General features: G+C 38.5%; 1 protein-coding gene across 2 annotated transcripts; it reads left to right on the top strand.

Moving 5' to 3' along the window:
* The first annotated feature begins 38,908 nt into the window (after nt 1-38,908).
* On the top strand, nt 38,909-62,118 carry LOC108991140. Of its 2 annotated transcripts, none has more exons than XM_018965292.2 (10): nt 38,909-39,154; nt 39,870-39,969; nt 40,143-40,247; nt 40,536-40,613; nt 41,267-41,322; nt 41,999-42,056; nt 59,549-59,674; nt 59,787-59,882; nt 61,133-61,204; nt 61,818-62,118. In XM_018965292.2, exons 1-10 carry the CDS (start codon nt 39,054-39,056, stop codon nt 61,878-61,880), a joined length of 855 nt encoding a protein of 284 aa, XP_018820837.1. In that variant the 5' UTR covers nt 38,909-39,053; the 3' UTR covers nt 61,881-62,118. The 2 variants fall into 2 exon arrangements, with proteins under 2 accessions (XP_018820837.1, XP_018820846.1); XM_018965301.2 differs by having other exon boundaries at nt 39,097-39,154; nt 39,850-39,969.
* Nucleotides 62,119-72,089: the final 9,971 nt, after the last annotated feature.

Genomic DNA, 72,089 nt, shown 5'->3' with positions numbered 1-72,089 from the left:
TCCAAGACGTAGAGGAATATGTTCGGAAGTATAGGAAGTGTTAAGAATACTCCTTGGTACTCCATTGCCCGCCTGAGGCGCTGACATCAATCACCTCACCCTGGCCGTTCGCATAATTGGGAGTTGACCTGGTAGACCCCCTTCCTTCGGGCAAAGGGGGAGTAACATTTGTGATAGTGGCGGTGGACTACTTCACCAAATGGGTAGAGGCTGAAGTGTTGGCAATGATCATGACGAGCAATATCACCCGCTTCTTATGAAAGTATGCCATCTGCAAATTCAGCATCCCTCCCTTCATCAAATCAGAGAACAGGAGACGGTTTGACTCTGACCACCACTTGGAGTAGTGCCAGGACTTGGGAATCAAATTTCGGTACTCATCTCTAGGGCATCCGCAGTCCAACGGGCAAGTCAAGGCAACCAACAAGATGCTAATGAGGATTCTCAAGAAGAACCTCAGTGACAGGAAAGGCTCCTAGGGAGAGGAACTCCCCAACGTATTATGGGCATACCAAATCATAGTGAGGACCTCGATAGAAGAAACCCCCTTCCCTCTCACCTATGGACACGATGCCGCCGGTCGAAGAGAGGATTCCTACCTGCTGGGTACAACACTTAGAGCAAAGCTTCAAGAACGAGTGACTAGAAGAACAACTCGACTTATTGGAGGAGCTCAGACTTGAAGCGGAAGTGAGGACGGAGGTCAATAAGAGGAGGGCTGAACGTTGTTTCAACAAACGGGTAGGATTGATGGCATTCAAGATAGGCGACATGGTACCAAAAAAAATAGGGACGACCACCTAAGAGGAAGGAAAGCTGGGTCCCCGATGGGAAGACCCCTATGTAGTTACCACCAACAACTGTCGAGACTCCTACCGACTCCGAAACTCCCAAGGGAAGGAGCTGCCACATCCTTGGAATGCTGAGCATTTGCGGAAGTTTTATTGTTGAAAATATTAGAAAATGTGTAAGTTGTATTACCATAGTCAATGATGTAAAAAATATTAATGAAATTGTGATTTTCCCAGGAATGAACTTTGTATCGTCTTGAAGCATTCTCTCCCAGCTGTATCTCCGTCTCCCCTCTCCAAGAACATAATCTCCATCGCCAACAACTTACCTTAGCTATAATGTCAACGGTCGAGAGCGGGTCTAGTCCCAAAATGCTCGACTTAACTCTCCATAGGGAACTAAAGGACGAGTCCAACCTGGGGAACCTCGACCCCCCTCACGGAGGAGAGTGGGTCCAGCCTTTCGGCTGCCCAACAACTTACCTAGACCCATCATGGTGAAGAGCGGACCTAGCTGTCTGACAACTTACCTCCCCGTGGGATCCAAAGGGGTGGGTTACACCTTTTTTTTTTTTATTAAAGAGAAGGTAATCACATGTCCAATAGTGACCCCTGCCCAAGTTTATTATTGAGCCTTCACTTGTGGCGGAGGAAAACCGTGGTAACAATCACAGTACTTGGCATTTACAAAAAATTGAAAATAAAGAAAATAAATCCCCAAGTACTCAAACAAAAACTAAAAAAAAACCTATCAAGCCTAACTCTAACCAAAATCAAATTACACAACCAAATTTACATCCTGACATTCAGCACTTTCGAATCTGAGGTAGACCACATGCATCTGTTCTGATGATCCCTTTCAGCAAATATGGAAGCTCCGGTTGACCTACCCTAACATGAGAAACACCACTACTTCCTACCCATGCCAAAAAATCGGCAGCCTTATTTCCTTCCCGATATATATGCCTAACATAAAAATTTATCTCTCCCAACATTTTAACTATTTCTTCCCAAAAGTCCTCTAGATACCAAAGAGTACATCTTCCATTCTTAATCCAATTCACTACCATTAAAGAATCCATCTCAATGATAAGATTATCGAACCCCATTGTTTACAATGTTTAAGACTTGCCCATAGAGTCATAACTTCCGCAAGATTATTACTACCATGCCCATATGACTCAAAGAAAGCATATAACACATTCTTGAAATCATTCCTAACTACTCCTCCTGCACCCAACATTCCTGGATTATTTAGGCTACTTCTATCCACATTCATTTTAAGCCACCCTCTGTTTGGCTTTGCCCATCTGACTACCTTAAAAACTTACTTCTTTCTTGCAATAATAGGCAAATTCAAAGATTTTAACACCTTAAAATCATTATCCACTAAGCGAGAAGCCTTACTAATTTTAATACCAACCCAATGAATCCAATACTTAACCCATCTCCATAACACATGAACATTTTCTTTCTTACCTTCCATCCTGGCTTTACATCTCCACCTCCATAAGTTCCAGGAAATTATCACTAGAACAAAGCCAATTAGCTTACCAAGTTGTGATGATTTTGATGCTCTCCTAAACCAAGCCTCCACTGTTGCTTTCCAAGACTGAATAGGGACAAATGGAATACCCAATATATTTGAGCTAAATTTCCAAATGACTGCCGCTATGTACCCACTATACAACACATGATTAATCTCTTATACGGCACCTTGTCGAAAACACTCACACTTAGACACTAAAGGCACTCCCAAATTCCTTATATGTTCATCCACACTTAGACTTGAATTCAGGCCTTCCACATAAACACAGAAAACTTTTTAGGAATTGCAACATTCCATATCCAATCCGTCCATTCATATTTATGATTGCTCACCCAAACAAGACTAAGGCACTCCTGGACGTAAAAGAACCGTCCGAGTTACCCAACCAGATAAGCTTATCTTCTCCTATCCTCTGACCCTTAGTTTCATTAACAATTTCTATAGCTTTTCCTGACCCTTCTAATTGTTCCAGATTATTCAAATCCCAGCTATTATTCAGCATAACCTGGTTCACTTTCAAATTCAAATCACCCACAATCGGGCAACTCTCCCTCAAAGGACCAGAACTCATCCACTTATCCTTCCAAAAATACACATTCCCCCCACGAGTTTTCCACTTAGAATGCAAGAGAACGAAAGGCAATTCATTAGCTACAGATTTCCAAAATCGGGTTCCTCTTGTTGCATTAATCTCCAACGGGTGCACACCACACATATACTTTGCAGAAAAATACTTTTGCCAATTAGAATCAGAACATAGGAGGTTCCAGGCAAATTTAGAATGTAACGACCTCTGAACATCACTTAATTTCCTCAACCCAAGCCCTCGCTCATCCACCAGATTACAAAGTTTCTCCCATTTAATCCGCTTTTTCTTAGGATTCCCATTAACTAAACCCTAAAAAAAGGTACTCAAAATCTTATTAATCCGAATATAAACAATTTTCGGAACATGCATCACCAAAAGGAGATGGATTGGCATACTCGACAATACTTGTTTTAAAAGAATCAATCTCGCCTCAGCGGAAAGGAAATTTATTTTCCAACCTTCAATCTGTTTACGAATTCTTTGAACAATATCCTGGACATGTAATGACTTCAATCTTCCTGATATAATTGGAACCCCTAAATACTTGAATGGAAACACCCTTTCCAAGAACTGAGTGATGGATAAGATATGCCCCCGTCTAACACTATTAATATGCTTAGAGAAAAAAAATATGAGATTTGGCATTGTTTACCTGTTGTCCCGACCATGAAGCGTAGGTACTCAATATACCAACTACTTCCAAAATAGAAGATTTTCCTTCATTAGAAAAAATTATCATATCATCAGCATATAATAAATGTGAGATTATAGGGCCATGTCTCGGATGAGAATAATGCTTTACTCTTCCTTCTTCAAACTTCTTAATTAAACGGGAAAGTACTTCCTCCACTAAAATGAATAAGTACGGGGATAAAGGATCAACTTGTCGGAGACCCCTTCCACTCTTAAAGAACCCCTTTGCTATGCCATTTATTACAATCGAATACCAAGGTGTAGTAACACATTACCTCATAACCTGTCGAGTTTTCAGAGAGAAACCAAAAGCTTCCAGGACAAAAAATAAAAACTCCCAATCAATCGTATCATAGGCTTTTGCAAAGTCAATTTTCATCAATATATTGCCTCGAATTTTTTTATTAATATCATCAGTAAGTTCCTGAGTGAGACTAATATTTTCGAAGATACTTCTACTTGGAAGAAAAGCTCCTTGTTCCTTTGAAATTATTCTGCTAAAGAGCGCTGAAAAACGATTCACTAGAATCTTAGAGCATATTTTATAAACCACGGAACAAAGACTGATCAGCCTAAAATTTCCAAACGACGTTGGATTCTGTACCTTAGGAAGTAGAACAATATAAGAGGCAGTGTAAAACCTTGGAAGCTCAGTCCCGCTAAAAAAATTAGTAATTGCTTCAAATAAATCATCTTTCACTAAAGACCAACAATGTTGATAGAACCCTGAACCAAAGCCATCCGGACCAGGACTACTATCCTTAGGAATAGACAAAAGAGCATTTTTTACTTCCTCCAATGAAGGAGAACTGCCAAAAATATTATTCTCCTCTTTTGACACTTCACCCGCAATTAAATCAGCCAAATTTGGCGATGACCTCGACTGATTTGCCTTAAGAAAGTCCTCAAAATATACACAAGCCATCTCATGAATGGCTTCCGGCGTGCTAAGTACACGACCATCAGCCATTTTCATTTCCATTACCACATTATGTTTCCTGAATTGTAATGCTTTAAAGAAAGAAGATGACACTTCACCCTGTAAAATCCAATCTTGCTTAAATTGTTGAGCTAGGCGAGCTTCCTCCCATCTCAACCAGACATTAATCTCCATCTAATTAGCTAAAAATTCCATTTCAACATCTTCTGAAAACCTCTATTGCAAGCTAGCTTCACCTTCTTCCATTCTTATTTTTAACTCTCTAATATGTCGCTCAGTCCAACCAAATATCTCCTTGTTCCAAGTTCTAAGAGCCTATTTTAGCCTCTTCAATTTTCCTGCTAATTTCCACAAACTAGTTCCATAAACCTCTACCTCCCAAGAACTCGACACACATTGCCAAAAATCCTCATGAGTAGTCCACATATAATGAAATTTAAAAGAGGTAGGACCATACCTAGATGAAGTCTCCGAGAGGGCCAAGAGCATTGGAGCATGGTCTGAAGACCTCCTGGGCAAATAATGATTCTATACCGAAGGAACTAGCTTCAGAAATTTCAGATTACATAAGGCTCTATCAAGCTGTGCCCATGAGCAAGCCAGCCCAGATTGCCCATTACATCATGAGAATTTGTTCCCTAAAAACGACATTTCCACCAATCCACCATTGTCAATGAAAGAACAAAAATCCTCCATTGCCATGAGCAACCTCGAACTGCCACCACGTCTTTCGCTATCATTACGTAATATATTAAAGTCCCCCAAAATCACATGAGGCAATTGCAAATTATTGATAACAAGCAAATCATCCCATAAAGCCCGCCTATCTAGATACCGTCACTTTGCGTATACAGCTGAAATCAACACACTGGAATTAATCATCAAAGATATGTTGATTTGATCCACCCATGACATCCACCTATAACCAATGGTCCAGAAACACCAAATTTTACCAGCCTGGTCCGCATTAGAGATACATTCACTAAACAAAAAATAATTACTCCAATAACTCAGTTGACTATCATCCCGGAATGGCTTCGCCAGAAAGAGAATAGAAGGATTATGAACCCGAACAGATTATGAACCCGAACCAACGCCCATAATCACTTTCTGGAAGTGCCAATTCCTCTTATATTCCAAAACATAATTTTGTTCATCATTGAATATGTTTAGAGGGTCTGCTCGGAACCCTTGTAGAACTTCTTAACATTCTTTTAGGAACTACCTTTTCTCTTGTTAATTCAGAGTCAGAACTGCCATCCTTCTCCTTCGCAGGATGAATAAACTTAGCCTCATCTTCAGACTTCTATTCCATACCAATGTGATCTTGGTTAAAATTCACCAGCTGCAAATCTTCCAATATAGGAACCCGTGTGCCTCCTATTTGCGTCTCAGAATTATCTTCCAGCCCATCCATCGGAGATGTAACCACAGGCTTCAAAATCTGGTCATCGCTCGTAACCAAAACCAAATGTCTATCTGCTTGGGCTCCTCTTGATTCTACACACAACGTCAAATATTTCTCATGCACTAAAGGCTCAGCTTCTTCCCTATCAACCTCAGCTTCTAAAGACACAACCCCTACACCACTTCCATCATTTAACGTCTGATCATTGGCCTCTAAATCTTGAATAACCAAAACAGAGGACGACTCTATAGTGTTACCTAGCGGATCTTTCTTTGCATTGACCTCATCCTCCTTCTCCTTAGGAACCCAAACTCTATTCGATTTCATATTCCTCAAGTTCTTGGGTTCTTTTCCTTCCTTGAGCTTATTCCTACATGTTTTTCAGATTATGACCTTGCACTTTACAACAAGAACAAAATGCCGGCAAAGTTTCATACTCCACCTCTTGAAAAATACTTGTAGGGTGCCTCAGCATTCCAATCCAAATAGAAGAAATTGGATCTTGATCAATGTTCATAAGCACACAAACTCTCGCACCATTAGTTCTAGTGGCACACCGTGTTGCATTATCCCTACGAAAGAATATACAAATTGGAGCCACTATATTCCATAAATATGATTCTTGATATAGATTCGGAGGGAGACCAGGAAGAATAATCCACATTGGTACCTGCGTCGGTTCCTCATCCTCTTTAAACTCTATCATCCATTGAAAGGCCCGATATGCAGCCCCTTCAATGTCAGAACTCTCCCATGAAACGGCTTTCAAAAAATCTTCTTCATTTGAGGACCTCACAAAAACATTTCGTGGTCTGCGCATCACAGACACCACTGGCTGTGTTGAAAGGCCCCATCAGCTATGTATGAACCCTCTAATACGATCCAGAGAAGGCCTTTACCACAAGAACTTCAGGATCAAAGAGAATCGAAATGGAATAGCAGAACGATCTAGTTCTTCCTTCGTAAATTGCACAAAAACTTCACCCTCCACATGCTTAGGGTGCTAAAGTGGAATAGCAACCTCAGGTATAGCCTGAGGCGCATTTAGCAATAATTCCACAAACGTCCTCTGCCGGACTGGGTTTCTTGGAGGGGGTTGGGAGCCCCCTACATCAGCCATGTTTGTCACATGAAAGCACTCCCTAGTCAGGGAGTAAATTTCTCACGCATAAAACTTGGAACGTTCTTGGAGCGTTCTTGGAGCCTTGGAGCTATCATTCGTCAAGGCTGTAACACATAACACATAACACATGGGGTGGGTTACACCTTAAGTCTGTTTTATCCCTCTCACAGTGGACTGCGGGTCTAGCCTTTGGTTGCCCGACATTTACCTTCCTCGTAGGCGTCAACAGGTGGGAGCAGGTTCAGTATCAAACTGTCCAACTTACTTCCCCATGAGAGTTAATAGGCGGGTCCATCCAGGCCGGCAGCCCGACCTCCCTCACGGATGAGAGTGGGTCCAACCTCTTGGCTGCCGACAACTTACCCTGACCTCCATCATGGTGAAATGCGAGATCAACGCCAACCTACTTGACACTTACCTTCCCCGTGGTGTCAATAGGCGGGAGTGGATTCGGTCTCAAACTGCCTAACTTACCTACCCGTGAGGAACTAAAGGGTGAGTCCATCCTCGGGCAACTCAACCCCCCTCATGAAGGAGAGTGGGTCCAGCCTCTCGGGTTGCCCGAGAACTTAATTTGACGCCATCTTGGTGAAGAGCAGACCCAACTTCTGAACAATTGAAATTAAGTGTTATCTGTGCTAACTATTTCATGTTGTAAGCCATTTGCATTAACTGAGGGACGTGGGCAAGCCTTTTCGGCTGCCCAAACTCACCCGTGGCCAAGCACAGGCCCTTGGTCACCCGGATCTAGGCCACCCAGCTAGAGCTAGTATGGCTCATCTCATGGATGAAAGTTTGGATAGCCTACATTAACCAAGTTCACTCAGCTCCCCTTGTTCATTACTCACCCCGAATATATATAGCAAAAAGAAAGAGAATAGAGGAGAAAAAGTAGAAACAAAGCTCAAAAGCAACAAAGATAGAGTAATAATTGAAAATTCATTAATGCTACTATAAAGTGTATGTATAGGTGAAGGAGGGAAAAACACAAAAATACAAGAGAAAAGGACAACAAATGAAAGTCAGTTGGCGGGGTCATCTAAAAGAATGCTTGGGATAAGATCCTTGCCTATTGAGGCACCTCGCTTCAACGCTGTCGAGTCCGAGGGAAGGTCTTTCAATTCTAGAGACCTCAAGTCTCGTATTCTCTCCAAGCCCTCTAAGTAGTTGTAGGACCAGTCATCATCACAAACCAAGCGGACATGTGAAAATTCGTCGCGCAGGTCCTCGATAGTCGCTTCGTGAGTAGCTATCTTACGCTCAACCTTGGCCAACCTAGTTTCTAACTCACCAACCTAGGTTTTTTGTTGGATTCTCCGGCACGGCCAAAGCATTCTCGGCCTCCAAATCCTTAACCCTCTGGGACCTGGCCTTAAGAGAATCCGATTTACTCTTCAAGGACTCAGAAAGCTCCTCGAATCTCCCCTCGAGCCACTTGTATGATCGGGCATTAGAGTCATGTTGTTTGTTCAACCTTGAATTCTCAACTATGAGCCTATCAAGTTCCTCCAGCTGGCAGTCTAGGGAGAACTAAAGGTTGTCCTTCGCTTCCTTGCTGAGTGCTGCTTCCTCTCATGACCTCGCCAGATCGGACTTGAGTTGAGCTTTCCAGCAACATAGCCGGATTATCCTCTTCTGCCTCTGCTGGAGACTAAATTTCGCCTTGACAAGGGCCTCCTCCAACTCCTCATTTCTCTCCCTCTCTTTCTTGGCATGATTCAAAGTCAATCGTGCTATGGATCGGAGTGCCCAATTCTTGCCTTTTAAGGCCTTGGGCCTCCCACAATAAAGGTTGTCAGCTGCTCCATCTCCTGCCATGAAGATTTCTCCAACCCTGGAGAAAGAAATCCCTAAATGTTCCGACCATCTCTTGGATAGACTCGAAGCAAGCTCTATCCACCACCGACCCCGAAGTAGTGCAATCCCTTCCTCCAGGAAGAGTCCCAACCAAAGAGTTGCCACTACCCACTGTGTCGGCGCCTTGACCCTCAATATCACTCATAAACTGCAGCAAAGATGGACTTGCCCAGTCTTCACCTTCCTTGGCATGTTCAAGATCCCTTTTAGCTAATGGTTTGACCTCTTGGGTGCCGGAGCCCCCAACCCCAGTATTGGCTTCAAGAAGATTTGCGAAAGCCCTAGGATCGGTTTGAACTGTTGGAGTCTCACTAGCTCCCGCCTCCACCATACCAACATCAAATCCTAAGAGAGTAGCCTCGCCTCACTCACCTCCTCTGCTGCCACCTTAGCACCGGCACCAGCTGACACTAAGGCTGAGATGGTGTCAATGAAAGACAATGAAGCCTCAACATCGGCGAGGAAAACCAAAGCTTCATTGACCCCCATTGACGCCGCCACGACCTCAGCTTCAGATGCATCAACCAAAACCTGGCAACCCACAACTACTCCTACCATTTCCCTCCCAAACACAACTTCGTTGCCCTCGCCACCCTCAGAAGCAACTCCGATTGAGCAACCTCAACTTCCAGAGAATAAGCAATAGGGGACTCTGGGATGAAAACCCTGTCAAACTCGTCCTCACTCCCAACAAAGTGCTCATCGGCTTCTGGCGAAGGAATCATATCAATATTTATCTCAGGAGGTAGGACCACTATTCGAGACTCCTTGCTAGGAGGATCTAGAAGTACCCCATAAAATCACAGAGAGCAACTCCTCCCCTCGAGTGAGGTCCTTAACACACCCTATGTTGCCCAATGGCAGGGGGAAGGTATCACTAAAGGAACTGGAGGGAGCCCCACAAGTCGAGGAATGCCAGCTCCCACTGGAGTGGCCTAAACCTGTTAGGATGAGCCCACTTCACTCGCCTTACGCGGCGAAAAAGAGGAAGATGCTACTTTAGGAGTCAGAGAAGCCTACATGCGCCTCTTTAAGAGTGGCTTTAACCGCTGAACGACCAGGGGAACAGAAGACTTCCTCGGAGGAGGCATCAGTGCTGAGTTAGAGCTACTGTGGGTGGGTGCATCCCTTTTGGGCTTCTTCCCTTTCCCCTTCACCGGTCGACTTGGGGAACGACTGACCGCATGGGTATGCTACGGTCAGCAAAGCGTGTGTTTGCTGGGTATCATTGGAGGCTACTCTCTTTTAGCGAGGCCTCAGAGTAAACATCATTAGGGTGTGCCTTTAACCAGGCCCCAATAATTTCCACCCTGCTCGCCTCTTTGGGAGTCACCGTCGACCGAATGCTTTTGTCTTTGCCTACAACTCCCCAGATGGCGCAAGCCAGGTAGTTACACCGATTGACCTGGCCAACTGAAAGCTCCCATCCTTTACTTGACAGAAAAAGGAAACAATGATTCCACCCCTTCACCTGATTGTTCTGTAGCTCCAAGCGAGCCAACACCTAAATCAACTGGAAGCTGCATGTGTTACCATTATGCTTCAAAAGGTTGTGGGTGAGGAGAAACTCGCAGGCGGTGAGGTCGGCATACTCTGAACCCACCTCCTCTAATGCCCGCTGCCAAATTAGCGAGGGTTATGCCATGAAACTTTCATGGCATAACCCTCGCTAAAGTCAACCTACAAGGTACCCGGCAACAAGAAACTCGCAGGCGGTGAGGTCGGCATGCTCTGAACCCTCCGTGGGGCTCGGGCACCACGAACTTGATGATGCCGGGTACCTTGTAGGTTGACTTTAGCGACTCCAACTCGCTTGAAGTCACCACTGATCGCTAAGAACAACCGTTAAACCGTTGGGACTCAGTGTGAACCTCAAGAGGGTCCATACCCTAGGGGTTCAGGAGATGTCTGGAGCATTAACATAGTTGGAGCTTTGGGGACCAGCACTGTGAGAGTTCTTAGGAGCCATAAGAATGAAAAGATGGAAGAGAAAGAGGCAAGGGACGCACAGAGGAAAGGAAAGAAAGAAAGCACGGAGCATGCAAAGAACTTGAAGAAGGAAAATGAGGGCAAGAAGGCAAGTAGACTCCAAACGATGAAAAGGTTGGGGCTTAAATAGGCAGTCGCAACGGCTAGGATCCCAGATCGTGGGAACGCAAGTGCCCATGAGACAAGTAGGACAGACATGAATCCTATGATGCATGTTGCACGATGCAACATGGGAGAGGAAGAGGCGCCTGACACCATTAATGTGAGGAAAATTGAACGGACGCAATCAAGTGCCAAATCCAACTATTAGAGAATGTACTGCTAAAGCTGAGAGAGGAGCAGCTGCCTGACGCCCTTATTGAGAGGGAAGCCAAACAGATGCAATCAAGTACAAAGGTCAGAGACAAACCACCAAAGCCGGGAAGAGGAATAACCGCCCATTTCGAAAACATAGAAGTCCAATAGACATTACCACATATACGAAGGAGAAATAAGACAAGGGCAAAAAGAAATTCCCACTGGACCAGTTCGATAGGAATTGGCGGGGTAAATTTAATGGGATTTTCCTTCCCCTAAGTCCATGCGACAGGCCAACAAAGGACCCAACCTGGCCCAATGTTCACTCTCTAAGAACGCCCCCACACCCCTTAGAGAATACCTAGCCCACGAGTAAAATCAACCCAGGAAATGACTATAACGCGAGAAAGATGAATGACAGGGACAAATGAGACTCACCACCCTGGCACCTCCAGTGACACCTAACACTCAAAGACTTGTGCAGATAGATGGGCAGGAAATGCAAGAAGCCCTTGATTCCCTGATAGAAGGTGTGGGGGCAAAATGTCATCGGTCATCGACTGGCAAGGGACCACTCGGGGAGCTATGCCACATTAATGGCGCCACCCCAGACTCTACATCGCATTAAAAGGTCTTGACTGGGCTGTAGTGGAATGACGTGCACCCTCTAACATGAGGCAAGGGATGTCTCCCTAGCAACCTAGTATAAAAGATGACCCCCAGGTATGAATGACTCTTTCTAATCTCTCTCACTCTAGCACAAACTACCAAGGAGATTACTGACTTAAGCATCAGAGGCTCTCTGGCCACCATCGAGCCCCCTTTGTTTTCTTGAGTATGCAAGTATAAGGGCCCATACCCGAGTTGTTGGAGCCAGGCCCAAAGGTGTACGAAACACGACATTAACAAATAGTACGTGGAAGTGATTTAATCAAGTGATTAAACACAATGCTAGAAATAAGATCCATTTAGGGTTTGGAATCACGTTTGGGGTTTGTGGTAACTATTTAGGATTTTGATTTCCTTCAAGCTTTTTGGGGTTTCAATTGGATTCCAAATGTTTAGGGTTTCACTAGGGTTGAGACCCTATTTGGTTTGACACAAATTGGATGGTTGGATGGAATACGGTTTTGCTTAGGTGGCATGATCTCACACCTTGATTTCTTTCACATTTCCATCTCATGATTCCTCTTGGTGCCAAGTGTCCAATACTATTCACCAAATGTGGCTATGATCTTGCCAAGTGTCCAAATAAAACTTCTCTAACCTAATTTGGATATTCTACACTGATTTTTAAAACACTACACTTGGTGTTACTATTGAAGTTATTATTCACTTTGGAAAAAGTAAAAATAAACTTTGCATTGAAAGATCCTAAATAATCCTACTAACATAATAGTGCAAGTCATGAATAAATCTAGTTTTTGTCATTATGTTTATCCTTATATTTACTCTTTGATTTTCATGACTTTAATGATTTTCATGTCTCTGTGTGAGAAAAATGTGTCAATCATCATGGGACGGGGCTGATATTTTCCCAAACCATTCTTGTGAGACGTTGCCACAAGCATCACAAGGGACAGAGAATGACTCGTGATGATTGGGGTGGAACAATATCGTGTTTGGCCTCATCTAATAGCTAGGATATAGAATCTCCCGGCGTATCACGTGTTGGTGTCTTCGAGTTCATTGGATGGGTAGATGTTTCCTCGGGGCAACATGCTATCTTAGTGCAAGAGTCAACCTGTGTAGGGGTACATGAGAGCTAACTTGCACCATGTTCGGGTGGGAGAGATCACCCTATTTCGAATGGTGGATCAGCTCATCCATATACTAGGTGTGGACTGATGTGCAATGCACGTTTTTCTAGTGACTAATATTCATAAAATGTAAAAATAATATGTTTTTTTAAATAAAATTAATTAGTCAATAATTTAATGCACAGGAGCAGAAAAATAAATTTTAACAAGCATCATAATGATAACAAAATGTTACAGTAATATGAGTAATATGAAAATTAAAAGATTCTAGATATTCTAGTAATAGTTTTTTTAGCAGAATATATGAATTGTAGAATTCAACCATACTACTCAATGACCCAGGGAGCACTAAAGAAATACAGAGTCTTTTATTTTTATATTGTTCTCACATTTTTTTCATCATTAAAGTAAATCTCTTATATTTTGAAAACTCCAAAAATATTATAATGGTAGAAAATCATTTTATTTAAATGATATTAGTTAATTAAGAATATTATGATATTTAAATTATATTAAAAATTCTAATTATTTATATGATTTTCTTTTTGTTTGACACTTTCTGAGCCGTTTATGCCTCTGTGTGACCTGCTATAATTACGTTTGTGCCCTCTTGGGTTCTGCTTTCCGGTTTCTTTCAAAACATTTCCCCGCACTTTACCAAACCCAAATCTTTCTGTGTGTTAATAATAAGGTCGATGGTGACCTTATTATTAATTTAAATAATTTTCTACCTTAATTCTTCTCAGTGTTTTTAATTAAGTTAATGTTTACGTATTTTTAAATCAGTATTTTAATCTTTCATTGTTAGATCGTTTTGAACACCCCAAGATGAAAGGACTGGGTTAAATACCCAGACCCCTCTTCCATCTCCCTCACTTTTCCCTCCCCTCTCTCTCTCTCCTCCCTCAGCTCACAAGTACGCGGTACGCAGCCCCTCTCCAAGCCAATTCTTCCTCTGCCCAGCTCGGTGCCGCATGCACCGGTGAGCCTCATCGCCCCTTCCACCAGCACCACCTCACTTTGACGAGTCCCCCCACACCGATCTCCCTCTCTCACGCTTTCTCTTCCTTTCTCTTGGCTGTGCATAGCCCGAATGGACTTGATGTTGTTGCGCCGCCGTGCGCTATCCTCCGGCGCCACCACCTCCACGGTAGCCTCCCCTCCCACCGGCCATCCCCTTCCAGCGAGCTCTGCCTCCATCTCCCTACCGTTTGCCCCCACGAAGTCCACCTCCTTCACGTAGGGGTTCTCCCACTTCCACCGTCGTGCACTGCCACCCACGGTGTCCAGCCACCGTGATGAGCCTCCTCTGGTCACCATTGACCGACCCCAATCACCCATGGCCCCGATCTACCCCTCATGCATGCCCACTCTCTCTCACTCTCTCACAGACTCTCCCTCCTTCCCATGCTCCAGCCGATGACCCTGATTTGTGATTTGTGTGGAAACCTGTGTGTTGATTTGGTGATTTGTTTGGTGAATTGTGTGGTATTTTTGTGGTGATTTTGCCGTGGTTTTGCTATGAGAATGTAGAGAGGGAAGTGAATTGTGCTATTTTGTGGTGATTTTGCTGTGAGGATGTAGAGAGGGACACGAATGGAGAGAGGGACGTAAGGTGGAAGAAGAAAAGTGTAAAACACGTATCACTGTTTATTACTTTTCATGTTACTGTTCATTACTATTTACGTTTATAGTGGCTTTTAAGTATAAGGGGATATATATGATTTTCACAAAGAGGGAGGTTCCTCGTCATGCTTATATATATATATATATATATATATATATGTGTGTTTCATAAAGAGGGTGATTCCTCGCCTTAATAGTATTCATGCTTTAAAATGCATTGCGTAGAAGGTAACTCCTTGGAAGGTGATTCCTCGCCATGCTTATATATATGTGTTTCAGAAATAGGGTGATTCCTTGCCAAGTATACATATATGTGTATTTCCACTGTTTACATGAAAATGTTCATTGCATCTTCAAGACCATTATCTCTCAATAGTAGTCTTGTCATAGCTGCCTAACCTATATATAGTTTCATCTTTGGAACCATATACTGTGATGCAAAGTTAGGATTAGGAGTGGTGCCCGAGGAATATGAGCCGATCCCATCCACACCTGAGAACGGAGGCTTGTCCCTGTTGTAAAAGTCATACATCATTTTGAGTTGTACATAGTCCTTTAAAAGGGGCGACCACTTGTATTCGATCTGCCGCTCATTAGGCAATAAACAAACTATTAGGGTTGTAGGTATTTCTAAGTTTAAAATGAATGTGGAATAGCAATAACTATTTCTATGATGTGATTTAGACTTTTGGTACTACAAGGTCGTAGTTTTTTTACTAAACCTTGATCTTTTTCGCTGTTATTGACCAAAACTCAGGTATTGACCGATAGGCTAGCACCCTTGGCATTATAGATCCTCGCCAGGTCCTTTACTGAGGAACGGAGCACCTCTACTTGGTATAAGTGCCAGCTTATATGCAACTCTGGGCAAACCTATGTGTTACGTAGGATAATTGTTCGCATAAAAATATCTCTGTAAGTGCACAAAATCGTAACAAGTAGTAAAGTGTTTTTAAAAAAACGGATATCGAACCCACAAGAAATCATTATGCTATTGACTATTGAAATTTACTAAATTAAATACTATTTGGAAAACCAAAATTCGTAGAAGGGATTATCTAAATTAAAATGAAGAAAATAGCATCAAAATTAAGATTTTAAAGATAATAAGAATAGATCTAGATCTTTTGATTTCAACTACCAAATCCCACACAAAATATTCTTCCTTGTTATGGAATTCTAATTATCCCAAGTATATGATAAAAATCCCTTAACTATTCAATATTTTCCCTCGTACAATACCAAAAATATCTCCAACTAATAACTTTATATCTCTATACGAATTTAACTAATTAGAGACCCATTAAGTCCTTTAAATTTTTCTTGAAAATCAAACTAATCGCGGTAAAGTATCTCTACTTTTGCTCAACTAATGGTACATAATCCTAAAGTTTTAATCACAAATGACCTCTCAGTCTCATTATGATTCAATAGATTGAACAATAATTAGTTAGAAAATTGCAAGCATTAAGAATAAGGAATAAACACTCAATTATGGAAATATTGAAATAAAATAACTTAGAATATAAATTGTGTGTTCAATTCTAGACTACATCAAAACTCTAGAAAATAGAATTAGTTCATAATGAAACTGAAAAGAAAAATAATAAAACTACTGTTCTTCGTTGGAGTTAGTTGATGTAGCATGCGGCTCTCGCCTCTGCTCTGCAAATCCGCCTTCTTGAAAGAAACTCAATTGATAAACTCTGGATTATTGAAATTTAAAATTCAGACTTTCTTAAAAAACTCAAAACCCTCTATTCATCCCACAATACAGGATTAAATAGATGTCAAAATTCAAGTCCAGAAACAAGACAATGTGGCTACAATCTAGTCTAAACCTCAGGAAAATAGTTTCTAAAGATAAAAGTTAACATAAAATGAATTATCCCTAAAATAATGGCATTATCTAAAATGAAAGATTCAGTGATATGCAACTTGATTTATGGAGTTCGGGAGGATTTGGTGGTCAGCGGATTGATTGATTGTAGAACTCGGAAGAGTCCCGCCGAGTAGATGTCATGTGCTCTGAATATTACTGGTTTCCTCGCCTTCCGAGAGGAAAGATTCCCGATCGGGATGATAGAACCCTCTCGCCAACCTACCAAGTGGTAAAGTTGCTCGCCTTTGCTAGTTGTCGCCCACAATGTCGTTTAGGTTGGTCTTTCAGACTAGCCCAATCTAGTTGCCTGAAGCCTTGCGCCAAGTCTTCTCGCCCATAAGGTAAAATATATCGCTTATCACCTAACTCTTGTCGCCAATTCTGGTCACGCCTCTCATCGCCTAAATCTCCTCGGTTCTCTTCAGATCTCACTGCCTCTCATCAGTCTGGATCTGTATTCTCTTCTTTTATACGAAAATGATGTCCTTTCACACTAAATCTTCTCATTGCTTCAAATAAACAAAAATATATAGAAATAAAATAAATCAATAGTGTTGAAGGAAAAATGACCCTTTTCATAAATAAAAGAGTAATAAAAATCACATAAAAATAACACTTATCAATAGTATCATAAATGTAGGAGTTGATCTTAGTATTAGAAGCTTGAAATTGTAAGTATCATAGGTTTGATCTACATTTAGAAACGAGCGATGGGATGGAAAGTGATAGGTTTGGGTTATGTGGCAAGACATGAGTATGGTGCGACAAAGAGCCCCACTAGAAGAGCAGCCATTGAGTGGTCACAAGGGAGGATCGTCAAGTGATATGACAGATGAAGAGCTAATGAGAACGCTTGTAACGACCCGACCCAGTATTATTAGGGATAAATTATGGATAATTTCATTGGGCCTAAAATTAGGTTAATGGGCCAATTTTCTTAGAAGTCCAATTGAGTGTTCAAGTATTTTTTAAAATAGACTACGAGCCTAAGATTTTTATTTTGGCGATTATCGATTTTGTTATAGGGCTTGCCATGTTATAATATTTTTAAGGTGGAAATTTTTATGTATGGAGAAAGTTTTGTTGAACATATTGGATTATTTTAGAGGTTGAGTCGAATGCCAAAAACTCAAACAAAAACCCTATGCCACACACGTCTCCCACTTAGTGGATTATTTTAGAGTTCTATCTCCATTAAGACTCCTACTATAAGTCTATACCCACGGCTCCACTCCCATGCACATGCACTTCTCTTTGTATCTAGGGTTTTCTTTTGGGTTCTCAATAATCTATATATAGTACACTCACCAAAACTGCAAGTCGCATTCCTTGAAGCTTTCCCTTACACGCTACCCTCCACTTCATGCACCCAGGAAAAAGCAACCGAGAGCCACCCTACATTGGAGAAACCACCAGCCGCAACAAACCACCTAAAAAAAAAAAGAGAAACCATAGCCCCACCGAGCCGCTCCTCCCTCTGCCGTGAACTACCACGGAAAGCATCACCCACGGCGACAACACTACATTTGATCCCACACCAAAACTTTTTTCCATATCCGCCGTGAACAACCATAAAACAGCCACCAGGAAACTCCAGCAACCACAGCAACACGACTACAGAAAAACCACCGAAGGGTAGCCGCTGCCTAGCACCACACACGGCAACCACATACACAAAGAAGTAATGGAAGCAACTCTATTTTGTTGCTAAAAAAATAGAGCAAGATTGGAGCACTAGAAGACCTTGTAACCCAGGCTTTTCCATCGTCGAACCACCACTATCCTTCGGAGACAACCCAGTTCCGACCATCTCCATCATCGTCAGCGGCACTGTAAGTCACCAACGCACTCGTAATCTCCCTCTGCTCCTCCCGACGTCAAGCTCTCTCCCTCACGCCGTGTTTCCTTCTCCCGTAATCTCTCTCTTTCTCTCTCAAGCTTTTGGTTTCTCTCTATCTCTCCAGCCTTGAGCCACCGAAGAACCACCCAGCTCCGCCGTGAAGCACCACCAAGCCCGAAGATCACGACCAAAGCTCAAGGCTATTATCTCTCGTACATGTAAGCCTATTTTAATGCATGAATCATGTAGCATGAAATATTAAGTGGGTGGATTAAATTACAAAAATACCCATACCTATTTAAGACTAACGGGTGAGAATATTTTAGTGTTTGGAAGAATTTAAGTTTAGGAAATATAGATTATTTTAATAGTTTAGATTTTAAATAAAATCACATGTTTAATTAGAAATATATGCAAATTACGTGTTTATTTTATAGGCGACCGATTATGTGCCGAAAATAGTGGATTAGCGTTGCAAGGTAAGTAGCATGATCATACCCTTACACGTATGTACGGTAAACAACATGTCTTTTATAAAAATATTTTGCATGTCTGCCCTTCATTGGAAGTCCATTCTTACGTACCCCAGTCATGATATATTTATGAAAATCCATGATTTTATGTGAAGATTTATGCATTAAATTATTTATGAAAATTCATGATTTTATGTGAAGATTTATAAATTAAATTTATGATTTTATGAAAAGAGTTATGCATTAAAAGATTTATGAAAGGTCATGATTTTATGTGAGAGTTATGTATGAAAATAATTTATAAAAAGCCGTGCATGATTTTATGTGAAGATTTATGCATCAAAATATTTATGAAAATCATCATTTTAAGTGAGGAAATATGTATCACGACATTTATGAAAGAATGCGATTTCATTTGAAATCTATGATATGATATGACAAGTATGTATGCGATTTCTTTTAAAATCTATGATATGACAAGTATGCAAGTATGATTATGATGAAGTATGAATTATAAGATATGTAATGGCTTATGTTATGATATGAAGACGATACCTATGTTATGAACATATTGCATTGCCAGGTCGTGCATGCTGGTGGTGCATCCAGTATGTCTTCCTTATGTATGGATTCCACAACCCGCGGTCACAGGCGAAATCAAAATCTACTTAGATTTGCTAACTGTGACGCCCCCAGATTCCGCTTGGGATCGGAAGGACATCTGAAGCGTCGAGACATGCAACACAAGGTTACTTGCCCCCGTTCATGACATATAAGATGCAATGTTCCTAACATGCATCTAGCATTATGCAATATTCGCAGCGGATAATAAATTTATTTCTTCTTTTTTTTTTCTTTAGCAATACTATGCACCAAACTGAAATATCTCAAATACTTAAAACATACTTCATACTTAACGACATACTAAACAACTAAGATCACAATAATAGTCCATATGGTTGTGATCAAAAGAGTGCTGGAGATTGAACTCCACAAATACAAGTAGTAATATGAGGTAACTACTGTACTACCAACTACGTTGCACCGTCGCTTAGTCGGCCGTTTTCAGTTGGTCGATTTCCAGTTCTCCTTCAAATCCTATAACAAAATCTACCATTCGGGGGGAATGGTAGTTGGGACTACCACAGTGAGATTTGATTACAAATCTCAGCAAGTTAACAGGAAACTTCCACAAAGGTCAATGATGCATGCATGGCAATAAAAACATGAATGCATAATCAAATCATAAGTAATCATGGCATAACTTGACATACAACATAACATAATTGGCATAACTTAAACTGAAACTGAAGCTTAGCATGAACGTGACTTGAAACATAGCATGAACGTGAACTTGAAGCATAACATGAACGTGAGCATGCATAATTTGAACATGAACTTGAGCATGACATAACATAAATGTGAACTTAGAACATAACGTAAACGTGAACATAACATAACATGAACTTGAAACATTTTCTTGTTTCATGGGATTACCATGATTGCGTGAACATAAACTTGAACATAACATAACGTGACACATGACTTGAACGTGAAATGCATGAACTTGGAATCTTATTCAATAGACTTAATCATAAAGTGACCATATGGGTGCTACACAGGTCCCCTTGAGCCATATGTCCATGCCGATTACCGCATCACATCACAAGTGTCTATGCCAGCTGTGAGTGCGTTAATACGTACTCCACAGTTGTTGTGGCCCCACGTATTCTACGTGTCACAATTGTTGTGTCTCACGTAGTGTATGCTCCACAGTTGTTGTAGTCCCATGACTTATTTGTTTGTGCCACACTTACTGTGGACACACGTAACATAATGTGTGGCTCCATCGGCGTTAGTGCCTGGCACGCTCCGGTAACCCGCTAATTAGGCCTCATTCGCAACCTGTTGATTGTACTTCGTCAACCCAGGAAATTTCACACCTATTTAGACACTCCAGGTCAACAAAGGAGTTCCACTAGGATATTACCACATCCTAGCGCTTAGGGTCGTGATTGATATGAATAACTTAACTGGCATACATGACATTTTGTAACGTGACGTAACATGAACGTGACATAAAATGCAGTAATCCTGACGTAGCATAACGTGACATGAACGTAAGATGACAGACATGACATACTTCAAGACATAAATGTAACAGAGAACATTTCATAACATGGCATACATATAACATGCAACATTTCGTAACATGGCATATCATATAACATACAACATTTCTTAACATGGTGTAACATGTGACAGTGAATATTACGTGACATGAAATACATGTAACAGATGTCATACTTAACTTAACATGACATACTTGCAATGTATAGCAATACGTGACAGAATATCTTGTGTAACAGATGAATAATTCATGACAGAATAAATTATGAGTAACAAATAAATATGTAATGACTTGACATGGCACATATGATAACATGCATACATACAATTTAGTTCCCTTACTTATCACTCATACACATTAAACTGATAGTAAGTTAAAAGCTAACTTACCTCGATCGTCGCGTTCTACTAGAATAAAGCGCGAAATACGAGAAACTATAAGAGGGTATTCTAAAAGTTAGAAATTAATTACTAACAATTAGAAATGTGAAAAGAGACAACTTAGAGTAAAATTATCATTTTACCCTCTACATGTGGGCAAATGACCATTTTACCCCTAACTTAAGGATTTGACATCCTAATTCCAAAAATTATTAAAATTTACATTCCTCATGTAAATTTTGTCCCAAACTCAAATATCAACTCAAAAAAATTTAAAACCAATCACAACTACGAAAAACTCACTATGGCCAAAATCTACATAGGCCATTTGTCTTGATTTTGGTTGCAATTCTTTCAAGTTTCAAAACTCATGAATAAACCAAAATCTTGTAACAAAGATCTTCCTATCCTAAGTTTAAAAACACACTTAAAAAATATCAGTTAAGAAAAAGCTAATTATCAACACCAAACTTTTTGTAAAAAGACCCAAACCTTTTAATAAAAAGTAAACCTTAAATCACAAGTTTTGACCTTAATAAAAACATCTCCAAGAATTCCAAAAAATCAAATCTTACTTCTAATAACACCATCCTAAGATCAAACATGCTTTAAATAATCAAACAAAACTCACCAAAAATCACAAAACAACGCTTGGAGTTTTTGGTTTTAAACTTAGTCCAAAACAGAAACTGTTTTTCCCAACTAACTTTGATCAATCTCTTGATCCTTGGCTTAAAGACATGTGATCTTCAAACTAACACATCACATTGTTTAAAAAAGTGTCCTAAAGAAGATCCAATCATCAAACTTAAAATCACATGGCTAATTTAATAAAACATGGATCTAACTCAAAAATATCAAATTTTAGGCCTAACTGAAATCCTCTTGCATAGAAAATCATATCTTTTTTAAAACTAATACTAAATATCTTCGAAATAACATCCTAAAATGTATATAAGAGGCTTAGGATCATCATATAAAAATATCAAAGCCTTTGGAATAAGATTAAACTACGAAATATTCAAACTTTCACAAAACAGAAACTGTTTTTCCACTTCCAGTTTTCAAGTTTCTAACTCTAAGAAAATCTATCATCAAAAGCTTTATTCGTGCAACAAAACCTCAATGAAAATTCATAAACACATGTTAACAACACTCCATAAAATTTTCGGACCAAGATATGTCCATTAGCTTGGTCAAAACTTCCAAAACATAACATACTCTCTAGTTTCACGCCCAGAATGACCTTTCCATGGTTAAAAATATGTTTGACCAATCAAATGAGAGACTAATAAGATATTCATGAAAACTAGATGCAAAGACGAACAACGTATATGATGGAATCATCTTGGAAAAATGCCTACAAAGGGTCTAAACTGGCCACGCAAAATGTCCCAGAAATCTGCCCAAGAGAGCTCTTTTGGGTTTCTCTCTAAGAACGGGGGAAAAGAAGTGATAAAATGGAATGAAAAGTGCCTTGCACGACTATAGACTCTTGGAGGGGGAAGTTGTGGGCTGGAATGACCCTTGATTGGAGGTGGCTATGTGACATAAAGTGGAGAATAGTGAGGGGCAAAGACTGCTTGCAGCAGCTGTGAAACATGGAGGTTGATGGAGTGGATTTCTCCTTCACATCAAGGCACTATTGGGTGCAGCCAATGGCAGTGGATAGTCTGCCATGTGGGGGAGGAAACTTCTCCAAGAAGCTTTGCCAAGGTGGCCAATTTCGTGGGCCTTGGTAGGCCCCACCAAGTGGGCTTCAATTTGGGGTTTAAAGGGGGTTTGGTTAGGGTTTGAGATGTTATCAAGCCCAAAACTAATTTTTCTTGGCCCAATCAAATTTCCAAGGTTTAAAAAGGTTGGATAATGATGTCATAACAAGGATTTGATTAATTAATAGCATGTGGAAGTGATTTAATCAAGTGATTAAACACAATGCTAGAAATCGGGTTAAAAAGGGTTTGGAGACCAACTTTAGGGTTTGGGGAAACCGTTTAGGATTTTGGTTTCAACCAAACTTTTGGAGTTTCAATTGGATTCCAACCATTTAGGGTTTTGCTAGGGTTGAAACCCTCTTTGGTTTGGCACAATTTGGTTGATCAGATGAAACAATGTTTTACTTAGGTGACATGATGTCACACCTTGACTTCCTTCACAAATCCATCTAATGGTTCCTCTTTGTACCAAGTCTCTAATATTATTCACTATGTGTGGCTAAGATCTTGCCAAGTGTCTAAATAAAACTCCTCCAACCTAATTTAGACATTTCACACTGTGATTTTGAAAACACTGCACTGGGTATGCTTATCGAGGTTACTATTCACTTAAAAAAATTCATAATAAACTTAGTACTGAAAAATTCTAAATATTCATATTAACCTATAGTGAAAATCGTTTAACGAAATTCAACCCCGAAGTGGCCCTAAAAAATAATTTCATAGTTTTCAACAAACGTTTCGTCCGGAATTATGAAAATAGACTATTGCGCCATAAAATCCTAAATAATCCACTGAGTCTAATGGCGTAGATCATAACGCATTCTGACACTTCTAACTACCTCAAATAATTAAACTTATATTTCTATCACCATAGTGAGTGATAACACTGACTATGTTGACAGACTAAAACCTGTGCGATTGGTCGATTCATAAAAACTTATGGGGTTTTCACGAGATTCCTAAAGTCAATAGAAATTCCACCAATGAATTTCTAGCGGGCTGTTACACTAACCCTAACTCACGGGAGTCAACAGTGGGTAACGACCTATGATAAGTGAAAGATATGTTCATATTCATGTGATTTATGTATGTATTTATGAGTATGCACATTTTTCAAGAAACCTTATATTTATTATGTTTACTATATGATGTGTTGCTTATTGAATATTCGACTAATTTTTGTATATTTTTATGCTTTTAAACCACCCAGGTGATGACATTTATGAGGATGAGACTGCAGGATAGGACTTGACCCCGGGAGGTGAGGCAAAGGTCTAGACAAATTATGCTATGATTAGTTTTATAGTTTAAGGTTTAAATAAATTATTTTGATAAGCACATAAGACTTCTATATTTTTTTAAAATAAGTGCTTCCGCAGACTCTATTTTAGATTTTAAGTATTTATTAAAATTTGTTTTGTTTATGAAAATCTTTCACATCTGGCACGTTGTTAAAAATAAAAGTTTTTAGTCAAGTTAGTAGCACACTGGCTCCCTAAAAATTCTAAAATGTCTTATTGGGGAGCGGGGTGTTACAATGCTTAACCATATTTCGGATGTGTTGGAGTAGCAACAAGATCTATATTCACGTCACCTGTAAGTTCAGTCATTAGGATCTGCCATGTAGAAGCATAGGGGATGTACATATAAACAATTTTTGGCTTATTGCTACCTGAGACTCTTCATTAACGAGGGTCCAATGAAAGCAGAGAGGTGGATAATAGACATCAAAAGGACTTTTGAGTTGTGTGGGTTCACCGAGAGTCAAAACTTATTATACACAAGCTATTTGCTATAAGGAGAGATGGCACTATGTTGGGGGACTAACAAGTAGTTATTTCAACTAAAATAAGGCAGTAGAAGTTGAAGAACTTTGCTAACTTAGTTCAGGGTACTATGACTGTAGTGTAGTACACCGCTAAGTTTATGGAGTTAAGGAGATTTACCCCTCATCTTATCTCTACTGAGAGTATGAGGACAGAGCGATCTCAAGACAGATTGCTGACAAGATTCAGAATCCGATTAGTCTCTTTGGAGATTAAGAAATTCCAGAAATTAGTGCTCGTAGCCTCCATTGTCAAGTGCGAGCAGCGTAATTTGTTGGTTGTGCTCGTGAGTCAAAAGAAGAGGACGTTTTCAAGTGAGGGAAGCAGCTCAAGTGTCCTTCAAAATGTTGTTTCAAGGTTGGGTGGATGGCCACCAACTACTCCCGAAGTACGCATGGGAGGAAGGATGCCAGTTTGCAGTAGTTGCCAAAGAGCTCACAAAGGGGACTGTCGATAGAGCTTGATCTCATGTTTTTGTTGTAGATAGACTGGACAGTATGCCAGAATTGCACTTAGGCGCCATCCGTACTCTTCCCCATGGGCTATGTCCGTCCTGATCATGCAGTTCCTGTGGGGGGAGGGACATGCATAAAAACTAAAATAAGTCGAAGACTCGTAAGCATTACTTCATATAGTTAAAATATAACAACATAGATTTTCATTCATGCATTTATCATTCATACATACTATACATGCATGCATACGTGCATACGTGCGTTCTTTTAAAAACATTACTGGATAGGGTTTTTCTCTTTAAAACATGGGCTTTCTTTTCGTAAAACGTTTCTCCCGTCAGTGCCTTCATTTCTTAAAGGTTCGTGCATTCGTGCGTTCATACATACATGCATACATCCATTCATTCTTATCACTTTCATAGGCTAGTACACACTGTTACGCCCCGTGTGTTGGGGTTAGCGGTTTTCCTTTGGACCCGGACTTCGCCCGTGGCCACGGGTTGGGAATCCCTTTTTAGTCAGGGGCAGCACTGGGTGCACTATCAGTATTGCTTACTCGGCATTGCAATCTGCCCATTCATTGGTACCCTTTTCATTCATGTGGTCGTTACATATTTTCATACATTTCATGCTTTCATGTCTTTCTTGCTTTTCATTCATTCATTCATGCCAGCTCGAAAGAGCTGGAGCTTTCATTCAGTTCTTTCTTTCATTTAACAGTCCTTTCATGAGAAAACATTCATTTTCATGAGAAAAACATCGTTTAGGGCTTAAGCCTGAAAATCATCTTTCCTTTTTTAGTTCATTTCAGTCCTATCATTCGTTTAACAGTTCGTTCATGGAAAACGTCATTTAAGAACATACATGAGCTTAAACATCAGCTTTCACGGCATCCATAAGCATCACCTTGAACGTCGTCTTTTATGGCGTCCATAAGCATCACCTCATGGCGCACATGAAAGCGTCGGTTCGTAGGATTCATAAAAGCATTCGTTTTCATGCATTTCATGCATTTTCATCAGTTCATAGATTTTCTTAGAAAATACATACAATAAATACATCGTATAGTCATCCATTCACATGCGTACAATTAATACTTTGGGTGCGTAAACAGGGGCTGCCAAGGAGGGGCCGTACATACTTATACTTTTGAACACTTAGCATTTTCTATAGTAAAACGTCCTTCGTTTCTTTTCGTAAGCATCTTAAAGGAAAAGCGTTTCTTGTATCTTGGAAAACTCTAGAATAGTATGAACGTAATACTTATATGGACTCCATGCTACTTGTATATCATGCAGTCCATTCATGTGCTTGTCAGATGGCAACCTACATGCATACACATTAGGGCTGCAAACGGGCCGGTCCGGTCCGGTTCGGCGATGGACCGAAAATTTTTGGTCCATTATTTTTCCGGACCGGACCGGACTGAACACCCAAAGGGACCGGACCGGACCGATAGCTATTGGTCCGGTCCGGTCCGGTCCAGTCGGTCCGTCCTCTTTTTTTTTTTTTTTTTAATAATTAATAAAAAAATTTATTTAAAATACTAAATTAAATTAAGTGACTTATTAATATGGATTATGTAACAAACTCAATAAAAAAATATTTTATATGATCAATGATAATAAATTAGATGAAAATTATATTATTAATTTATATAATTACTATATAATTAACTAATTGATATTATATATTTATTAATTCATAGAATATTAACAAGTGTTAATAGTATATTTAAAATTTTATATTGTTAATAGTGATAGGTTAAATGAAGATATATATAAAATATTGTTAATTTATAGAATATTAACAAGTATTAATAATATATTTAAAAATTTATATTGTTAATTGTACAATTATTATATATAAAATATATATAAAAAAATATTTTTTTTTTAATTTTTCATTCGGTCCGGTCCGGTCCGGTCCGGTCCGAAAAAACTGTGGACCGTGGACCGGACCGAATGCTTTCGGTCCTCTAAAATATGGACCGGACCGGTCTAAGTCTCGGTCCGGTCCGGTCCGGTCCGGACCGAAACGGTCGGTCCGACCGGACCGTTAATCACCCCTAATACACATACCTTAGCGTCATTTTCTATCTAATGCATAAGCAACTTAAACTAGAAATTGAACTATACTTCACTTGGAACACTCTCCTTCTTTCCCATGCACTTACGTGCCCTTTACTATGCTAAACCCTTCGGGGACCACTTACGGTCACCACATCTTCCAACTCAAAGTCTTGCCTTGAGTGCTCATCCACTAAAGTGAACCCATGATTCACCTTAGGATTAAGACACTAAGACATTCGTCTGACTCTTCTTACAACCACATTCCGACGCATGATTCCGATCGATGGAATCACTCATCCCAATCCTAGATAATACGCCCGTCACTATCTTCATGCACCTTAGCCCATACTAATCCTCATTCCCATCCATACAAGCCACACAGCTCTAAGCCAACTCTAAGGCTTAAGCACCGTGTAACTGTGCTGATGACAAATTATCCATTATATATGGTGAATCCATCCGGCACATGTGTCTAGCCAGATTACACATGTACCTTACCCCTTTATCACCTAAGATCAACATATGACACGTTGATCACCTGCTTGTGTAAACAAGCACCATACTCCGATATCAACCTTCTCTTAACCCGGCTAGCATGACTCTTCACGCTACCCGTCCCTTTTGTTAGTTCATCCCAACACTTAACACGACAAGACTCCATTCACGACTACACCTTATGTTACGTCATATAGCTCAAGACTACACCCAAGCTACACCATGACCTTGTCACATCACCTGACATCCCATTACGTCATTCTTACATCAGCCCTTAACTCATCACGAGTACGGTTCCTCACGTACTCCTATCACATCGTGACATCTCATCACTATCCTGCTACATCATTTCTACACTAACTCCTCACCCATCATAAGCATGACTACCAATAACCACGTCACTTTGTGACGTTGCCCAGTCATGCTTCCGCTGCGTACTCTCACACTTGTTCCGCTACTACGCCCATCACAAGCACGACTGTCAATAGTCATGTCACTTCGTGACATTCCCCAGTCATACTTCCTTTGCGCACTCTTACACTTGTTCTGCTACTTCACGCATACTCCTAGCCATAAGTCTATCACGGTGACACTTGCCACCTCAGACTACCGGCTACGCCATAACTACTTCGAGACACTATTCCACAGTTCCCGACACTACCCATCACGTTTCACACCCATCAATCACATAACCATCCTTATCTCTACGACACGCCACACAGAGTGTCACTGCCATGTGGAGTACACTCCACGTATACTCCCTTCACATACGCCACATCACTACTATAGCATACCTGCCATATGGTGCATCACTATACCGCATGGAGTACACTCCTCGTGTACCCCCTTTCATACACACTACGCCACATTACCATTATGGCATACCCGCCATATGGTGCATCACTCCACCACATGGAGTACACTCCACGTGTACTCCTTTTACATATGCCATATCACCACTATGGCATACTCGCCATATGGTACATCACTCCACTACATAGAGTACACTCCACGTGTACTCCATTTACATACGCCACATCACCACTATGGCATACTCGCCATATGGCACATCACTCCACCACATAGAGTACACTCCACGTGTATTCCCTTCACACGCACTACGCCACATCACCACTATGGCGTACCTGCCATATGGTGCATCGCTCCATCACATGGAGTACACTCCACGTGTACTCCCTTCACATGCATTACGCCACATCACCACTATGGCGTACACGCCATATGGTGCATCAATCCACCACATGGAGTACCTTCCGCATGTACTCCCTTCATACACACCACACCACACCACCATTATGGCTTACTCGCCATATAGTACATCACTCTACCATACGGAGTACATTCCAGATGTACTCCCTTCATACACACTACGCCACATTACCATTGTGGTCCCGGCTAATTCGGAAGTTTTAGAATGAATACTAGTCGAAGCCCATTCCTCACCATACTCGATACATCCTGAAGGAGTGTAGATGTATCGGGACCTTAAGAAAGGATTCTGGTGAGAAGGAAGGAAGCGAGACATCACCAATTGATTGAGAGGTGTACTATGTGTCGGAGGGTAAAGGTGTGCACCAAAGGCCAGTAGGGAACTTGCAGCCTTTACCCATTCTTGAATGAAAGTGAGAAGATATTGCTATGGATTTTATAGTTGGATTGCCCAAAACCCCCAATGGAAAGATGTCATATGGGTAATAATGGATCGGTTGACCAAGATTGCTCACTTCTTACTAGTCACCACTGCAGACACTATGTAAACTCACTCGGTTGTTCATAAGGGAGATATTTAGATTACACAGAGTTACTGAGACCATAGTATCGGATTGAGATCTGAGATTTACCTCCCATTTTTTTGAAAAGTTTACAAAAGGCAATGGGCACCAAGCCAAAGTTTAGTAGTACTTACCACCCCCAAACTAATGGGAAATCGAAAAGGACTATACAGACTTTAGAAGACAAGTTAAGGGCATGCTTGTTGGACTTTAAGGGACCATGGGAAGGAAGGCATGGCCCGCTTATTGAATTTGCATACAATAACAGTTATCAAGTGACTATCCAAATGGCCCTATACGAGGCGTTATATGAAAGTAAGTGTAGATCGCTGATATGTTGGGATGAGGAACAAGAAACCAAGGTGATTGGACCGAAAATCATCCAAGAGATGATGGAGTAGGTCAACTCATACGCGCGAGGGTGACCATAGCTCAGAGTAGGCAGAAAAGTTATGCTGACAATAGGAGAAGAGAGTTGATATTCAAAAGTGAGATCTTGTCCCACGTCTAGTTCCTTTAAATAGAGTGGGATTGTGAAATGTCCTTTCAAACGTATCTCTGACTCCAGATATGCTTGGATAGGAGTCCATCATCCTTGTCTTGTTATACTACAGGATGATAGAGACAGGTGACCAAGGTATGGTCCGCACACACTTATGGTCTGCCAACTCCTTAGTCCTTCCTTGGACAAGAGTTCTCCAGGTGGCGTAGGCCACAATTCTGCCTCTAATTGACATGATTGATCCTGCCTTCACCTTTCATTGCAAGCCCACTTTGAATGTGATCCTTAAGATGGAGTGTGGGCTTCTCCGTGCAACACTAACACCTTTCCGAGCCCTTCCATGTTATCTCAAAAAGTTCTAATGTCTAGGTTGGTCTGTCCTTGACCATTGCTCTTCTTGGCGAGTGATCTTATCTTGCCTTGGATGGGTAACTCTCCATCTGAGTTCACTAGCCTCTTCAACTCCTCGTTCTAGCCCTCGCAGTAGGCATCCATGGTCGAGGCCCTCATCTCTACACCACACTGGGACATGGCAGTCAACTTCCCACAAGGTTCTTGCTTGCCAGATGTTAGACTAGTTTCACTCTGTCTCCTTCTGCTGATTCCTTAGACCAGAGTCTTACTCATATTTGCCTTTCCTTCAGCTCCAAGAATGGTCTATGTTGTGAAATTTTACAAGTGCATGAAATCATAACAAGTAATATAGTGATAAAGAAGGATGTCAAACTCACAAGGACTATTTTATATAACGACCCGATCCAATATTATTAGAGATAAATTATGGATAATTTCATTCGGCCTAAATATAGGTTAATGGGCCAATAATTATAGAATCCCAGTTGAAATGTTTGAGTATTTTTTTTTTTTTGGAATAGAATACGGGCCTAAGATTTTTATTTTGGCAGATATCGAATTTTATTGGGCTTGCCATGTTAATTAATATCATTAAATATTTTTGTTGGAATCTTGATATGGGCAAGTTATGAAGCAAAATATTTTTCTTTTAAGGATTAAACGTGGCCCAAATACTTGAAATGGGCTAAAATTCCCAAGCCCATGATATCTTGTTTTAGACTCCATGTTCTACACGATTCACGTCCGTGTTATTTACTGCATGCACGGCTCCAATACACTTCCGTTTCCACTGCATGCACTCCTCTCTTTTTTTTCCTCGAGTTTTTTCATCACTTTATTTATACATGTATAATGCACGTAGAAATCTCCTCTATCTCTCCCATGTACAAACATTTTGCCACCTTCATGATTCGGAAACTGTCATGCACCAAGAAAGCCAGATGCAGCAAGAATCATGGCAAATCCACCATCGACCTAGCCATGACTCTGGCCTCCATGGTTGCACAGCCGCAATAAACAAGTATTGCAGCTAGGGGAATGCATCCCATGTCTCTTCCCTCAGCCACCATGCAAAGACAAATAGAAACCGACGCCACCGCTTGACCACGAGCCACTGAGTTGCACCACCGTTCCACCTCTCATACGCCCTCAAAAGCCAACCACGTCGCAGCTCCCACTCAGACCACCACCATGCCCAACCATTGAAATTTGCACTGTGGAGTACTCTGTTTTGCACCATCGCAAATAGAGGATCTTTCTCCCCATCGTGAGCCATAGCCCAGCCACCCCATGGCACCAACTCCCTCCACGTCGTTATCACTGGGAAAGAAAACTCCGACGGGCACTCTAAGCAGCTCCAGGTCTGCCGTGTCTCTCCCAGTAAGCCACAACGAGCAGTTCCCTCCATTTTCTCTCTCTCTCACTCTCCGTCTCTCTCTCTCACACTGTGTTTCTCTCTCTCTCATCACTCTCACTCTCTATTCTCTCTCTCTCTCTCTCTCTCTTTCTCATCTCTTTCTCTTTCTAAGTGAGCCGTCGTCAGGTCAGCCACCACTTTGCCGTCGCTGCCTCTCGCTCTCTCTCGGTAAAAATATTTTCTCCTAATGCCATTCTCTAGTTTTCTTGTTCTCTAGAAACAAGTAGATCATGCGGTTGATAACCTTTGGTTAGCTTTAGTCATGATCTTGGAAGTATTTAGGGAAATGCCATCCAGTCCTTTACTTATTGTTTATCCATAAACCAGTTCATATCTTTTAAGTATTTTTACATTTTTGCCCTTCTAGTTATAAAACTACTAAGTATTTTTATGAATATTTCAGTAGACTTGAAATTTTTACTATTGATGGGCCTGGGTCTCATTGTAGAAAAACTCTATTATTTTAAGTGTACTTTGGCTCATTTTTAAATTAGTCTAAAGAGTGGTTTAACAGAAAATAATTACGATTTATAATTATATTATTTAGTATTAAAAATTTTATAGTTACATTTTGGTAGTAAATGAGTTAGAGCTTAAATAGTCAGGGATTTCTTTTAAGTGAATATCAAGGTATTTGGGAAGTAATGGTACTTTAGGGATAATGAGAATTTAAAGTATTGAGGAATTAAAATAGACTAATTTTAGCATTTCAGGGTTAAATAATTAAATATGTGTTCGATTGAAAAATTTACAGAAATTACACGCTTAATGTATAGGTGATCGATTACGAGTCAAAAATAGTGGATCAATACTGCAAGGTAAGTAGCATGATCATACCTTTACACATATGTATGGTAAACAACATGTCTTTTATAAAAATATTATGCATGTACGCCCTCCATTGGAAGCCCCTTTTTATGTACCCAAGTCATGATAAAATTATGAGAATCCATAATTTTTCGTGAAGAATTATGCATTAAATTATTTATGAAAATTCATGATTTTATGAAAAGGAGTTATGCATTAGAAGATTTATGAAAATACATGATTGTATGTGAGAGTTATGGATTAAAATATTTATGAAAAGTCATGCATGATTTTATGTGAAGATTTATGCATCAAAATATTTATGAAAAATCATGATTTTATGTGAGGAGTCATGTATCACACATGTTATGAAAGAATGCGATTTCATTTAAAACCTATGATATGATATGACAAGTATGCATACAATTTCTTTTGAAATCTATGATATGAAAAATATGCAAATATGATTATAATAAAATATGAATGATAAGATATGTAACAGCCTATGTTATGATATGAAGACGGTACCTATGTTATAGGCATATTGCATTGCCAGGTCGAACATGATAGTAGTGCACCCAGTATGTCTTCCTTATGTATGGATTCCACAACCCGCGTCCACGAGCGGAATGATAATCTACTTAGATTTGCTAATCCTAACTCACAGGGGTCAACAGTGGGTATTGGCCTATGACAAGTGAAAGATAAGTTTATGTTCATGTTATTTATGTATGTATTTATGAGTATGCACGTTTTTCAAGAAACCTTATGTTTATTATGTTTACTATATGATGTGTTACTTATTGAGTATTCGACTCATTTTTGTATATTTTTATGTTTTTAAACTACCCCAGGTGATGACATTTATGAGGATGAAACTGCAGGCCAGGATTTGACCCAGGGAGGCGAGGCAGAGGCCTAGATAGTTTATGTCATGTTCAGTTTATGATTTAAGATTTAAATAAATTATTTGATAAGCACATGAGATTTTAGTATATATATATATATATATATATATATATAAGTACTTCTACATACTCTATTTTGGATTTTAAGTATTTAATAAAGTTTATTTTATTTATGAAATCTTTCGCATCTGGCTCGTCATTAAAAGAAAAAATTTTAGTCAAGTTTAGCACACTAGCTCCCCGAAAATTTTAAAAATGTCTTTATTGGAGAGCGGGGTGTTACAATTTACTTATTAACTATTGAAATTGTTCTAATTCTAACTCATTTGAAAATTAAAAAAAAAATTGGTGGATTTTGAATTTTAAAAATGAATACAAAAATGAAATTAAATCAACAAATGAAGACTTTACCAAACACTTAAAAAGAAGAAGATTTCACCTAAAAAGAAAACACTAAGGCATCCGACTAACCTAACATATACAATCTCAAATCCTAACTTATATAAGACCTTTTCTTGAGTAGAATTAGAATTACCCAACATATGATAACCCGCAACATCATACAAAGCTACAAAGCTACACATTCCTGTTTTTCGTTCAATTCATGGCATACATCATACAAAGCTACACTATATGCATCATCTCTCGAATTAACATGCACAACAAATCACTCAACTATTGACCAGATAATTGAAAGCATTAGGCTCAATGGTGTATACTCAAAAGGAATGATAAAATTATGATCACATAGAAATAAGATTCGGAATTGTCATGGAGAGGCTACATCATACCCTTAGCAATAGAAATTAGCTCATAATAGAATCAAAACAAACCATAATAACTCTGAAATTCATAATGAAAATTGTACAAAGAGATGAAAGAGTTAAGAAGGAAATTGTATATAGATCGAGAATCTCAATCGCCGACAAACTCCAATTCGGCCTTCATCTTCTTCTTCTTTTTCCACGCTTCGAATTCCTCTCCAATGGTGAAAAACTCTTTTTCACAAGACTCTGGTCATCCTCCAAATTTCTCTATCTTTTTCTTCCTTCCTCAGAACCCTTTTCTCCTGTTTCCCAAAACAGGATTATCAATTCTGTAGTTTTTCAACCTCTGACTTGTAATGACTCCTTTAGTTTTCAAGACTCATTCAATTTATTTATTCCTAAATAAAAATAAACAAAATAAATAAAAACTCTAATAAATAAGAAAATTAACACAAACTAGCATAAAATTAAGAGTAAAAGTATGATAAAACTCGTATAGAAATTAAGCAGATCAGTCTATCCCTTATTGGATTAGGTAGGACCCTAACAACTGCGATCATCATGAGGATTCTCTCTACCCATATAAAACTCGTGGCAATGTATTGTAAGAATGACATGGGAACTCCTCAACCCGTCCATGATGATCGACGCACGGTAAGACTCCACACGCACACACTAAAAAATCATCATTTCACATTATTCAAACTCATCATCTCAAAATAACAGCGTAAAAATAATCCATAAACATAATGAAAAAGACATGTATTATTTTTTATATAGAAACGAGGGAGAGAATTACAGGATATGCAAAGCCTAATCTTATATCATACTCACAAACATTTACCCCACATTCTTAGTATAGTCTTAGGTGCTAACCTATCTTAATAGTATTTAAAATACTATGGTGGCATTGGTGCTGCTCCTCCTATTGCTCTCCTTTGAAGTCATTTACTTTTTTTGAAGACTTCAAATCCAAAATAGATCAAATACTTTACAATCTCCAAAGTGAGATTTTGTCCCTTGCCCAATGCCTTTTATAGGGCAGGACCATCATATGTCATTCTGACTACTGATATGCTTGAATAGAAGACCTTTGATCTCAACTGTCCATTCATCCTCTGGACTTGAAGAATTGTAGAGGTCGAGTAACTAATGGGACAATGTATGCACATTCCTGTAGCTACCTTAGGTCCAATACTGCAATCCTTCTCCTAATAAGGGTCTACTACATGGAGTTGAACCATATATATAAGATTAGACGATATGGCTTGCAAGTCCGTAATCTTTTCTCTATAGGCTTACTCCAAACGTGGCGTCTCATATGGAGTATGAGCCTTTGCGTAAGACACTTGCCACCTTTGAGCATCTCCGTAGTATCCCAGAGAGCCCTCTTATCCATATCGGTCTTGTCCTTGACCAGTATTCGTCATTTGACCGTTACTCGTCCTTTGTTGCAGATCATTCTTTTTTAGAACTACTAGCCTCTTCAGCTATTCGTTCTTGCCCGAGTACAATCAACATAGTCCAGCTTCCCGATCACAGGGTGAAAAGTCTTTTATCATCCGGTGTTGAGATATGTCTGCTAGGATTTTTACATAGTGCCACTCCCTCTTCTCTTGGACTAGCCACACTTTGCCTACCTTGCTACCTGATCTTCCATAACACTTTGGCTGCGGTAAGGGGTCTATTCCCTTGCTTCTGCACGATCCTCACATAACAATTGACCAACATTTTCTCCATAATTCCATATGCTTGCCATAAAGAAATACTTAAAGCAATGTCATTTGTGCGAGCATGCAACTTGTTATAGGGATGTTTAGAGCAATGTAATTTGTGCGAGCATGCATAACTTAATGAGAGATAGAAAAGGACAAATGTTTGTCAATTTTAGTCAATTTCAGTTATTTAAATAATGAAAAAACATATGCTGGAATGATAAGTAATAAAACATAAAAAAAACAATTATTATTTCAAGAATATTGAATATGAGTAAATGATTACTCATATTTATAATATAATAACCAATAATGAATAAATAATCCACAAGCTTGTTCATAGAACTGGCACAATTCTCACTTACATCGATCAATAAATTTTAACACCCGTACAATACATTGTACTTTTACTAGAACCCTATTCTTTTTCCTCCTTTCTATTTTTCTCTCATTCTTTCACTTTTCACTATTCCTATAACATTACTGCTTTTACAAATGAGCCCAATTGTCCAAACAACATATTACTCATACTTATACATAGAAGACTGCAACAAGAATTTCTCTAACAAGAAAGGCAGGCCACTGAAATGCCACCCAAACCCATCCAATAGTGTAAAAGTGCCAGGGATAAGGTTCCCTAATACATCTAACCCTAGAAAAAGAAAGTAGGTAGCCGAAATGGTCGTTAATCCTATCCAGTAGAAAGATAAGATTCCCTTGACACAACACTTAAGCAATAACAAGTAGATATAAGCAAATATATAATGAGAAATTCTTGTTGCAGTCGGTGACTGAAGCGCAAGCCCAACGTGGCAAAAACTCACAGTTTCATTTAGGCTTCAGCACGACGTCGTCTCACTCCTTTGAGGTTCAAGAGCTGAAACCCTTCCTCCCCTTTCCCCTTCCTCGTGAGAGACTGCGACCCCTTCCTCTCGAGACTGAACTCCCCCCTTCCCTTTCCTCCTGAGTTTCGTAGTCCGTCCCCAGTATTGAGCCCTCGTGCATTGTCCCCACAGATGTATGGTGTCCATGAACATGGACAATATTAGAATTAGTCTCGAACCGTGAAGCTGATATAAGAATTGGAGAGTCTATTACTCGAGACTTTTTCTGCCAACCATCAACCTCTTGGCTATTGTGCCCTCTCTAACCATGATTACCCCATCTGCCTTGTTTGTCATGGATAGATTTTCATTTCCTACAAATCTGAAGATTAGTATTTTACCAACATTGGAAACAACTAAGACATTGTTGGTGGAAGGCTGGAAGGCACATAAAAAAATATTAAAAAGATCTTTCAATTTATAAGGGACAACTTAGCCAACTAGTTCTGCTTTTGTGGTCAACTGGTCTTAGCCAAGCATCAGGGACAACTTTTAGGTATTGCTCTCAAGTTGCTGGTTGGCCTAACTGCTTGTAAATCAGAGGAACCAAAACGCAAGGGTTGGACGTTGGAAAATTATTGTCACCACAACGCCGAAACTCAAACTCAAAAAATGAGAGGAACCTTGGCTAGGCTGGGTCTACGCTACCGGAAAAATGTAGGTGGAGAACTGAGGATGACACAGGTGGTGGAGGAGTTGACCATGACGCTGGATTTGGCACAAAGAGAAATGAGAACGTGACTAGGCAGCAGCAAAATCACTCAAAATTGGACAGCAGGACATTTTGGTCATTCTACCAATACTGAGTACATGGGCTTGGGTATAAGGAGTGTACCTAGCAATTCTCTTTTTGTTACTCTCTCCAGACATAAAAGTCCTTCTACATCTACACATAATATTTAACAAGGAAAATTACACACTGACTTGTCACTAATTATTCTAGTTTTCGAGTGAGTATGCTCAGTAATTTATGCTCGGCATTTGTAAAGCCAATAGACACAATTTTTTAGCGCTTCTCGTGCTCGAGCTCTATTTCCTTTTTGATAAAAGAACATGCATCACATTACTAATTTGAGGATAAATAATCAAATACTGGTCTATTATAAATTTTAATTTTGAGAATTTTGCCTAACCATAAAATGAGTGATTAATCTCCACGTATTTCAAGCACCATTAAGACAAAGTCATCATCTGGATAAGCAATCATGGGAGAAAAAGTGCTGGTAACCAGATAAGCATCACGGTGAAAGTACTCGTGCTCATTTAAGTGAAACGTTGCGGTTTCATTTACATATATTTCGAAAAGAGTGATATTATTCATCATCTTAATTTTTATCATTCTATAATGTGGTAATAAAAAATTATTTATTGTATTTTATTTGTAAATCTATCATTTAATACCACATCATGAGATGATGAGAGGATGATGAAAGTTGAGATGATGAATAAATTTTTTCTTTCGAAAAAAAATATATATATAAATGGTCGGTCGATTCAACGGTTTTTTCTTTGTTCAAATCGGCGCCGAACTGGTCGACATCGACTTTCATATATTCTTGTACAACCCTAATAAAAACGATAAAATTGTCTTGTTTGTTTTTAGAAATGAGATGAATTGATATTAAAGTTAAAAAATTAAATAAAATATAATTAGAATATATTTTTTAATATTATTTTTATTTTGTAATTTAAAAAAATTGAATTATTTATTTTATTTCATATAAAAATTTAAAAAAATTATAATAAAAAAATAAAAAATTTTAAAATTTAAAATTTTAGTCTTGAATTCAAAGCAGTCCTAAATCTCGTGGAAAGATATTAATTTCGGAACGGATTATGTACTTCGAAAGAAAAAATAAAAAATCAAAGCCTCGCAAGCGGTACTTCCAGATTACCAACCCTCAATGCCCACATCTCTAACGCCCAACCCTTTCAGTCCAGACCCTAGTACTAAAACCTTTATATACAAATTCTAAACCTTCCATTTTTCTCAGACAGGAAGAGTCACAGGAATGGCGTTCGCAGTCTCCACTGACTTACACTTCCCTAAATTACACTTTTCCCAATGGAATTTGCGGCCTAAAGTCTCAAACTTTCCACCCTCGCACGTTAGGTAATTGCTTTCTTTTACAATATTTTTTTTTTCGGTTTTAGAGAGATGTTTGATTAGGCTAAGCTATTTGGAATGGAAAGTACGTTTCTTTTCCAGTAGTCGCCCGGTGGCCAAAACAAACTGAACTATATTGTAAGCTGTTAGAGCATTTTCAGTAAAAGTAAGCTGAAATTGTGGTATTTTCTTTTGTTTTTTAATTAAGGGACTACTAACTAACTGTTGAAAGAAATGGGCACTTGTATTTTGGGATTCAGTTTTTTTTTTTTTTTCCTTCAAATACAAACTTCAAGATTAGTTGTTGTTTTTTTGTAAAGCAAATTAGTTGTGTGAGGCTCAAGTGAGGATGATTACATAATTAAATATTATATACTTATTCTGTAATTTGTGTCCTTAGTAATTAAACTCTAATATTCAAGTACTAATTGTGTTCTTTTACTACCGTGAAAGAAGTTTTATGTTCAGGTTTGAGAGTTTTATGAGGAAACTTTTTATCGGCTTGAAATAAGTCAGCTCGACTGATTGCATCTCGTTTCTTGAGTGGAAGGATTTAATTTTTTGGGGGTTGGCTGTATGTCATATGTAAATAATAAGCTTGTTTACAAGGAAAAAAGAAGAAGAAATAGTAATCTTAAAAAAGTACTAAAAGCTTTCATTCCTTAAACTTTGATTTGTTATTCAACAATTTATGACAGCAGCATGCTGTGGAATTTGTCAGATTTTCTAGAACATTACAGCAGAAAAATAGAACGATGTTTTGTGCTGCTACATCTGCTGCAGGAAGTTCTAATCCAGACAGCAACTTAAATCCATATGAGGTATATGGCTTTACTTGGTTTGCACCCTAAAGATAAAAGTTACAAGTCATGGAATTGCTTTAGTTTATGTTTACACTTATTGAGTAATATCTTTAAGAACAACTATTTGTATAAGCCCCAAATCTGGGTCTTGTACCTAGCATTACTCTATTTTTAATGATCTTGGTTTTCAGGTTCTTGGTGTGAGCCCCATTGAGGGATTTGACATGATCAAGGCAGCATATACAAAAAAACGCAAGGAAGCTGAGAGGACAGGTGATGAAGTAACTGCTACCAGAGTAGGTTACATATCTTTCTCTCTGTGAGAGATTATTTGGTTGCAAATGGATCTCTTGTTCTTGATATATGGCAGTATATCTTATTGCATTTCCCCCTCAAAGTCTTGAATTATATACTGATATCAAAATATCAAGCACTTTAAAGGTTTTATGGAATAGAAATAGGTTATGGGTTAGAGAAGGCTTTTTGTATCACAAGTAATGAAATTTATTGTTTGGCTCATACTCATGAAAGGGGTTGTGTGCTGAGTTATGGGATCTTATAGCTCCTAATGTGTAATTCTTCAGCTGGAGAAGGCATATGACAAAGTCATGATGGAACAATTAACAAAGCGCAAGAAGGGTGTAACATATGGTCAATTCAAGGTACAGTTTATGACACTTACATTGTTTTATTCTTCATGAGCAATGCTGGATACAAGCCCTAGGCATGCAAGCCCGGGGTCAACCTCTTATTATTATTTTTTTCTGGTGGGTCTCAATCTTTTTCAAGGGGCTTGCCCCAGGCGTGCAATTTGAAGAGTGAAAATTACATGATTTGCATGGAGATTGTGGGTCATTATCCGAGAGCTACAAAATTGTATCACCTTTCATAATTTCCTAATGATAATTGCTTTGTGTGCCTTCTTGAAAGGACTAACCAATTTCTTGTTTTTTCAGTTTTGTTTTGTGGTTCTCTATGGAAAAATCTATATTTTCTTTACCATATACCATCATACTAGATTTTATTTTTCCTTCAAAGGTTTTCTATCCATGGAAATATGAATTTTCATTCCGATGTTAAATACTTGCAGCTTGTTCTTCGCCCGATATTTGATTCATACCACATGTTCTTTATGTTTTTATTGAAAAACTCATATAAGCAAAAAATCTCAAATATCCTTGATCACGAGACATATAATTGTAACTTAGTGCTATTTACTTGCTCTTTTCTTTAATAGTTTCGAGTTTTAGTCTAAGTATTTATTGTCCTTTTTTCTCTCATATGCTGATTAATCTTAAATTCTTTTAAAATTCAGGTTTCAAAGGACATCAAATATGCTGATAAGCAGCCAATTGTACCATGGGGGCCAAGGTTTATCTTTTTCTCATTAATTAGTGACATGATGGAAGAGTGCTGATAATCAATTGCAATATTCAAATGTACCATTGGCTTATTTTAATATTTTTATGACCTATACTTCCTTTCTTCCTTTATATTAATTCTGTTTGCCGGTAGGTGGGTAAGGTTCCTTCCAGTTTAAGTGGGAAAAATGGACTTTGGCTGCACTATCATTTGTCTGGAGAGTGGTCCATAATTTCAAAATGGTGCACCAGGTCCCAAGTTTCCCCACTGGAGCATTATGCGAATCAAATTATGATAAGTTGATTAAAACTTCAAATAAATTGGCTAGACGTTGCTTTAAGCAAATCAATTACTCATGCATGCTTAGGCAAAAAGCTGGTGTGATTGCCTATTGAAAGTATACATGTGACAATAATTCCCTTCTCAGATGATTTAAAATGCTGCATGCACAATCATACATGATTTTCTATGGAGAAGCTTATGTACATTCATGGAAATGTGATATTTGTTTCCAACTTCCCCTTGGAACTTTATAAACATTCAGCCTTTGGCTTACTGTGTCTTATTTATCTCAGGAGAATTCTAGTGAAATATATGCTCTGCCTTTGTGTCGAGCATGACATATCATCTTACAATTGTATTTTGTCTCCCAGTGTTCTCAGTTTAAACACTAATATGTTTTTAGGTTCACGAAGTCCGAGGACAAAGATATGCGCATCAACATTGCAATATCTGCTGTATTTGTAAGTAGTGATAAATAGATTGATAATCTTATTGTTTATTTATTTTTTGGCAAAATTGATATCCATTCATTCTTGGCTTGAATTCAGCATCTTGGCAATTTTTCATTAGTTAAGACTTGTCAATCAGTTGTTTTAAATACAAAAGGTTGTAAATGCCATGCTATATGTAATTCCATAGTATCACATTGGGAAAAGGAATAACTAATATAGAGTAAGTTATAAAGGTAGTCATGGGTGCTAGGTCCCACATTGCTCACTCACTTGTTGAAGCCAAGCTTTATAATTGATTCCAAGGGAGTATCAAATTGACTAGTTATTTTTTTTGGGTTATAGGATATGGCTAATGCTTTCCTTGAGTTGTTACACTATACATTCAATAAGCTCCTACCATTCATACCTTGCTTGAGCTCATTATCTCGAGATTTTCAAGTAGTTAAGGTTTGGAAATCAAGTATGTTATTGGCCGAAGGAGTTAAGGTTTTATATACTCAATGAGCTGTTTCAGTCAAGTTGTGTTTAGCCTTCTTCCACTATTTCCCCAACTTATATATATTTATTTTCCATACACTTTCTTACTGATGATGAGTCTCGGTGTGTAATAACGTGATTATCATGGTTTTCACAAGACAAATTCTTATAGAATCTAAGGTATTCGAATTGTCGGAGGAAGGTAGACAATGGATTCGCTTAACAAAGAGAAGTTGGAAGGTTACAAAAGTATTGATCTTGGAGATGCCTACCTGGTTCATTTGAGCCCTTGAGGAATGCTTGACTGGAGACAAGGAGTTTTTTGCAACTTTACAGGATGGTAATAGAAGTTACATCGCGCAGAGATGCTCCAATGCTCAAGGTCGTTAAATGGCATTGGTGGAATATGGCTGTGGTGGCAAAAAAACTTTGATTTCATACTTGAAGAAATGGAGGGGAAAGGGTGGAGAAAAATGGTGATGGCAGTGAGGGAAGCTTATGATAGTTTGGAACATGGGAGAAAGGTTGGTTTGTTAAAAGTCCAAAAATCTAACTCAGAAAGCGTCGATGAATATTTTGCCTAAGTCCTATGCAGAGGTGGTACTGTCATCGGGGCTTGCTACTGGCTGCGATGGTAAGGAGGTACATGCTCAGGAAAATGCAGCAGCTTTGGTACCAAGGGTGAGGGTCAATTATGGGTTTTCAAAGGCAAAGAAGATAGTCGTTGTGGAGGAAGGAACAAGACGTGCCGTCTGCTCAGGCCTACAGAGCTAACATCAAAATGGGAAGAGACTCCCAGACCGAGAGAGGACCCTTGGAGAGGTCTGATGAGCTTTCTTCTTTTAAGCAAGAATTGGTATAGTTGAGAAATTTGGTCAATATTATGATCCAGAGGGTGGATAAAACTATGGGCTTAGGCCTGGGTTTAAGCCCATCACCATCAAGCTTGGATAGAAATGGACCGCGCCAGAGGCACTATACTCGAGCCGAGAAAGGTAAAGCCCAAGCACAACCCAAGCACAGGCGGGCTAAACAACCCACGATTCACGTAATGGACTCCATCAGCAAAGATGCGCCGTCCTCTTCCAACCACCGGCTGTCGACCACGCAGAACCCATCACTGGGGGCAGGGGACCTCATGGGTGGAACCTAGGGCGATGGGCTACTGGTATTGAGGCCGCCGATGGAGTCAGAAATCATGAATGGTTCTTGGGCAGTGGAGGAGGGGCAGAAAGAACTAATGCTCACATAGACTCTGCCGCTGGGAACAAGTGACTTGGTGGGTGCGCTTCTAGTCAACGGCTAGCCGGGGTGGATGCCTCTGATGGAGGAAGAAGCCGAGAATGAATGTTGGGCAAGCCAGAAGGAGACAACGAATACACAGAACTCATCGCCGAGAGCAGACGACCTAGTGGGTGGGCCTCTGGTTGTCGATTTGTCGGAGGTAGAAGCTGAGGATGCTGGTTGTGGCAATGAGAGGGGGTCTTGGGCTGAGGAAGAAGGCCAAGATGAACTGGCGACATTGTCTGTCATAGAGGGAAGTCCTATTGTTGATATATCTACACGGGAACCTCAAATGGAACCCCAAACTGAGGTTGGCACCTTGGTAATATTCACACCTAATTGGTGTAGCCCCTTAGTTGGTGTTGACGGATCCAACGAAGGGTCTGTGAGAGTATCCTCGAGACTGCCCGAGGAAGGTGTTCCTACCCCTTTTGAGAATATCTTGGAGGCTGCGAATGAGGTGTTTGTGTAGGAGTATGAAATGCAGTTGGTTTGTAGGGAGCTAGAGGGAGGTGTTGCCTACTTTGAGGAAGGGATAGGGATGACCCAAGCCCCTATGTTCTATGCTGCCAGGTTCACATTGGACCAATCCTCAGTTAGATTGGGTCCTCCAAAAAGTGGATGAAATACAGGAATGCATAGGGATTTTGTGTGAGGGATTTGAAAATCAATTCAAAGCCGCCCTCATTGTTATTGAATCGGGTCAGCCTCACTTGGCTAGTTCCTACACCAAAACAAAAAGGTAATTAAACAGACTAGCTTGCTCTATTAAATATGAAGCTCGGAAAGGTGGTGCAAGTAGAGGAAGGAATAAGGGTAGGGCGAATACCTGTGATTAATGAAACCAAAGATTTTATCTTGGAATGTAAGGGGGCTGAATGATCCGGGTAAGCGCCTCCATGTTAAAAACTTTCTAAGAAACTGGAAGGCTGATATCATGTCTTCAAGAGACCAAGCTGAAGTTCATAGATAGATTTATAGTTAGAAGTTTGTGGGGATGCCTTCACATTGGCTGGGTTTATCTCGCTTCCAAAGGGGTATCGGGTGGTATTCTTCTGCTGTGGGATACGAGAATCGTTAATCTAGTTGAGGAGTATATTGGGGAACATTTGGTGGCCTGCTCTTTTAAAAATTTGGATGATGATTATAAGTGGTCTTTTGCTGGTGTATATGGTCCTAATCTTGTGACGCCCGCAAATTCCGCTTGGGATCGGACGGACATTTGAAGCGTCGAGACATGCAACACAAGGTTACCTGCCCCCGTTCATGACATATAAGATGCAATATTCCTAACATGCATCTAGCATTATGCAATATTCGCAGCGGATAATTTTTCTTTTTAGCAATATTATGCACCAAACCGAAATATCCCAAATACTTAAAACATACTTTATACATAATGACATACTAAACAACTGAGATCACAATAATAGTCCATATGGTTGTGATCAAAAGAGTGCTGGAGATTGAACTCCACAAATATAAGTAGTAATCTGAGGTAACTGATGTACTACCATCTACGTCACACCATCGCTTAGTCAACCGTTTCCAGTTGGTCGATTCCCAGTTCTCCTTCAGATCCTGTAGCAAAATCTACCATTCGGGGGGAATGGTAGTTGGGACTACCACAGTGAGATTTGATTACAAATCTCAGCAAGTTAACAGGAAACTTCCACACAGGTTAATGATGCATGCATGGCAGTAAAAGCATGAATGCAAAATCAAATCATAAGTAATCATGGCATAACTTGACATACAACATAACATAACTGGCATAACTTAAACTGAAACTGAAGCTTAGCATGAACGTGACTTGAAACATAACATGGACTTGAAACATAGCATAAACATGAACATGCATAATTTGAACTTGAACTTGAGCATGACATAACATAAATGTGAACTTGGAACATAACGTAAACGTGAACATAACATAACATGAACTTGGAACATAACGTGAACGTGAATATAACATAACATGAACTTGAAACATATTCTTGTCTCATGGGATTACCATGATTGCGTGAACGTAAACTTGAACGTAACATAACGTGAAACATGACTTGAACTTGGAATCTTATTCAATAGACTTAATCATTAACGTGACCATATGGGTGCTACACAGGTCCCCTTGAGCCGTGTGTCCCTGCCGATTACCGCATCACATCACAGGTTTCTATACCAGCTGTGAGTGCGTTAATACGTACTCCACAGTTGTTGTGGCCCCACGTATTCTACATGTCACAATTGCTGTGTCTCACGTAGTGTATGCTCCACAGTTGTTGTGGCCCCATACTTCATGCTCCACAGTTGTTGTGGCCCCATGACTTATCTGTTTGTGCCACACTTGCTGTGGACACACATAACATAATGTGTGGCACCATCGGCGTTAGTGCCTGGCGCGCTCCGGTGACCAGCTAATTAGGCCCCATTCGCAACCTGTTGACTGTACTTCGTCAACCCAGGGAATTTCACACCTATTTAGACACTCCAGCGTGAACAAAGGAGTTCCACTAGGATATTACCCCATCCTAGCGCTTAGGGTCGTGATTGACATGAATGACTTAACTGGCAGACATGACATTTCGTAACGTGACGTAACATGAACGTGACATAAAAGACAGAAATCTTGACGTAACATAACGTGACATGAACGTAGGACGACAGACATGACATACTTCGAGACATAAATGTAACAGAGAACATTTCATAACATGTCATACATGTAACATGCAACATTTCGTAACATGGCATACCATATAACAGACAACATTTCTTAACGTGGCGTAACATGTGACAATGAATATTACATGACAAGAAATACATGTAACAGATGGCATACTTAACTTAACATGACATACTTGCAATGTATAGCATGTATAGCAATACGTGACAGAATATCTTGTGTAACAGATGAATAATTCATGACAGAATAAATTCTGTGTAACAGATAAATATGTAATGACTTGGCATGGCACATATGATAACATGCATACATACAATTTAGTTCCCTTACTTATCACACATACACATTAAATTGATAGTAAGTTAAAAGCTAACTTACCTCGATCTTCGCGCTTCGAGACAAAACTCAAGTGCGATCACGGGAAACTGAAAGTAGTGATTTCTAAAAATTAGAACTTAATCACTAACAATTAGGAATATGGAAAAATATCAACTTAGAGTAAAATTACCATTTTACCCTCTACATGTGGGAAAATGACCATTTTACCCCTAACTTAAGGATTTTGCATCATAACTTCAAAAATCACCAAAATTTACATACCTTATGTAAATTTTGTCCTAAACTCAAATATCAATTCATAAAAATTTAAAACTAAACACAACCATCAAAACTCTATATGGCCGAAACTTACAAAGGCTATTTCCTTTGCTTTTTGTTGTAATTCTTTCAAATCTCAAAACTCATGATTAAACCAAAATTTTTCTTCTACTACACTCATAACATATTCTTAAGAATAATCATGTTTTGAATCATGAACAAAAGTCATCAAAATCACTAAAACCATACTTGAACTTTTTGGTTTCTCTTCTAAGTTCAAAACAGAATTTTGTTTCTAACTTGTTTTGATCAACCTCTTGATCCATGACTTATAAAGAAGTGATCTTCAAACCAAAACATCACATGGTTCAAAAAGGTGTCCTAAAACAGATCCAAGCTTCAAACTCAAGATCACATGGGTAAACATCAACCAAAACATAAATTTAGCCAAGAACATCATCACTTTGGCCTAACCGAATATCTCCTTCCATAAAATTTCATATGTTCGAAACTAACATCAAATATCTTCAAAATAACATTCTAACATGTATATAAGATGCTTAGGATCTTCCAATAAAAATATCAAAGCCATTGGAATAAGATTAAACCATAAAAGATTTAAACTTTCTCAAAACAGAAACTGTTTTTCCTCTTCCAGTTTCTAAGTTTCTAGACCTAAGAAAATATTTCACCAAAACTTTTAATCATGCAACAAATCCTCAACCAATAATCATATACACATGTTAACAGTACTCCATAAAAATTTCGGACCAAGATCTATTCATTAGCTTGGTCAAAAACTCCAAAATATAACACACTCTCCAGTTTATCGCCCAGAATGACCTTTCTGGGGTCTAAACAACTTTTTACCAATCAAATGATCTCCAAATGGAACAAATAAGATATCCACGTAAACTAGACTCCAAAATAAACAACTTTCATGAAGGAAACATTGCGAGGAAACACTTACAAAAGCTTCGAAACAGGCATTCAAAAGAGGTACGAAAAACTGTCCGAGAGTGTCTTTTGTGTTCTATGAAGGAAAAGTGTAAAGGAGAGCTGCTTTTCGTGGGAAGTGGACTGAAGAGCTTCTTACACAAGCTATGTAAAGTGATAGGACTGAATGAATGGTTGAGGGTTGGCCTTTTCTTCTCATAAAAATCAGACCAAGATCTTTTCTCAAGGTGGAGTGTGAGAGTGAAAGAGTGAGGTGGCCCTTTTGCTTTGTCTTTCTAGAACCTTCTAGGACCTTCTTGTACAGATCTGGCCAGCCAAGTGGGGGTACAAAACTTAGCCATGAAGCAATCCTATGGTGACCAAATTCGTGGGCCTTAAAGGGCCTAAACCGAATGGGCCTAAAATTTGGGGTTTAAAGAGGGTTTGGGTTGCTATCAAGCCCAAATCCAATATCACTTGGTCCAATCAATTTTTCAAGGTTAACAAGGTTGGATAATGATGTTCTAACACAAATTTGAAGGATTAATAGCATGTGGAAGTGATTTAATCAAGTGATTAAACACAATGCTAGAAATCGGATTAGAAAGGGTTTAGAGGCCAACTTTAGGGTTTTGGGGAAACCGTTTAGGGTTTCGATTTCAACCATGCTTTTGGGCTTTCGATTGGATTCCCACCATTTAGAATTTCACTAGGATTGAAAACCTCTTTGATCTGGCACAATTTGGTTGAGCAGATGAAACAAAGTTTTGCTTAAGCGACATGATCTCACACCTTGATTCCTTCAAATCCAACAAACGTTCCTTATGGTGCCAAGTGTCTAAAATTATTCACTAAGTGTGGCTAAGATCTTGCCAAGTGTCCAAATAAAACTTCTCTAATCCAATTTGGACATTCCACACTGTGATTTCGAAACACTGCAATTGGTGCGCTTATCGAGGTTACTATTCACTTCGAAAAAGTGAATCATAAACTTAGTACTAAAAATTCCTAAATATTCATATTAACCTTTAGTGAAAATCTTTTACCGAAATTTAACCTCGAAGTGCCCCTAAAAATAATTTCACAATTTCCAACAGACGTTTCGTCCGGAATTATGAAAATAGGATATTGTGCCATAAAATCCTAAATAATCCACTGAGTGTAATGGCGTAGACCATAATGCATTCTGACACTTCTAACCACCTCAAATAAATAAAACTCATATTTCTAGCAGCATAGTGAGTGATAACACTGACTATGTTGACAGACTAAAACCTATGCAATAGGTCGATTCGTAAAAACTTATGGGATTTTCACGAGATTCCTAAAGTCAATAGAAATTCCTTCAATGAATTTCTAGCGGGCTGTTACATCCTCCCCTCCTAAAAAAAAGATTTCGTCCTCGAAATCGACGTAAGTACAAACATAAAATACGCTCAAAAGAAAAAGTTGCTTACCAACTTATTGCCCATCACTGGATGCCTCATCACGCCCAAGGGGCAGGTCTCGTTCTTCTTGAAATAACGCCTCCTTCTCGTAGTCAACACTATTCTTATCTATAACCATCACATGGTTATACAAAAAGACTATCACTATAACATTAAGGCATAACAATCCCAAAGATTACTGCCTAAACTTAATGACTTCTAAACTTTTTAGGTTACTGACTCCTTGCTTAAAAGAAATCACTATTCTCTTCACTATTCAATGAATTATCCACAACGTGTATATATATCTACCATTCTTAACTCTTTCTCTCTCAAATCATATCAATTTGTACTGGAGTCCTTCCACAAGGTAGGTCAAATCGTACCAGCATACTCTCTAAATCTAAAACTTCAAGTATTCATGCAGTTCAATTTGGAAGAATTTAATCCATACACAACTGAATTCACATTCTCTATTTCCTCAAGGAATTATATCTGCCTAGGACTAGCTTACTCCTTCATAATCACCACGAATCGTTCCTCCTCCTAGGTGGTACCTTGATAAACGATCAGCTATTAACCTCAACTCAAGAGTTTCTCTCTTATGATTAACATAGCTCTTCTATCCATCATGAGTTGCCTCTTATTCTGACTCTAATCCAAAGAATTTGTTCTTACTGCTCACGTAAATCCTTAAGACAAGCTTTTACTCCCCATATAAAAGTCTCCAATATAAGGGCAATCTAGGTTTCCACAAACACGGTGCTTCTGCAGAAACCATTTATTCGCGATTGGATAAAACTATTATCATAAGTGAATCCTACTAAGGTCAAAGCTTCTCCCACACACTGTACTCTTCCGAACACAAATTTCATTGTAACATTCGAATAAAAACAAACTCCAAATACTTGGGATACTAATTCATCAACCTTGAATATCCTTCCTCGTACTACTAAAAGGTATTCCATATCTACACTGGTATGAATAGAAATACTCTTAATGAAAAATGTTACTCTTACCACCTGGTAACAATTCAGAGTACGAACTAAACGTACAATACCACAATCACTAAAAATAGGGCCTCGCTTGAATCAAACTGCGTACAAGTTATAAACCTCAATGATTTAACTTACCCAAAGTATCAATAATGTACTAGTACCATCAATTGTAATCTAATCAACCTTAGATAAGCTTAACAATATAGAGGTCTTAGAAAAAATACCAGTGACGGCGCCAACTCCTTTAGTTCCTGGGGCGTCAGCATCTGCGTCTCTAGAAGTACCTGCATACACTTAAGCTAGTACTGGAGGTCGTGGCTTTGGTTTGGAATCTCCAATGGGAACAGTTCCATTTCTCTGGCCTCTTTTAGGACAATTTCTGATCAAGTGGTCAGGTTGGCCACATTTGAAACAGAGTCCTAAGGTAAGTTTGCACTTGCCTCCATGGTTCTGTCCTGACATCCCACATATTGGGTACGTGGTCAGTATTGAGCTTCCAGTCTCAATGCCTTCTCCCTTATCTGGTCCAGTAGACATCTTCTTCATTTCTAGATTTTCTTCACTAGCATACAATGAAGTTCTCTTTCATTCGGTATTGATTTGGATCGCTAGACCTCTCTGCACAGCCTCTGTTATCGCGGCCACGTTTACTAACTCTTGGTAATTCTTTATTCTTAGGCAAGCTACATGGCTACGGATCCATGGCTGAAGTCTAGCTTGAAACTTTCGTGCCTGCATCCTTTGAGTAGAAAACAAGTGTGGTGCAAACCTTCCTAACACCATAAACTTAGCGGCGTACTACTCTACGGTCCAACTGCCTTGAGTTAAAGTCTCGAACTGCTGCGCCTTCAGCTGTTTGATAGAATCTGGGAAGAATCCATTGTCAACTCTTCCTTAAATCTCTCCCAAGACAAAGCATCCAACTTCCTAGTTCCCTAACTAGAAGCTGCCTTTGTGTATCCCACCATATTCTAGCTTCTCCTTAGAATAGGTATACAACATATAGAACCTTCTGGTCCTCAGTACATCCACAGATCTCGTCTGTCCTTTTGAGATCCATAATCCATTTCTCGGCTTTTAGTGGCTCTTCATTACCAGAAAAGTTTGGATAATGATGGATCAAGAACTTCTCACACAAACAATCCCTGACTTCGGGTCTGGGTACATGTGCTTGCTGATGTTGCTGTTGTCTAAGCATGTCAGTCAGCAAACGTACGGCTTCAGCTAATCCTCCATCCATCGGGGGATTCTGATTATCCTAATTTGTAACTCCCTCAGGGTTTTGAGGTATCCTACCTCGAGTCATGTCACTTCCTAAATCACACGAGTACACGTGTTACAGCCACATACTATCTCTTATACTTCAAGAAATTCAAGCCTAGTAAAGACTAAAATTTCAAGCCTAATATTTGGTGCATTTCCTAAGGACATGTGGATTTAAACCCAGAGACGTATTGCTCTGATACCACCCTGTGACGCCCGCAAATTCCGCTTGGGATCGGACGGACATTTGAAGCGTCGAGACATGCAACACAAGGTTACCTGCCCCCGTTCATGACATATAAGATGCAATATTCCTAACATGCATCTAGCATTATGCAATATTCGCAGCGGATAATTTTTCTTTTTAGCAATACTATGCACCAAACCGAAATATCCCAAATACTTAAAACATACTTCATACATAATGACATACTAAACAACTGAGATCACAATAATAGTCCATATGGTTGTGATCAAAAGAGTGCTGGAGATTGAACTCCACAAATATAAGTAGTAATCTGAGGTAACTGATGTACTACCATCTACGTCACACCATCGCTTAGTCAACCGTTTCCAGTTGGTCGATTCCCAGTTCTCCTTCAGATCCTGTAGCAAAATCTACCATTCGGGGGGAATGGTAGTTGGGACTACCACAGTGAGATTTGATTACAAATCTCAGCAAGTTAACAGGAAACTTCCACACAGGTTAATGATGCATGCATGGCAGTAAAAGCATGAATGCAAAATCAAATCATAAGTAATCATGGCATAACTTGACATACAACATAACATAACTGGCATAACTTAAACTGAAACTGAAGCTTAGCATGAACGTGACTTGAAACATAACATGGACTTGAAACATAGCATAAACATGAACATGCATAATTTGAACTTGAACTTGAGCATGACATAACATAAATGTGAACTTGGAACATAACGTAAACGTGAACATAACATAACATGAACTTGGAACATAACGTGAACGTGAATATAACATAACATGAACTTGAAACATATTCTTGTCTCATGGGATTACCATGATTGAACGTAAACTTGAACGTAACATAACGTGAAACATGACTTGAACTTGGAATCTTATTCAATAGACTTAATCATTAACGTGACCATATGGGTGCTACACAGGTCCCCTTGAGCCGTGTGTCCCTGCCGATTACCGCATCACATCACAGGTTTCTATACCAGCTGTGAGTGCGTTAATACGTACTCCACAGTTGTTGTGGCCCCACGTATTCTACGTGTCACAATTGCTGTGTCTCACGTAGTGTATGCTCCACAGTTGTTGTGGCCCCATACTTCATGCTCCACAGTTGTTGTGGCCCCATGACTTATCTGTTTGTGCCACACTTGCTGTGGACACACATAACATAATGTGTGGCACCATCGGCGTTAGTGCCTGGCGCGCTCCGGTGACCAGCTAATTAGGCCCCATTCGCAACCTGTTGACTGTACTTCGTCAACCCAGGGAATTTCACACCTATTTAGACACTCCAGCGTGAACAAAGGAGTTCCACTAGGATATTACCCCATCCTAGCGCTTAGGGTCGTGATTGACATGAATGACTTAACTGGCAGACATGACATTTCGTAACGTGACGTAACATGAACGTGACATAAAAGACAGAAATCTTGACGTAACATAACGTGACATGAACGTAGGACGACAAACATGACATACTTCGAGACATAAATGTAACAGAGAACATTTCATAACATGTCATACATGTAACATGCAACATTTCGTAACATGGCATACCATATAACAGACAACATTTCTTAACGTGGCGTAACATGTGACAATGAATATTACATGACAAGAAATACATGTAACAGATGGCATACTTAACTTAACATGACATACTTGCAATGTATAGCATGTATAGCAATACGTGACAGAATATCTTGTGTAACAGATGAATAATTCATGACAGAATAAATTCTGTGTAACAGATAAATATGTAATGACTTGGCATGGCACATATGATAACATGCATACATACAATTTAGTTCCCTTACTTATCACACATACACATTAAATTGATAGTAAGTTAAAAGCTAACTTACCTCGATCTTCGCGCTTCGAGACAAAACTCAAGTGCGATCACGGGAAACTGAAAGTAGTGATTTCTAAAAATTAGAACTTAATCACTAACAATTAGGAATATGGAAAAATATCAACTTAGAGTAAAATTACCATTTTACCCTCTACATGTGGGAAAATGACCATTTTACCCCTAACTTAAGGATTTTGCATCATAACTTCAAAAATCACCAAAATTTACATACCTTATGTAAATTTTGTCCTAAACTCAAATATCAATTCATAAAAATTTAAAACTAAACACAACCATCAAAACTCTATATGGCCGAAACTTACAAAGGCTATTTCCTTTGCTTTTTGTTGTAATTCTTTCAAATCTCAAAACTCATGATTAAACCAAAATTTTTCTTCTACTACACTCATAACATATTCTTAAGAATAATCATGTTTTGAATCATGAACAAAAGTCATCAAAATCACTAAAACCATACTTGAACTTTTTGGTTTCTCTTCTAAGTTCAAAACAGAATTTTGTTTCTAACTTGTTTTGATCAACCTCTTGATCCATGACTTATAAAGAAGTGATCTTCAAACCAAAACATCACATGGTTCAAAAAGGTGTCCTAAAACAGATCCAAGCTTCAAACTCAAGATCACATGGGTAAACATCAACCAAAACATAAATTTAGCCAAGAACATCATCACTTTGGCCTAACCGAATATCTCCTTCCATAAAATTTCATATGTTCGAAACTAACATCAAATATCTTCAAAATAACATTCTAACATGTATATAAGATGCTTAGGATCTTCCAATAAAAATATCAAAGCCATTGGAATAAGATTAAACCATAAAAGATTTAAACTTTCTCAAAACAGAAACTGTTTTTCCTCTTCCAGTTTCTAAGTTTCTAGACCTAAGAAAATATTTCACCAAAACTTTTAATCATGCAACAAATCCTCAACCAATAATCATATACACATGTTAACAGTACTCCATAAAAATTTCGGACCAAGATCTATTCATTAGCTTGGTCAAAAACTCCAAAATATAACACACTCTCCAGTTTATCGCCCAGAATGACCTTTCTGGGGTCTAAACAACTTTTTACCAATCAAATGATCTCCAAATGGAACAAATAAGATATCCACGTAAACTAGACTCCAAAATAAACAACTTTATGAAGGAAACGTTGCGAGGAAACACTTACAAAAGCTTCGAAACAGGCATTCAAAAGAGGTACGAAAAACTGTCCGAGAGTGTCTTTTGTGTTCTATGAAGGAAAAGTGTAAAGGAGAGCTGCTTTTCGTGGGAAGTGGACTGAAGAGCTTCTTACACAAGCTATGTAAAGTGATAGGACTGAATGAATGGTTGAGGGTTGGCCTTTTCTTCTCATAAAAATCAGACCAAGATATTTTCTCAAGGTGGAGTGTGAGAGTGAAAGAGTGAGGTGGCCCTTTTGCTTTGTCTTTCTAGAACCTTCTAGGACCTTCTTGTACAGATCTGGCCAGCCAAGTGGGGGTACAAAACTTAGCCATGAAGCAATCCTATGGTGACCAAATTCGTGGGCCTTAAGTGGGCCTAAACCGAATGGGCCTAAAATTTGGGGTTTAAAGAGGGTTTGGGTTGCTATCAAGCCCAAATCCAATATCACTTGGTCCAATCAATTTTTCAAGGTTAACAAGGTTGGATAATGATGTTCTAACACAAATTTGAAGGATTAATAGCATGTGGAAGTGATTTAATCAAGTGATTAAACACAATGCTAGAAATCGGATTAGAAAATGTTTAGAGGCCAACTTTAGGGTTTTGGGGAAACCGTTTAGGGTTTCGATTTCAACCATGCTTTTGGGCTTTCGATTGGATTCCCACCATTTAGAATTTCACTAGGATTGAAAACCTCTTTGATCTGGCACAATTTGGTTGAGCAGATGAAACAAAGTTTTGCTTAAGCGACATGATCTCACACCTTGATTCCTTCAAATCCAACAAACGTTCCTTATGGTGCCAAGTGTCTAAAATTATTCACTAAGTGTGGCTAAGATCTTGCCAAGTGTCCAAATAAAACTTCTCTAATCCAATTTGGACATTCCACACTGTGATTTCGAAACACTGCAATTGGTGCGCTTATCGAGGTTACTATTCACTTCGAAAAAATGAATCATAAACTTAGTACTAAAAATTCCTAAATATTCATATTAACCTTTAGTGAAAATCTTTTACCGAAATTTAACCTCGAAGTGCCCCTAAAAATAATTTCACAATTTCCAACAGACGTTTCGTCCGGAATTATGAAAATAGGATATTGTGCCATAAAATCCTAAATAATCCACTGAGTGTAATGGCGTAGACCATAATGCATTCTGACACTTCTAACCACCTCAAATAAATAAAACTCATATTTCTAGCAGCATAGTGAGTGATAACACTGACTATGTTGACAGACTAAAACCTATGCAATAGGTCGATTAGTAAAAACTTATGGGATTTTCACGAGATTCCTAAAGTCAATAGAAATTCCTTCAATGAATTTCTAGCGGGCTGTTACAAATCTGGACAGCAATAAAAGGTTCCTTTGGGAGGAGATTGCTGGTTATGTAGCTCGTGGGATGGGCCATGGTGTATTGGGGGAGACTTTAATGTCACCTGTTTTCTGAGTGAGAGGTTGGGGATTCCTTTATCAGTCAGGCAATGACAGATTTTTTTTATCTTATTTTCGAACTTGACTTCGTCGATTTACCTCTTGCAAGAGGGGAATTTACATGGTCCAATCTTTAATCAAGAGCATCTTATCTAATATCCCAACCTATTATCTATCTCTTTTTCCTTTGCCTGCAGGAGTGGCTAATAGAATGGAAAGAATATTTCGTGCTTTCTTGTGGGGTGGTATGGAGAATGAGCAGAAAGTCCATTTTCTTAAGTGGGATAAGATTTGTACTCCTCTTTTATTGGGAGGTTTGGGGATTAGAAAGCTGAAAATTTTCAATGAGGCTCTTTTAGGGAAATGGCTGTGGATGTATAATCAAGAAGGGGATGCTCTTTGGAGAATTGTTATTGATGCCAAGTATGGGAGTACTTGGAGTGGTTGGTGCTCCAACGAAGTAAGAGGGGCATATGGTGTGAGAGTGTGGAAATTCATTCGTAATGGATGGGGTGAGTTCTTCAGAAATTTCAGATTTTGGGTGGGTAGGGGAAAACCAGATCAGTTTTTGGCATGACTTGTGGTGTGGGGATGAGGCCTTGAAAAATGTTTTCCCCTCTCTCTTCAGAATTGCTTCGAATAAAGGTGCTTCCGTGGCTTACTGCTGGTTTTATTCAGTGGTCAGTAAGTTTTATTAGAGATGTCCAAGATTGGGAAGTGGGGGACATTTCTGATTTTTACAGCTTGCTTTATGCTTTAAACATAAACTCTGGAGGGGAGGATAGATTACTTTGGAATCAGTTTGGTAATAAGAAATTCTCGGTTAGATCTTCTTTTTATACAAGGTCTTGGCGCCACATTCTTCTACTGACTTTTTTCCTTGGAAAAATATTTGGAGATGAAAGGTGCCTCTTAAGGTGTTTCTTCTGGTGGTTGGCTTCTCATGGGAAAATTCTTACCATCGATAAGTTAAGAAAGTGTGCTATCGTTGCAATGGATTGGTGCTTTATGTGCAAAAGATGTGGTGAATCACTGGATCATCTTCTTCTTCATTGTGATGTGTTGAAGGCTTTGCGGGATGAGGTCTTTGCTAAGGCGGGAATTGCTTGGGTGATGCCTAAGAGGGTGGTGAACCACTTGGTGTGGAGAGGGATTCTAGGAAATTGTCAAATAGCAACCGTTTGGAAGATGGTATTTCTTTGTCTTATGTGGTGTATTAGGAATGAGAGAAATGCTGTTTTGAGAATAGAGAATGATTGGTGGAAGGGATTAGAGCTTTCTTTTTTCATACTTTGTTGCTTTGGGCTTCAGTTATTGTATTGGATAGGAATAGTCTTAATGACTTTTGTACTGTTTTTCAGGGTTAGCTTGTAATTAGGTGTTTCTCTCTTGTACACTTCCTGTGTATTTGGGCTATGCCTAATTATGTTTTTTAATAAATTTATTTATTTATTTTTGATAAGTTTTTAATAAATTTCTTACTCATAAAAAAAAAAAAAAAAATTCACAAACAAAAGTCTAAAATCCTTGATGCCTTCAAAATCATTTGCTTGAAGGAGTTGTCGATTGACCCAAATGTTAAATGGTATAATGAGAGATCTCAGTAAGTGGGGATAGTTAACTCTTATATGAGGTCAAACCATATATGAACTTAAAATGCATTTTCAAACATCAATAATTTCTAGGAAATTTAAATCATGACTTCAATACATACCCTAGCAGTTAACTTTTATGTAAAATATACAAATTATGTAAACAATTTTACTCATGTTTTCTAAGGATATCAAATTACTACAAAATCATCAGTATACAATACAAATAATGGTATTAATACTACTTGCTAGTAATATTCTAGTCTCATGTGAGCAATATTTTATTATTATTCACCTAAATGTTACCAAAGCCTACTCCCAAAACATTTTCACTCATTGTCAAAGCTTTCGCACTTCTTGATTGGGTTGTGTGATTCCCTTGCTGGGATTGAGAATCACTAACCACAAGGTATAACCCATGGCCAAGACATTGTCGTAGTCGCTAAAAGCCAAAATGGTAGCACAATTTCCCATTGAAAATTCTACTTCTGTTGGTCCTCATGTTAGGACAGAGCTACGGTACCAAGTTATGATTTCACTAGCCTGAGGGAGCTTTTAAGGTGCTCAGTTATGGATATATAATGCAAACAATTGTGATCAAAGTGCCAATTCTATTTTTTTCAGACGTGTGTTGCACACATGATTATTTCACGATGGAATCATTATGTACAATTCATATTATCCATTACATTTACAATCACAATTTATATCTCAAATCGGCACTTTTGTGGAGTAGAGAATATTTTGCATATCCTTTAAAAATAAGGTCTGAATGCAATATATGGACCCAAATACATAACATGCTTTTTTGACAAGTTTGATGAATTTTATTAATGGTAAAAAAAGTCACTATATAAGTACGGAGTGTACATCAGATACATCCAACTAGAGAAAGAAAGTCCGGAGAATCTAAAACTAGAAAAACACAAGTGGACGGCCATCCAAAAATACTGTATTAAAAAGGAAAGTTTTGAGTTTCTACATTGTTCTTCTGTATCTTCTTTGAAGCTTTGATCGGTTCCTTACCACCATATGCACCACATTGAACAAATTGAAACCATTCTCCATAGAAGTGTGTTGACCTGTGATCATTCTCAAATCTTCCTTTCCGGCATGCTAATAAGTCAGCCACCAATCTAGGCGCCACATTATCTAGTCCAAAGAGACCAAAAGCACTTGCTACAAAGTGCTGACCATGCCTGCCTCACGATGGAGTAAGTAAGAGATAATTCACAGATTCTCCATCCCTCCTATAAATGCAATAGCACTCCATTACCACTGTCTCTTCTATAGATTTTCCAAGTTGTAAGGGGATCTGACACTAGAACACATCCTCCCACCCAACACCCACACCTACACCCAAGCTCATGAAATCATAGCTAGTTGATCGTATGGTGTAATATGTAGGTGATCTTTTAGTAAGTTGGTTCCAACCATGTGAGGCATTACACGGCTGCGCTGTTTCACAGTTACTTGGTCAATCATGCTTTTAATTATGGCTTTCTTTTCATCCTCATCTTTTGTTATCTTTGTGCAGACAGCTTGGACTATTCTCAAGCGCAATGCGGAATATAAGCCTTTGCAATTTTTAGCTTTTGCTTTTGTTTATCGGATTTTTGAGAAGCTGAAGGCCTTTGAACCACCCGCATCACCAACATATACGGTGAGTTCTATTTCTTGTGGCACCATGTGCCAAGACCTTGTTGGCATTTATGTTTGAAGCCTTTTGAATTACTGTTTCAATTTGGATATGTTTAAGCTGGTCTTGCCTGCAGGAAGATGGTGAAGATTCAGGGCGAGCACTGCGAATGGGAAAACGCCTGCTTCGTTCTCTTGGATTAGTTTTTGGCTGTATTGCTGTTTCATCTCTGGTATGGTACATTATTTATATGAAAATTCTATATATCTTAGACTGTTGGTGATAGGTCAAAATGTTAGAAGGCTAAATTTGTGGATTCTGGTAATATTCAGCTATTTTTTCCCCTCCAATCAGGGTCATTTGTTTTATTGAGTATTAGAGTTTTATTAAAAGGAGTAAAAGGCACACCCAAGTAAACAGGCTGTTCAGGATAATATATAGATTACTGGATCCCTTCTTATTAGTGTGGGGTTCCAGTTAGACCTCAGAATCCATGATAAACTGAGATTAAAAAGATGGAAAAGGGAGAAACATACTTATACTGTATATTTTCTTTAGGTGGGCACTTCATGAACAAACTAGCTGAAGTTGATTATTTTTATATTTTATCTATTTCCGTACAAGAAAACTTACTTTTGTTTATAAAATATAGTCAAAATAATAGAAACTTAGAGCCATTAAGGATCCGACATTAATGGCTTGAATTGTAATCTTATCTTCATGTACATGAGTTAATTTGTAAGATATCAGAGTTGCACAACCATTAAGCTTGTCAATGAGTTTGTCGCTTCTCGTGATTGATATATATTTCCTTTCAAGTTCATATAAAAGAAAAATAACTATGAAAATGAGAAACAAAAGCTTAAGTGAGATTCAAGGCATTTTCTTTCCGAAATTAACAATGCGGAGATCATGCTAACCCTTACAAGTTTGACAGATTAGCTTCCTCTGATGGAAGGGTCTTTTTCATAAGTTTCTTGCATGCTCGGCCAAAAGAAATTGCAAAATCTTTGCTTAGCTATGCTTGTTTATCTATATTCTAAGATCTGAAAGCGGTTGAAAGGGATGCTTTTCAACTTAAAAGCATTTGCATTGAACCAGTAACTTTTCAAGATTAATGCAAGTGGTCTTTTTGTTGATTGAAGATTTCCATTTTTCACCCTTCTTGTTTGATTATCTCTCAATATGACGGGTATAGTTGCCATCTTTACTTATAATGTTTGATTACTCATGAGACTTCTCCACCCATGGATTGGTTGAGTCACAGGCTTGTAATGAACGCATAGATGAAAGATTATACAGCAAACTCTTACCCCCCCCCAAAACCCCCCAAAAAAAAAAAAAAAAAAAGTCGTCTGAGGGGATTAAAAACTAGCAACTCCCTTCAAGCTTTTACTTGGGTTGAATATAAAAAATCTTTAAGAAGATCTTATTCTATTCTTGTGGTCTTATAACTGATCTTCCATAATTGAATTCTTGCAGGGATACACTGGTCTTCTAAATTTGATTGAATTTGTCGGTGGCTACATACCTGCTTTTCTTTACAACAATCAGGTAGTGGCATTTACTTACTGAAATGAAGGAGGCTTTGTTGAATCTATAGAAAATATGTCATAAATCTTCATTTATTTTCCATGGTGTCACTATCAACTGGCATATGCATGTTAATTTTGTGCTAAATTACTTGAGAAATAACAAATAGTAGTTTATTCATGTTAACCTACTGTAAATACCGATTGAAAAAAAAAAAAGAAAAGCTGCTACTATAGATTTGGAAGTATTTATTATAAGCACAGAATCATTTAGGTGCATGGATATGCATTTAAGCCAATCCATATATAACAACAATAGTTTTCATGAACTTGTCAGATACATAATCTATATTTGTGGACTATGAGAAGCATCCTAATCTTTTATAGGTTCGTTTAAAAATGTACCAAATTTTTGGCACGTGAGTTGTTTTTGAGTCTAACCTTCACACGAGGTAGAATTCTGCCTATACATATACATTGCCACCATCACGTCCTAAATCTGCTCCTGGATGGCTTAAATGATCGAGCAAGCGATGCCGAACTCAATTTTTCTGCAATTGGTCAGCATTTCCATTTTCTTTCCTCCTGTCTAACGGCTGATTGTTGTCCGCATTTGACTTTTTATGTATGATCAGGAGCTATTAATCACCACTTCAACGGCAGTCATGCTCTATATTATGGCATCGTATTACAGATGAAGAATCTTTGAAGAGATTGAGGAAAACCATGCAGCAACAATATAACTGGTTAAATGAGGCTCTAATTTTATGGCATCTTGTCTTTGGATAACCAAATTAGATATCGTTTTGAGTTCAAATTTTGTTACATGAGCAACTAAATTTTTTGAGTGAAGAAGGAAAGTGATTCAAGTTCTAGCATTTAAATTCCATGTAGAATAATGTTATCTTATTAGAAAGTTCTTCCTGCTGTTGTAGACTTGTAGCGCAAATGAAACGCATATCTGCTTGTTTTTGCTCATCCAAAAATGCTCTTTGCAGGCTTGTGCACATCCACACCTTGACAATTCTGCTACATCAGAAAAATGAAAATCCAAACTTTCCGTAGCCTCATCTTTTTCGTTCTCGTTGTTCTGAAACTCTCTTTTTACCCTTTACCAATCTAAATATCAGCCATGGTTACCTACACCTATGGTGGTTGCAGCATTTACCGTGGCAATTTGAGTTTGCACCCTCTCAAATTCTGAAACTCTACAAGGTATGGTTATGTCATACTAGATGACTCAACCCATATACCGTCCCAACTTTCTGCAACGGCTCCCTAAGCGGCGGTTGATTGAAATATATCATTGCGCACCATGTACCTATGCTTCTTGTTCAAATTGCCCGCATACCCAAGTGCCTGTCTATATACTCTCTGCAGCTGGCTGGCTTGATGCTTCTACCGTGTCTATCCCACCTAGATGTAAACCGGAAATGACTTGAGAAAGCATAGTCCCTTGACTCCACTCAGCAGTCTTCTCCCACGTGAAGCATGCTCTGTTAGCAAAGCTTATATCGGAGAGCTTGGTGCATGGGATTTTCCCGCTTGAATGGTAGCATCAAGTAGGGGTGGGCTTCGACTTCGATTGAGTTGGAATGCACACCTCTGTGTTGGAGCATCGCATCCAAGATTGAACAAATGGAATTGAAGTCCAAAGAAGCACGTGTTAAAATAAAAGAAGAAAAGAGTTAGTTAGTTAGTTAGTTAAATTTATCTTTTTCTAGTGTATAAATACAGAGTCCTCTCTTGTAAGAAATATCAAGTAAAGTTTCACATGAAGATATGCTTCAAGTTTGTAAATGGAACACGAGATGAAGCAGAGAGACTTGGAACTGAGGAAAAAAATTCTTTTATGAAACTTTACTTGATATTTCTTACAAGAGAGGACTCTGTATTTATACACTAGAAAAAGATAAATTTAACTAACTAACTAACTAACTCTTTTCTTCTTTTATTTTAACACGTGCTTCTTTGGACTTCAATTCCATTTGTTCAATCTTGGATGCGATGCTCCAACACCCCCCCTCAAGATGAATATGTATATTAATGATATTCATCTTGCGTAAAATATGGTAAAACGGGAGAGAACCAAGGGATTTTGTTAGTATATCTGCCACCTGCAATCTTGAAGCAATCTCGAGTGTCAATACACCCTGCCCAGTCACTATCGGAAAAAGCCTTTAATTGCAATTCTGATGATGAAGGAAAAAATAATCCCTGTCCTGGTGTTGCCTTCAAATACCTAAGAACCAGAGTGGCCGCTTAATAATGACTGACTGCTGGCTTGGCAAGGAATTGACTTAAAACCTGAACTGAATTCTTTTATTTTAACACGTGCTTCTTTGGACTTCAATTCCATTTGTTCAATCTTGGATGCGATGCTCCAACACCCCCCCTCAAGATGAATATGTATATTAATGATATTCATCTTGCGTAAAATATGGTGAAACGGGAGAGAACCAAGGGATTTTGTTAGTATATCTGCCAGCTGCAATCTTGAAGCAATCTCGAGTGTCAATACACCCTGCCCAGTCACTATCGGAAAAAGCCTTTAATTGCAATTCTGATGATGAAGGAAAAAATAATCCCTGTCCTGGTGTTGCCTTCAAATACCTAAGAACCAGAGTGGCCGCTTGATAATGACTGACTGCTGGCTTGGCAAGGAATTGACTTAAAACCTGAACTGAATAGGCAAGGTTAGGTCTAGTGATGGTTAAATATAGCAATCTTCCAATCATTCTTCTGTAAGCTGAGGGATCATCATATAGAGCAGAATCTGTTCCAATGAGCTTAAGGGTGGACTCCATTGGAAATGCAGCAGGCTTGGCAGCAAGTACCCCAGCATCTTGAAGTATATCAAGAGCATATTTTCTTTGACATATTGAGATTCCATTTTTGGACCTTGCCACTTCCAATCCGAGGAAGTATTTGAGTTCTCCCAAGTCTTTAATTGTGAACTTCTCATGTAAAAAATCCTTAATCAATTGAATTTCTATCAAACTGTCACTAGCCAATAGAACATCATCTACATAAACTAGTATAGCTATGAAAGATGATTCAGACCTCTTGATGAACAAGGAAGAATCTGAATTGCCTTGAACAAAACCATATTCAAGCAAGGCCTTTGTCAATTTTTCAAACCATTGTCGACTTGCTTGTTTTAAGCCATAAAGACTTTTAAGAAGTTTGCAAACTTTATGTTCTCCCTTTGCAGCCATACCGGGAGGTAATTGCATATAAACTTCCTCTTGTAAATCACCATGTAAAAAAGCGTTATTTACATCTAGTTGGTGAAGATGCCAGTTTCTAATGGCAGTTATGGCTAGGATCAATCGTATGGAAGTAACTTTTGATACTAGAGAAAAAGTGTCAAAAAAATCCAATCCCTCTTGTTGAGTGTAGCCTTTAGCTACCAACCTAGCCTTGTGTCTCTCTATAGTTCCATCTGCTTTGTATTTAATTCGAAATACCCACTTGCAGCCTATGGTCTGTTTGTGTTTAGGGAGAGTAACAAGTTCCCAAGTCTTATTTAACTCTAAGGCATTTATTTCATTCTGCATAGCAACTTGCCATTCAGGTATTTGGACAACTTGTTTAAAGGTTTTGGGTTCTTGAGAGGCTGAAATTGATGCTAAAAAGGCTCTATGAGATGAAGACAATCTATTTGTAGATATAAAGTCAGAGATGAGATAGAGAATACCTTTGTTACGAGGACAATCAGCATGAGGAGATGAAGAGATTGCATTTGTAATATTTTGGACAGAACCACAAAAATAATCCTGCAAGTATATAGGTGTTTGTTTAATTCTTGATGATTTTCTGAGCTGCTGAGAATGATCAACATTTTGAGGATGTTGGTCATTAGAAGATTCAGTATTTAAAACTGATTCAATGGAAGATGAGTTTGGTTTTGGCATAACATTTCGAGTATTTGGTTGATCCTGTGTTTCGATGTTTGTCATTTGTTCAATCTGAGGATTTGATTCATTGGAAGATGAATTTAAAGGGTTTTCAGAAAAATGAAAAGAAAATTCTGAAGCAGAAGTATATGGTGGAAATAAAAAGGAATTAGCTTCAGGATTAGATGGAAGGGACTTGAAAGGAAAATTGCTTTCATAGAATATTACATTTCTTGAAATGAATATTCTGTTTGTGTTTAGATCTAGCAATTTATATCCTTTGATATCAGGAGGATAACCTAAGAACAAGCACTTTGAAGCTCTTGAATCAAATTTATGTCTGTGATTTAAAAGTGTTGATGCAAAACAAAGACATCCAAAAACTTTCAGATGAGAAAGATTAGGAGTTTTATGGAATAGCATTTCGAAAGGTGTTTTATTTTTAAGGAGAGGAGTAGGTATTCTGTTTATGATGTGTGCTGCTGTCAACACACAATCACTCCAAAAAATTAAAGGGATGTTTGCTTGAAACATTAGGGCTCGAGCAGTGTTTAATAGGTGTTGATGTTTCCTCTCCACAACACCATTTTGTTGTGGAGTTTCTACACAACTCCTTTGGTGTATTATGCCATTATCATGATAGAATTGATTAAGAAAAAATTCAGACCCATTGTCTGATCTTATAATTTTGACAGAAACACTAAATTGTGTTTCCACCATTTTACATAACATTTTTAAGATAGAGGAGACTTCAGATTTTGCTTTGAGCATATATACCCAAACACAACGTGTGAAATCATCAACTATTGTAAGAAAAAATCTAAAACCAGAATATGACACAACACCAAAAGGGCCCCATATATCACAATGTATCAAATCAAACATATTATTTGAATTTGTTTTGGAAACAGGAAAGGAAAGCTTTCTTTGCTTTGCAAAATGACATGTATCACAAACTTTATTTGAATCAAGAGATATGGAAGGCTCTAATTGTCTAAGAAAAGGTAATCTTGAAGAAGAAACATGACCTAGTCTGTTATGCCAAATATCTAAATGATTTTGTGAAATAGCTGAAGCAAAAGGTAAAGAATTAAACTGATTTTTGTTGCAGACAGTAGCTTGTTTGAAGTGGTAAAGTCCATGCTTTTCATTAGCAATCCCAATCATCCTCTTTGCTGATTGATCCTGTAAAAGGCAGTAAGAGTCAAAAAAAAAAAAACAGAGATATTAGCATCTTTGGTTAGTTTTGAAACAGAAAGTAAGTTGAAAGAAAAGCTAGGAACACATAACACATTATTCAAAGATAATGTGTCAGAAAGACAAATGGTACCAATATAATTGGCAGGAACTGAATTACCATTAGGTAGGTTAATGAGAGTATCAATAGGTTTAGGTGTAAAGGAATACAAAAGAGGTGAACAGATCATATGATCTATTGCACCAGTGTCTAATATCCATGAAATTTCATGTTCTAAGACTGAAGAAACAGAAAAACAAGAAGAGTTTAGAAGGTTACCAGAGAAGTGAGAAGTGGCAAGATTCACAGCTGGTGTGGAATGTGTTTGAGTGGGTATAGTAGTTGAATTAGCAATTGCTATAAGTTTGTTAAGTTCCTCATGAGTTAAAGAAAACTTGTGGTTCTCGTTACTGTTGGAAGTGTAGACCTCTTCATTAGAAATGGCTGCATTGGCAGTAGGTGGATGGCGTTTTCCTTTAGGTCCAGTCCAACCAGGGGGATAGCCATGCAACTGAAAACATTTCTCCACAGTGTGTCCGTTGTATCCACAGTGAGTGCAGTACAGGGGAGACTTCTTCTGCTTGTCTTTCAAGAATTTAGGCTGCTGACTAGTTTGCTTGGCCAACAAAGCAGATTTTCATGTTCAACAGGGTTATGCAATAGTCGTTGACTCTCTTCTTGAATCAACAAGGAAAATACTTTTGCCATGCTTGGCAATGGAGAACACAGAAGTAATTGACTCCGAATTGAAGCATAAGAATCATTTAAACCAACCAAGAATTTCAAGACATAATCGGACTGTTGTCTCATCAGCAAAAAATCAAACAGGTTGCAGGTACATGAGGCCATCTTCCCGCAACTACAAGTTGGAAATGGTCTGTAATTGAGATATTCATCCCATAGTGTCTTAAACGAACTGAAATATTCAGTGATTGTCAAAGAACCTTGAGTGATGGAGCTTAGAGATTTTTCAAGATAAAAGACTCTAGGACCGTCACTTCTTAAATATCTGGTTTTCAATTCATTCCATAGATCGACAGCAGAGGCAACATAAAGTAAACTATTTCTTATTTCTTTCGAGATGGAGTTCATTAGCCAAGAAAGTACCAAATTATTGGCTCGTAGCCAAGCAGTGTGAAGAACGCGTTGATCTGCAGGAGGAGCAAGAATTGATCCATCGATGAATGCGACTTTGTTCTTGACTGTTAATGCAATGGTAATGGAACGACTCCACGCGATGTAGTTATCACCAGCAAATATTTCTGAAACAAGCAGTGCACCTGGATTATCACTTGGATGCAAATAATACGGACTAGAAGAATCGTCCGAAGGATTTCGTCGATAAGTAGAGGAGTGAACAGAGAGATCATCATCAGAAGAACTCATTTCTGGAAAATTCCAAGAAATGTAAAAAAAAAGGTTTCTGGAGATTACAAAGATTTCAGAGCAAAGAACTTTGTAATCATAGCAAGAATGTGAAGTTGCGGAAGCAGAGGATATTCTCAATCTGATACCATGTTAATTTTCACATGAAGATATGCTTCAAGTTTGTAAATGGAACACGAGATGAAGCAGAGAGACTTGGAACTGAGGAAAAAAATTCTTTTATGAAACTTTACTTGATATTTCTTACAAGAGAGGACTCTGTATTTATACACTAGAAAAAGATAAATTTAACTAACTAACTAACTAACTCTTTTCTTCTTTTATTTTAACACGTGCTTCTTTGGACTTCAATTTCATTTGTTCAATCTTGGATGCGATGCTCCAACACTCTGACTCTGACTAAGGTTAGAGGTCAAAACTACCTATGACTCCGGAGCTCTGATTGAAGTAGCAAATGGGCTTTTTCAGGCCTAGTTGCCTTACCAAGAAAATGGGCTCCAATCAGCCCAATATCAAATCCTCTTTAATACTGTAAAAAAATAAGTTAAAAAGTTAAAATTTAAATATAATAATTAAATCAAACTACAAATTGTAATTCATACATTTAAATTTAAAACTACAAAATTGCAATAAATTTAAATTTACAGCACTAAAATATTGAATAAAATTTCATTCAAATATGAAATAGCCACAATGCCTCTGGCTCCCCTATCATCAGGTCACCAACTTCCTTGACCTTCCGACACTGGGCAAGTGTCAGCCCCCATACATGGTCTTATGACTTTGCGGAATCCTGTGTTTTTGGTAAACAGTCGCTCGGGCCTGGTCACTGCGACCCCCTTTGTGAGGAGGCACTCCTTCTCCAGAAGTTACGGGGCTATTTCGCTGAGTTCCTTAGAGAGTTGTCTCGGCCCCGGACTGTCCATGCATTTGAGTCAATGACTCGATAGTGATTTCCAATTTTCCTGCATGAAGTTTTAACTTTTATTGATCAGATGCACTATATTTTCTTTAGTCATTTAACTATAGACTTCTAAACCATCAGCCCATTAGCCAAATGATATTATGAACTCACCTCCATCTCTAACTTTGACGATTTTTGCATGAAGATAATCATTCCACGGTGCGTGAGTCTCAGACTCTCAGTCATGCACAATTACTCTGGGGTTCACAGCTAGGTCTACAAAATCATATAAATTATAAATTAAATAATGAAAACATTAAAATTATGTAAATAATCATTTAAAATCATAAAGTTACCTAATTCAAGTCTATAACTCTCAGCATCAACGGTATGTACTCCAATGGGCGTTGAACTTAACCAGTTCTGTGTGCACACGAGGGCCTTGACAGTGGTTAGAGACAATGAGCTCTGATAAGCATCCAAGACACGACCTCCGATACTAAATGCAAACTCAGAGGCAACCATAGTGATAAGAATGGCTAGTACATCCCTCGCTATTCGGGAAATGATTGGAAACTTGCCAGAATTCATCTTCCACCAAGTTAATATCTAGAATGTATCACTAGGTGCCTTGACATCTTCCATAAAGTAATGCTCAACCTCAGACTTATATTGCATAATATTCCTTGATGCACAATTTTGATGATACTGTCGTAGCCGCAATAAATTTGAACTTTATGCATGTGTTTCATCTCAAGAAGATGTCGAGCCGGTCGGGCAAGAGGAGCTACCACATTCGGTTGGAGACTAACCACTACTATTGTAATGGTTATATAAATCATCAATATCACATTTAAGCGATCTAATAAACTTTTCAGCATCCTTATCACCGAGGACGTCCCTAATCTAGTCCTCTACAATCGCCAACTTATATCGGGGGTCAATGATCGCAATCACAAATAATAATCTATTTATCTTCTCCACATCCCCCTTAATATTTATTATATTTGAATTTCATCATCATAGCCATTGCATTCAACAAAACTCACAGTCAGTAAAACTCTCTTGCAAGTGGTCATAAAGCCCCAAGAGCTCCTCAAAGTATATGTTCGTAGTAGGATATTTTGTCCCAAATATCCGCATAGTTATGTTCGTAGTAGGATATATGTTCGGAGTTCGGAGCCCATGCGGGCTCCGACTCTGACTTTGAACTCCAACTACTCGAATTTCGCAAACTCTGACTCCATCGGAGTTGGAGCCTCATCAAAACTCGGACGGACGTCGGAAATTTTGCCCACCCATCAAGAGCAAAGTAATGGTGGAAGTAAGTTTTTGGTCGGTCAAATTAGATGTATTTAGTTGGTAATTGAGAATAAACAAAAACATTATATGGAGAAACTTCAATCAAAAGATGAAGATACTGATGAAAGATAGAACCTTCCACCTGGTTCCTACGATCTAGCTATTACCCAGTTTTAGTTCATTTTGAAGGGTCCAAGTGGTGGTACATTGGGGGTTCTTTCGAAGACATTCACTAGCTTGCTTCTAAGCCTGAAAACCTCTAATATTTCTCATGCAACTCAGCCTTTCCTAGTCAGCAGAAAGACCGAAAATGAAAAAGAGTATCTATAATGTTGGGGATAAAAATAGTTAGGGGTCCCAACTCAAAAAATTCCACTACATGATAAATAACCACATGAAACCTACTTCTTAAAATAGTGGCCACTAACCCCCAGTTTTAGAAAATAAACACTCACTCCAATTATCTAACGGTTTCAAAGTTGACACGTCAAACATTTATGGGCTCTATTTATAAAAATCATGTGAAAAACACTCACTCTCTCTTTAATTCCTTCGAGACCTGGTAAAGTCGAGTGAAGATTTTCTTATTTTGCAGGAGGAGTTCTTTGCCGGTCCGACCATGCAAAATCTACTTCAACATATAATCTGTATGATGTATGAAGTTTTAATTTATTTTATTTGCTGACAATGGTTTGGTTGTATTCATTTGGAAGTGTATAAAGAACTCTTTTTCTTTCCTTAAATCTCTCTCTTTTTTTTTAAATAATAATAATGATAATAATAATAATTTATTCCTTTTAATGGTTTAGGTCAAGATAGCATCCGTAAGCTAAATGAACTTGCATGCATAAATTAATAGAAGGTTAGGGTCATCAGAAGGCCTTGATTTATTTTGTTGTTTTATTTCTTCATCTTTATTGTAAGGTTATGTTGGTGGTAGAGCTTGACCAAGAGTCCCGAAGTAATCAAAACCTGGTAGAAAAATGGATCAGATAAGACAAGCATAAGGTTCAACTTCCTTATATTGCATGAGAAAGGTAGAAGAAGTACAATAGAAACACAACAAAATAAAATAAAATAGAAACGATAAATGACAGTAATTTGTCCTTGTAGAAACTTTTTTTTTTTTTTTTCTAATCAAGCATTATATATATATATATATAAATGATATTTGCAGTCGTGAGTGTGCAAGCGCCGCACAGTCGCTTTGAAAAAAGTGAATAAATATGGGACTCACATGAAAAGAAATTAATTTTTTAATAGTGGACCCCACTCTTTTTCAAAACGACTGTACGGCATTTGCTCATTCCACAACTGTATGTAGTATTACTCATATATATTATAAAGTGCAAAAGTTTAAGGTGGATCCTTTCCACTTTTGAATTTTGGGGGAAACCATAGTAATTTGTCATGCAATTTATCTTGTAATAATAGTATATTTATAACAAAGGCATAGGCCACATCAATCCACCTAAATTTAAATGGCATTTTTTTTTAATTCTTTTTATGGATCAAACAATTTCTTTCGTAGTCCAGTTCTTATCTTGCAAGAGGTCATGCAAGTAAGCTACTAAGCTGAGATTTGCCAGATCAAGGTAAATGTTCAATGTTAAATTGCCAAACTGGGATTGTGTATCCAAGTTTTTCTCAGTTGAGATTGTAAAATTTATTGGGGTGAATTGTTGTAGACTACAGCAACAAAATAGCCCTTGATTTCTGGCATCAGGCTGAACATACAAACCAGTAAGAAACCAAGGTTCCACTTCTCCATCTTCCTGTTTAACTTGAGCATGTATGAGACTATGAAAAATTCAGTATATCAACTTGAATGTTCTTCTTCCATAAAAGAGCAATGCCACCACTTCTTCCCTCACTACTCACTGCCAAACAATTTTCAAAACCCATTCTCAACTTCAACTTCTCCATAACTTTAGCATGAAGTATTGTTTCTTGTAGGAACATGACCTTGAGAACTTCCTTTCTGACTAAGGTTAGGTTTGGATAGTGAGTTGAGATAAGATGAGTTGAGATTAAAGTTAAAAATTGAATAAAATATTGTTACAATATTATTTTTTAATATAGTTATTGATTTAAGATTTGAAAAAGTTGAATTGTTTATTGTATTTTGTGTGAAAATTTATGAAAGTTGTAATTATGAGATGAGATAGATAGAGATTAA

The sequence above is a fragment of the Juglans regia genome, chromosome 8, assembly GCF_001411555.2.
Source record: "Juglans regia cultivar Chandler chromosome 8, Walnut 2.0, whole genome shotgun sequence".
In the NCBI taxonomy this organism is placed as follows: domain Eukaryota; kingdom Viridiplantae; phylum Streptophyta; class Magnoliopsida; order Fagales; family Juglandaceae; genus Juglans; species Juglans regia.
Note: the sequence above shows the minus strand (reverse complement) of the source record. Positions and strands in the feature narration are given on the sequence as shown.

Bases quoted from the DNA above. Each gene is read 5' to 3' on its own strand.
- LOC108991140 (XM_018965292.2), top strand. From the start codon at position 39,054: ATGGCGTTCGCAGTCTCCACTGACTTACACTTCCCTAAATTACACTTT. The intron at 39,970-40,142 runs GTATATGGCTTT...CTTGGTTTTCAG, and splicing joins GCAACTTAAATCCATATGAG to GTTCTTGGTGTGAGCCCCAT. The intron at 59,883-61,132 runs GTATGGTACATT...GAATTCTTGCAG, and splicing joins GTATTGCTGTTTCATCTCTG to GGATACACTGGTCTTCTAAA.